General features: G+C 44.5%; 1 pseudogene; it reads right to left on the bottom strand.

The window, feature by feature from the left end:
* Positions 1–21,614: 21,614 nt before the first annotated feature.
* On the bottom strand, positions 21,615–57,787 carry LOC137829205 (uncharacterized; annotated as a pseudogene).
* Positions 57,788–72,089: the final 14,302 nt, after the last annotated feature.

Below are 72,089 nucleotides of genomic sequence, written 5' to 3'. Positions count from 1 at the left end.
GCCCTTGATTCCGCCATTTCCTCCTGCAGCCCTTGCATCATGTCCATGACCTGTTGCATGGTCATTTCCTCACTCGTAGCGCGTGCAGAACCTTGTCTCGTGGCCCTCATTCTTCAACGTTTTCTTTTGAATTTCTCCTGTTGTTATGGTATGTCTGATAAACTCTCTGGAACCATCGAACTGAAACTTATGATGGGACTGATGTTTTAAATCGGCCCCACGGTGGGGGCCAAATGTTCCTGCCGGTTGACCCGGGTACGTCTTTTCTGTGCGACCTTGCCCGTCTGCTATGGACACCCTTTCCGGTAATCTGCGAGAACCTGCAAAGAAGTGAGCAAATGGGCGCCCTAGCGGCCGTTTGCACTCCGACCCTCAAGTCAGCCAACGAGAAACACCAAAACTCTACACCTTCGTATCGAAGCACCGTGAAAGGCACTCTGAAGGTGGAAATGAACTGTATTTTGTGTACTGTTTCTGGTTCTGGCAAATAATCCTTCCCTAGTCCCTTGTGCGTAGCCTCCAGGCTCGAGCAAACAACTAGCGTATGTTCTGGGGAAAATTTTCCAAAATGTCCGATCCCCGCTTCGAACGTTCGAAAACCCTTTCAATGCCACCCTGCATTAAACACGTCTTAAAGTGCATTTAAGGCGCTTTAAGGCGTATTTAACACGTTTCCTTAAAACCTTTAATGGAGGCATTTAAAGTGTTTCTAAAGCGTTAACTGAAATAAAACATACCTGATGAGGAAACACTCATTTACTACATCTGACTCATGATCTTTTCTCTGACTTGATTACTGTCACACGTGGAGGGACCTCGTGGCGCTGTATCCCAATCTTAGGAACATTCTGTCGCGTGAGTTCCCTCCTTCTCGAAGTGCCGCTGGCGCAGGGGGTGACATTCTGGGTGCCAACTCATGCTCCCCAGGTTTCAGTCACTTACCCTGGGAGTGTATCTACCTTCCTCTCGTACCACGCCCCTGGTTCGTCCCTGGGCATGACCCTCTCTTGGGTCGTATCTATCCCAGGGAGCACCCTGAGGTGGCGTGGGCTTCACGAGTTGGTGTACTCCCCACTGGTATTGGAACTATGGCCTTGAAGCCATCTTTCTCTCCCCTCTAACTTGACTTCTGGCGATTTCGCCCCCTCCACAGTCTTCTCTACCCGTGGGTATCGAGGGGCGATGCCATTAGCGTCTTATACTGGCGACGCCATCAACGTCTTGTACTGGCGACGCCTCGTTCTGGCGACGCCTCTTCTTCTTGGCGACGCCTCTTCCTCTTGGCGACGCCTCATCCTCCTTCCTTGGGCCCCTCAATGGGTCCCACCGTATCTTTGACTTTGACTTTAGTCAACGCCCGGGGACGGGACGGTACATAAACCATGAAGATGTAGCACTTCTCTAGAGAAGAGTTTATCCATGAAAATCGAATCAAAACCTTTTGTTGTCCTAGGAAGCTCTAATATGAAGTTTGTGTCTTCCCAAGGATCATTTACAAAAGGTGAAGGAGTATAGAGTTCTTGAGACATTGCCTTAGGTGTAGTTTGAAAACAAGAATTGTACCCAAGGTAATGTCTTTGAACCTCTTCTCTCATAGGTGACAAAAGTTTTCCTTTTAAAAGCGCTAAAGTTTTATCAACTCTAATTTGGCCCATGAGTTCTCCTTCATGAAGACTTTCTCTCTCATGTGTAAAGATAGTCTCGTTGTTACAACCATTGTTTATGAGAATTTGTACACTTGGCAATGGTTGTCTCAATAAGACATGACAAGTTTCTTTAGGCACTACCTCACATAAAAAATTGGTTTGGTAGTTACCTATAGATAACTTGACCTTCACTTGGGGATATCTCGGTATATATGTGATCCTGCCTGTTGACCGGAGCGCGGGAGAATGCCTCGTCAAAGGATCGACGTGCGCGCCGTTTCTCACTTCCGTTCCTCCTCTGGATCTATCTCAAGAACCTGCAAAGAAACGACACGGCGCCGCTGCGGCCGATCGCACTCCGACGCTCAAGTCAGTGACGGTATCACCAAATACTAAGAACTGGAACCGTGCAAACTCTCTCTCACAAACAGCTCTGTCACTCGCAAGCGTAAAGTGTATGAACTGAACGCGCGTACCTTAGGAAATCTGTTAAGAACTCTTATATACCTGGTGATTTTCTCTCTCCTGGCAGTTACAGACTTGAACACGTGGCTCGTATCCAACCGTACACGTGCCATCATCTGGAGGCTCCCTGACTTGGCGCTGCTTCTACTCTCATTTTGGCTAAGTTACCTATGCATGGTACTGCCCAGTGCATAGCTAACCTAGGAGTGCGATCTCTACTGAAACTGGCGAGTTAGGGCCTTCATACACCTTCCCTGTGGTCTCGCCGGCCGCCTTCATAATCTGCTTCTCCTTCGTCTTTCGGCGATGTGCTTATTCTGGCGATCTCCGATTGCCTGGTCGCCTGAGTCTACATCTGGCGACTTCATCTTCAACCTAGCGATCGCCTATTCTGGTAAGCTGGAAATCGGAACACGCCAACTTAACAATCGGCGACCACACGCGCTTCCCGACTTCCTTCCCATCTGCCAACCTGGCGCCTTGTCAACACGCCTACACTGTAGCAGGGTGCCACGTCATCGCACCCGACCACCAGGGCGGTACACAAGCCCCCCAGTCTTAAGCGAAGACTTGTCTGGCGAAAAGACTGAAAGAGCCTTCGTTAACACCGGTCTACGTGGCATGGACGCGGAATTCCAAGCGATAGTACTTTCTGCTACTCTGGCGCTCCACCAAACCCTTCGCGCATCGTTCGACACGTGGCTTCATCAACGGCTCTCTTCATCTGCCGTTAGCGCTTCCAAACTTATTTCGAAAACCCTTAAACCCCTTACGCTCCTACTGTTCCATCACTTTCTTCACACTTGCATACGCTCTTATTTCCTTCTGCGAAAACTCTCGACGTTCCTCGACGCTCCAGATCACCACCTCCCTTCAACGCTCTCCTGATCATCGAAAGGTAGCTACTTTCCTTCATCTGGTGGGTTTCCTTGCATTTTCACCGATTTGCATCATCCTGTAACTGTCTGGTGCATACGCTGTGGGCTGTTTTTGCATTTCTCCTTCTGCGTAACTTAGGGCTTTGTCGATCGTCGCAACGAACTCACATTCGTTCGTCTTTCACTTTCCTTCTATGATCGAGTCAGCCTTTGTAACCCTCCTGATTGTTCTTCCTTTCTTCTTCCTTTGCAGTTGCCATCATGACTCGCACCAAGATCACCCCGAACCCCCCTCCATTAGCGCGAAACCCTCCTTCACAAGCACACGACTCAGTGCAAGTTCGTGGTGCTCCCTCTTCGCAGGCTGTGAGGCCTGCGTCTTCCCAAACCGCTCTGGCCCAGGCGACTCCACCAAACGCTGGAGGAGCCCCCATCCCTCTGCCAGACTTCAAGGCTTTATACCCATGGGCTAACCCAACCCTCTTAAAGGAGACCTCGTCGGTGAACACCGCGGGAGCGATTCTGCGACTGACCAATGGGGACGAGGTCCACCAATCGTTTCACAAGGAGCACGATGAGAGAATGATGGTGCTGCCTTGCCCCGCCGCTCTGCCAGTGTGCGCCGATGATAAAGTGAGCGCCGATGGGCCCTTCTGCTTCGTCTACACCACCTTCTTCAAGAAGGTTAAACTCAGGTTCCCTCTTACCCGATTTGAGAGGGAGCTCTTAACCGAGCTCAACATCGCTGCCGCCCAGCTTCACCCCAACAGCTGGGCGTTTGTTCGAGCCTTCGAGATAACATGCGCCCACCTGGGGTTGCCCGCGTCAGTGGACGTGTTTTTATTCTTGTTCGAGGCCAAGCACCCAGGAGATCGCCTGTGGGTCAGCCTGAATGCCATTGCTGGGAGATCCATTTTCACCATCTTCCAGCAGTCGTACAAGGATTGGAAGGGGAAGTTCATCCAGGTTCGCGCAAATGACAAAGACACTTCCCTTCTCGACGGTTTCCCCTTGTACTGGGTGGACAAGGGGAAAAAAGAGTCCAAGAGCTGCTTCAGGAGGCCCAGAAGTCCTGATAGCATGGGAGCTTTGGATCGAGACCTCTGCCTATTCTGGAAGAGGGTGGCAGATGCCCACATAACATTCTTGACCCCCACCCTGATTTCCTTCGAGTTCTTTGAGGACCAGTTGGAATTCCAAATAGGTTAGGACGCTACACTCTTGTCTTGACACTGCTTCTGATATTGTTTCTGGGCGTCTTGTGCGACACACACAAGACTTTGGTTTTATCTTTTCTGCATATGCCTGTTTTTGCTGTTTCATTGCCTTCTACGCTAATCTTTTTCCCCTTTGAGCTAACTCATGCATTTTCGTTTCATGCAGATACCATGTTGGGTAAGAACATGCTCGCTGACTTGAAGGCGCTCGCCCGCAACCACGGGTTGGCGACCGGTTCCCAGACGGTGCCCAACTCGGCGGTCGAGAAGGCCATCATTCATGGGCGATCACCGCCGAAGGAGCCTACCCAACGAAAGAAACTGGTCCTTAAGAGGCCAAAACGAAAAGCCCCCCAAGTTGTCCAAGAGGATGAGGAAGAGGACGACGAGGTCACTGAGGATGGCCTCGTTACAAAGAGGAAAAGGGTGGCACCACCTTCCCCACCTGCCCCACCCCCTCTTCCAGCTTCAACACCACCATCAACACCTGCCCCTCCTCCCTCATCGCCACCACCACGAGTCCCTTCACCACCAGTCCAAGCAGTTCCATTGGCCACTGCGCCACCTGCAACCGAGGCCCCAGAGCCAAACTTCTTGGAGGACCCTCCGAGCGCCTCTACACCACACATATCAGCAGGAGGGGGCCCTCCTTCCAACACTTCAGCTGCAGGAATCGTTCCAATCAGGGATGAGGTCGCTCATACCTCTCCAATCCTAATCACCGAGTCCCCGATTGCGTCGCCACGCCAAGAAGCAACCACCGAAAATATCGCTAAGGAAGGTGGCGACGAGAACCCTCAACAAGCCCCCCTGGCGCCTCTCCAAGCCGCAAACCTTTCCCTCGAGGTCACGAGGATGTGGGAACCCCTGACTGCTAAACTCAAAACCATTGCAGAGGATATCCCATCGATCATAACGAGAGCTGTGGAGAGCTCCACCAGGCGGCTACAGGATGATATCTACAACCTCAAGACCGAGAACAGCACAATGAAGGTTGAGGTGGAGAAGGTGGCCTTCAGCCTAACGCTCGCGGAAATGGAACATTCCCGAGTAGAGGATGCCCTAAGTACCGAGCTTAGGCTTGCGCGCAAGGAAGCTGCTGACCTTCGCCGCAAAGTCCATGAACTTGCCCAAGAAAAAGTTGAACTTGAAAGCAGAATCGTGCCTCTGCGCACCAAGGCGAGCGACCTGGAGGCTCAAATTCAAGCTAACGCCGATAAGGTACAAAAACTGGAGCAAAGGTCAATCGACCGCGAAAAGCTACTTGGGCAAGTAGAGAAAGCGAGAGACGACGCCATGGCTGATCTCGCCGAGGCAAACAAGGAGAAGGGGAAGATGGCTGCCGAGCTGGCCCAAGCTCAAACTGAATCCAAGAAGGTTACTGACGACCTTCTCCACGCTCAAGAGACTAACAAACAACTGTGAAAACAAGTCGAAGAGCTGGAGCAGCAGAACAAGGAGCTTAAGCAACAGATTGAAGAATATCAAAGGCAAATTGAAGAACTCAAGCTAAGCTCTGCTCAGATTCTGGTTGCTGGGTTCGATGCCGCTCGGGAACAATTCGCATGCCTATTCCCTGATCTTGACCTCAGCATGGTGTCGTTAAACAACGAAGTAGTAGATGGGAAGGTCGTCCCCGCCGAAGGCTCAACCAATTCCACCCCATCTGCTTCTTTATAAATTTACTTGTATTTACCTTGTAAAAACTCTTGCATATGTGTTTTGAACAGCTACTCATTTCAAATAGCGAAACTTGGATATTCTTCTTTCTGACTTCCTTTTGAGCACTTTCAATCCCTTTGTATGTTTACCTTTGCCGAGTTTAACTTAGCGATTATGCAAACACAATCTTTGGCGTAACTGCCTCGAGCCAATTCAAACTTAAGCAATAATCGCTTTAAACAACGTGTACTCTTGAAGCACTAACCTGATTATAAGAAAAGCTTCCAAGCAACGAACTGTAACTTAATCATTGGTTCAAACAACGTCCCACTCGGCCTGCTTTACCAAACAGGCCTTTCAACCTTCTCGCCGTGTTTGAAATTTTCGCGATCACCAAGACCTCTTGGTGACACCAGCGTTTCTTAGCCTCAGGCTTTGGCAGTCATTTCTTTATCTGGGGCAGAAATGCCCTTTGGGATCTTCCTTTACCCCCCTGAACTTCAGAGCTTAAAGACGGGCTGGCTAGGCGTTCTCTTCGAACCCACCTTAGCCACCTTTCAAACTTCTTCCACCCTCTTCGCCATACCTGAACTCGTTCAAGACGAGAAGGATTTTATGTTGCCTATACCCGCACACAAGTGGGAAGGTCTTTTAACTCGCCTGAACTCGCTCATCGGCGAGAAGGACTCTAAACGGCCTTAACTCGCTCGACGGCGAGAAGGACTTTGTCTGGCGCCTCAACTTGGCCAGGGTGTACATCCCCTCCCCCCTGGATGCACTAATGGCCTTTTCTTTCTCGCCTGCACTCGCTCAACGGCGAGGAGGTCTTTACCTTGCCTCAACATTGCCCCAGGAGTTACATCTTCTCGCTCCCAGAAACACGGAGGACTTTTTCTCTTCTCTCGCCTGCACTCGCTCAACGGCGAGGAGGTCTTTACCTTGCCTCGACATTGCCCCAGGAGTTACATCTTCTCGCTCCCAGAAACACGGAGGACTTTTTCTCTTTCTCGCCTGCACTCGCTCAACGGCGAGGAGGTCTTTTCAACTTGCCTCAAAACGCGCGGGGGCGTTGAGGTCTTCCATCTGGTGCCTCCGATCGCCGAAAGACGATGAGGACTTAAAAACTTAACTGGTGCCTCCAATCGCCGAAAGACGATGAGGACTTTAAAACTTAACTGGTGCCTCCAATCGCCGAAAGACGATGAGGACTTTAAAACTTAACTGGTGCCTCCAATCGCCGAAAGACGATGAGGACTTTAAAACTTAACTGGTGCCTCCAATCGCCGAAAGACGATGAGGACTTTAAAATTTTTAGAAAGCACGCGATACATCTTTTCTTGCCTCAAATCATGTACAAATGACAAGGTCTTTTTTCAAAACTTTCGAAAATAGCACACATGCAATCTGGAAACACCTTATACTTCGAAAACTCTTCTTTTATTGGGTGGCCTCATTAAAAACCCTCCTTAGGGAAAAAAGAGTGCCCCCTTGAAACTGTTTTAACAGAGACATTGCAATATAACATTTGTGTTTGTCTTTACTTACAAAGCTCTTAACTATAGTACAACTTCAGGTGTGTGGCGTTCCAGGTACGAGGGATCGCCCCTCCTTCCAGCGTCTCTAAGCGGTAGGCTCCGTTTCCGAGTGCCTCGGTTATTCTGAACGGTCCAGTCCACTTGGGTGATAGTTTATTCTCCATCTCGTACTGGTGGGCCTTCCTCATCACCAGATCGCCTTCTCTAAACTGCCTTGGCATCACCTTAGAATTGTACCTTCGCTCGACCCTTCTCTTCACCGCCTCAGCCTTCAGCCTTGCCTCCTCCCTGACTTCATCCAGCAGATCCAGGTTCAGCCTTCTCTCTTCATTCGAGTCTTCCTCTACAAAGTTCTGGAATCTCGGCGAGCTCTCCTGGATCTCCACTGGAATCATGGCGTCACACCCGTAGACCAAACTAAACGGGGTCTCGTGGGTTCCTGACTGCTCGGTGGTGTGGTACGCCCAAACTATACGGGGTACCTCCTCAGCCCAACCTCCCTTGGCTTTCTCGAGCCTTCTCTTCAACCCTCTCAGCAACACCCGATTAGCTGATTCCACCTGGCCATTTGTTTGAGGGTGCTCGACGGATGCAAACACTTGCTGAATTCCCACCCCTTCACAAAGCTTCTTCAACAGGTGGCTTGCAAACTGCGTCCCATTATCTGACACCAGGCGCTTAGGCACTCCGAACCGGCACACGATGTTTTTCCATACAAAACCTTCGATCTTGTGCGCGGTGATCTGGGCCACTGGTTCCGCTTCAATCCACTTGGTGAAATACTCGATCGCCACCACCAAGTACTTCATCTGCCTGATCGCCAGTGGAAAAGGTCCCAGGATGTCGATTCCCCAAGTATGAAACGGCCAAGGGCTATAGATCGACTTCAACTCCTCGGGAGGTGCCTTGTGCCAATCGGCGTGCTGCTGGCATTGTTCGCAGCGTTGGGCATACTTCTTGCAATCTTCTCTCATGGATGGCCAATAGTAGCCTGCACGGAGAGTCCTTGCGGCCAGAGCTCGACCCCCGACGTGACTTCCACATATTCCTTCGTGGAGCTCTGCCATAATTCTCGTGCACTTCTCGCCGTGTATGCACTCCAGGAGTGGGTGAGTGAACCCAAATCTGTACAGATCGCCATCAATCAATGTATACTTGCTGGAATTTTTCTTTACCGTCCTAGCTTCTGCTGGATCCAGCGGGAGGAGACCATCTGCCAAGCACCGCTTGTACTGTGTTATCCAAGTGTCTGGCTCATGGGTGGCGCAGACCTGCATCACGTCCACCTTCTCTCCTTGACATGCTCTAATTCTTGGCGATCTCAGAGTTTCTTGCGTCAAAGACTTATGGCTTCTCGCTGCCCTCACCGTCGACTTGCTTATCTGAAGGACCAGGTGATCTGCTACAAATGCCCTCAGCGTCTTCAGAGTTTCTTGGATCACCGTCCTCTGCCTACCCCCCTTGCCTGAACTGGCGAGCTTAGCAAGCAAGTCAGCTCGGGCATTCTGCTCTCGGGGCACATGCACTACTTCAAAAAAGGCAAAGGAACTCTTCAATTCCTGCACATACGCCAAGTAAGCCGCCATTTGTGGATCTTTAGCCTGGAACTCGCCTGTTACTTGCCCTGTGACCAGCAGCGAGTCACTCTTAGCCATCAGCACCCTAGCTCCCATCTCCTTGGCCAGCAGAATCCCGGCGATCAGCGCCTCATACTCTGCTTGGTTATTGCTGGCTTTGAAGGCGAATCTCAACGATTGTTCGATCAGCACGCCGTTGGGTCCTTCCAATATGACTCCAGCACCGCTACCCTGCTGGTTCGACGATCCATCCACCGAGAGTACCCAACGGAAGTCGTCACCTTCAACCCGCGTTGCCTCGGATGAGAGCTCGACTACAAAATCTGCAAAGATTTGCCCCTTGATCGGGCCTCGAGGCTCATATTTAATGTCAAACTCTGACAACTCCACTGCCCACTTCACCATTCTTCCCGCAACGTCAGGTTTCTTCAAGACCTTCTGGATGGGCAGGTCAGTCATCACCAGTATTGTGAAACTGTGGAAGTAGTGGCTCAACCTCCTCGCCGAAAACACCACAGCCAGCGCGGCCTTCTCAAGGGCCTGATATCTCGTTTCTGGGCCCTGCAACACTTTACTCACGAAATAAATAGGCTTCTGAGCCTGATCCTGGTCCTGGGCGAGCACCGCACTCACCGCCCTCTCAGTCACAGCGAAATACAACCTGAGAGGGATTCCCGCCAGTGGTTTGCACAGAACCGGCGGGCTCGCCAGATATTCCTTCAGCTTGACGAAAGCTTCCTCGCACTCTTTCGTCCAAGCGAACTTGTTATTGCGCCGCAGGCATTGGAAATAGGGATGTCCCTTTTCTCCGCTTGCTGACACGAAGCGAGATAGGGCCGCCATCCGACCCGTCAGCTGCTGGACTTCTTTCACTGTAGCCGGGCTCCTCATCGCCAAGATGGCGGCACACTTGTCCGGGTTGGCCTCTATTCCCCTTTCAGTCAAAAGAAAACCCAAGAACTTTCCAGCCTCCACGCCGAAAATGCATTTCTCCGGGTTGAGCTTCAACTTAAATTTGGCGATCGTCGTGAACAATTCTTCCAAGTCTGCTACGTGCTTGCTCTTCTCCTACGAGGTCACGACCATGTCATCGACGTAGGCTTGCACGTTCCTTCCCAGCATCGGTGCAAGTACTCGATCCATCAACCTCTGGTACGTGGCCCCCGCGTTCTTCAGCCCAAACGGCATCACCTTATAGCAGTAGCACGACCTCTCCGTCATGAAGGCTGTTTTTTCTTCATCCATGGGATGCATCTTGATCTGATTATAGCCCGAGAAGGCGTCCAGGAAACTCAGCAGCTTGCACCCTGCAGCACTATCGACCAGGGCATCAATGCTTGGTAAAGGATACGAATCCTTTGGGCAAGCTTTGTTCAGATCGGTGAAATCGACGCACATGCGCCATTTCCCGTTACTCTTCTTTACCAGCACGACATTCGCCAACCACTCAGGGTACTGGACTTCCCTGATGTGGCCTGCAGCGAGGAGTTTCTGGGTCTCGTCCTTGATTGCCTGCCTCCTCTCTTCGTTAAATTTCCTTCTCCTTTGTCGCACCGGTCTCACCATGTTGTCCATCGCCAGATGATGGCACAAAAAGTCGGGATCGATCCCGGGCATGTCCGAAGCGGACCAAGCAAACGCGTCCAGATGCCGCTCAATCACCTTGGCGATCTGGTCCTAGAGATCGACCTCCAGAGATCTTCCGAGCTTGAAAACTTTTCCCCCGATCTCCTTCTCGAGCCACTGCTCGACGGGTTTGGGCCTGGATTCTCTGGCGATCACCGCCTTGGCGATCCCCAGCTCCCTTGCTTCCTCAGGGCGATTCCGCGCCTCTTCTTCCTCCAGGCCGGCATTCCTCTCCCCCAGCTCAGCCTCCACCATCTCTACATCCCTTCCGGCGGCCTCCTCTATTACCGGCGGTCTGGGCTTCACACCGGGAGGCGGGGTGGTCGTTACATAGCTCACTGATCTTTTATTTTTTAGGCTATTTTCATAGCACTTTTTCGCTTCTTTCTTATCAGACTTTATCGTGATCACCACCCCTTCCATGGACGGCAGCTTCACCTTCATGTGCCGAGTCGATGGAATTGCGCCTATCCTGTTAAGAGTGGGCCTTCCCAACAGGATGTTATATGCTGAAGGGGCGTTTACGATGAGGTACTTGATCTTCTCCGTCCTCGACCCAGCCTCATCGGTAAACGTGGTTCTCAGCTCAATGTACCCCCTGACCTCCACCTGGTCGCCAGCGAACCCATACAAGCACCCTCCATAGGGCCTTAGCTGGTCAAGGGGCAATTCCAGCTGCGTGAAAGTCGGCCAGAACATTACGTCTGCCGAGCTTCCTTGGTCCACCAGAACTCGGTGGACCTTCCTCCCTGCTGTTATCAACGAAATAACAATGGGATCGTTGTCATGAGGCACAACGTCCCGAAGATCCTGCTTGGTGAACGTAATGTCCACTTCCGGCGAGTGATCTTCAAACATGTCCACTGACATCACCGATCGCGCGTACTTTTTCCTCTGCGATGCGGTGCATCCACCACCTGAGAAACCCCCTGCGATGGTGTGGATCTCCCCATGGATAGGCATCTCGTGCTGCTGGGCTTCTCCACCTGCCGGCTGGGAACTCGACGCTCCTCCGGTCCTTCTGTCCAGCAGATAGTCGTTTAGGAACCCGCTCTTAACCAGATCGTCGAGCTGGTATCCTAAAGACAAACACGAGTCCAGGTTGTGGCCAAAGCACTGGTGAAACTCGCACCAAACGTCCGGCTTTGACCCCAGCACCTTGTCGCCCACCTTCTCGGGCGCCTTCAACCTAGCAGATATGTTAGGGATAGCGATCAGGTCCGCTAGTCCCATGACGAATTTGTGCTTAGGCGGGCGATTGTACTCTCGGCGTGCTGGTTGTTGGCGTGCTGGCGGTTGGCGCGCTTGGCTTCTTCCCTTATTTCTCCTATCGTAAGGATAGCGAGTCCTTTGATCTTTTCTGGCCGCCGCTACCGTTTCCAGCACCCTCTGTGGCTGGATCCTGGTCTGGGCGCGGGGCCTGGCGGGAGCCACGCTGCCTCTCTTCTCGGCGACTTCACTCTCGTCGGCGATATGGGCCACCGCGAGTCGCCTGACTTCAGCAAACGTCGCTGGGTGAGCCCTGATCAAGGCCTCGCAGAATGGCCCTGGCTGCACGCCCTTCTTGAAGGCATAGACCAGCATTTCTTCATCCTTGGCCGGCGATCTGACCATCTGCGCTCCGAAGCGATTGAGGTAGTCTCTGAGGGACTCCCCGTGGTACTGCCTTATATCAAACAGATCATAGGACACCCTGGGCGGTGCCTTATTCACAATATACTGCTCGACGAAGATTTTCGAGAATTGTTGAAAATTAGTTATGTGGCCATTAGGCAGGCTCACAAACCACTCCATCGCCGTTCCCTGGAGCGTGCTCACGAACATCTTACAGTAGACGGTGTCCGACCCTCCCGACAGCATCATCTGCGTGTGGAACGTGGTCAGATGAGCCTCTGGGTCCTCCACGCCAGTAAAAACGCCTGAATGAAAGGCATTGGGAAAACACGAGGTGGCGTCGACGGTGCCACCTCTTCAGCTGAAGAACGACCCTGCTGCTCCTGAAGAGCTCGACGCAGCTCCTTAGCTACCTTGCTGAGCTCCTCGTTCCTGGCGCGAGAGGCGACCAGGTCTTCATGAATCCTTGCCTGCTCGACGCGCGAGGCTTCTACAGTCGCCTGCAACGAGCGCATCATTTCTGCCATCTGCGCCATGGTCATGGCGGCGTCGCCTTCAGCTGCGACGGGAGCCACGGGACTGGAACGATTGCTTCTCATCTTTCTCATTAACTTCAGCGAACCACGAGAATTCAGCAAATGACACCTCAACTACGAACGAATCAGCGACCAACCGGGGAAAACTCAAGAAACTGCGCAAGAACCCAAGAACACCGCAAACCTTCGCAGAAAACCACCAAAGAACTCGAACCTCCACCAGACAGATTGCGCGCAAGCAACAAAAGACCTCACTCCACCGATTGAAAGACAAACAAACGGCACAAAACACAAACTCACCGAACGAAACTCAGAGAAACTGCCAACGACGGTTGCACCAGCACACAACCGCGCAGAAAACCTCAAAAACTTCCACGAACTCACGCTGTGGATGGGAACACGTTTTACACGGCCCCACGGTGGGCGCCTGATGATCCTGCCTGTTGACCGGAGCGCGGGAGAATGCCTCGTCAAAGGATCGACGTGCACGCCGTTTCTCACTTTCGTTCCTCCTCTGGATCTATCTCAAGAACCTGCAAAGAAACGACACGGCGCCGCTACGGCCGATCGCACTCCGACGCTCAAGTCAGTGACGGTATCACCAAATACTAAGAACTGGAACCGTGCAAACTCTCTCTCACAAACAGCTCTGTCACTCGCAAGCGTAAAGTGTATGAACTGAACGCGCGTACCTTAGGAAATCTGTTAAGAACTCTTATATACCTGGTGATTTTCTCTCTCCTGGCAGTTACAGACTTGAACACGTGGCTCGTATCCAACCGTACACGTGCCATCATCTGGAGGCTCCCTGACTTGGCGCTGCTTCTACTCTCATTTTGGCTAAGTTACCTATGCATGGTACTGCCCAGTGCATAGCTAACCTAGGAGTGCGATATCTACTGAAACTGGCGAGTTAGGGCCTTCATACACCTTCCCTGTGGTCTCGCCGGCCGCCTTCATAATCTGCTTCTGCTTCGTCTTTCGGCGATGTGCTTATTCTGGCGATCTCCGATTGCCTGGTCGCCTGAGTCTACATCTGGCGACTTCATCTTCAACCTGGCGATCGCCTATTCTGGTAAGCTGGAAATCGGAACACGCCAACTTAACAATCGGCGACCACACGCGCTTCCCGACTTCCTTCCCATCTGCCAACCTGGCGCCTTGTCAACACGCCTACACTGTAGCAGGTTGCCACGTCATCGCACCCGACCACCAGGGCGGTACAATATGTAAAATAATCTATGCAAGCCTCTTTTCAGGATTCTTCTTTTTTTTTTCTATGCTTGCAAGTGTTCCTTTACAAAAGGTAAGGCTTTGAGGTTGTTCAACAAGACACATATTTTCAAAGGTATTTTTAAATCTTTCGTCTTGTTGAATGACCTTGTGGGAAGGAACACTCTTTTCCCACGCCTTTTGTTTCTCAAGGGTCTTCTCATGCTTTTCTTTTTCTTTTTCTTTTTCTTTTTCTTTAGCTTCCCTTTCGACTTCCTCTCTTTTCTTTTGTATTTTTCTTTCCTTTCTTTATGGGAAGCAAACAATTTTTCTACCCTCATTTCCCAATCTAGGCAAGCTTCTATACTTTCTTTTCTATGGAAATGGGGTTGGTCCACCCTAACCTCTCTTGGGTTTTCTTGTTCTTTTCTATCTCTTCTATGTCTTCTAGGGGGTGCTTGATAATAATCAATTATTCTAAGGTTTCCCTCCCCAAAAGAATCATGATCTTTAGAGATAGATGCATGAGAAGGTAATTTTTTTAAAATGTGAGACTTCTCATCCTTTGCTTTAGTCAATTCATTAGTTTTAGCCTCATTCTCCAATTGTTTAGATGAAATTGATTGCATATCCTTGGAAAGTTGTTTCAAAAGAGATTTCAAGGATTTCACCTCACTTTTAAGAGATTTAGAGGAGTGAGAAGACATGACTAAAGCTTTGTGTTTAGAAATGTTTTACTTTTAAGAAAGAGGAGGGAAGCTGATGAGAATCAAAAAGATGGCTTCAATAGAAGAAATGGACAAGGGCCAAAGCATTTAAAGTTCTTCTTATTAGTCTTTGCAAAAGATGAGGCCCAAGCCCAAAGCCCAAGCCCAAGAAGACCCAAGCCCAAGAAGCCCAAGTCCAAACCATGAGGGGCAAGGCCAAGCATTAAATAAAAGAGCATCATTTGAATGACTCTTGTAGGAGGTGTGGATATTAAATAAATAGGTGTGAATGTATTAGAGAGAGTCACATTGCCCATGTGACTTGGTAGGGGGGTGTAGGTGTAGTTTTTAGGAGGTGTCATAGTAGAAAAAGGTCGCACCTCTCATGTGACTTGTTTTTTGTGGGAATTTTAAATGAGTTTCATTTGAATTTTCCCACCTATTTTTCAGCACCTCCTAGGCTATAAATAAGGTTCTTGCCTTTGTAAAATTCAGAATTGAAAATTAGAAGTAGAGAAACTATACTCAAGTTTAGAGAGAAATTGTGAGTCTTGTTGTCTTCTTCTTCCTTTGCCTTATCTTGTGTGCCAATGGTGAGCTTCAAGTGGCGGCAACCTTTCACTTATCTTGGAACAAGACTCCAAGTGGCGTGAATGCAGTTCCAAATTCTCAAATCCAGCAAGCTTCATTCAATAAGTGTTCATTCTTTCATCTCTTGCAATTTCAATCGGTAGTTTCTTATGTTTTAGTGTTCTTCATCCTTTTCACCGTTTGAATTTGTGTTTCTTAGCTTATTCTTCAATTTCTGTTCGGTTCTTGGTGTTTCTGTTTTCAATTACGTTTTGTATCTTGTTCTAAGGTTGTGTACAAGGAAATAGCACTCATAATGAGTTTGGATCATCATTTTGGAAGGCTTAGTCTCCATTGATGACTCCTTAAGCTTCTTTGCAACCATTCTGTTTTTCAGCTTGTGGTTTTTTGTGATTCTGATTTTGTTTTTCCTTTATTCAAGCACTCTTTGATCCTTTAATTGTTGTTATCCTTTTCCTATAATGTTGTTTTTAAGAGTTCTAAAGTGTCTATGTTCCATGCAACTGATATCAGAAGCTAATGAAGGTAGTTTTCCAGGTAAGAAAGGTGAGTCACAATGGACTACTTAAATACCAAGTCTTTGCCTTAGCCAAAAACTATCCCTCAAGACCTTCACACAAATCTTTCTTTAGGTAAATCACTTGAAACACAATGAGGATGTAGAAATCAAATTTTGAATGCAAGAAAACAATGCAAACTATTTAACAAACAAAACAAATAATCAAAGCTTTAAACAAGACTAAACAAAAGCAATTAACAAAACAATTAACAATTGCTAAGCTAGAAAGTTCTAAACTAGTCAGCCCTAGGTGAGGCTTCTTGGACACTTGGAGCCCTTGAAGACACACTCATCGTCTAATTGCGTAATTAAACAAGTAATTAACAAGAGTTAAGTAGAAAGAAATTAGATGAACTCCCTTTTGTTGATTTTTCTATTTGCACTTCTTTTTGTTGTCTCTTCTTGGTTGGGCCTTCCAATGTATGTGGTGTATTTAGAAGGTGTTTGTTTCTGCCCTTTGCCTTTGTTCCTCTTGGAATTAGGTGATTAATTCTTTAATCCAGCACCTATTAAGCAAACTAGACTCCCCTCAAGTCAAATCCCACTCAATCAAGTACCAATTGATAATTAATCCACCACCAAGCTTAGAGGTCAAAGAATTAAAGCAAGAAACAAATTAATTTGAAAAGCAGTACCACACAAAAGGAATTAAATGTGACAACTAGAAAGAGTTCCAATGAAAATAGACAAGCAAATAAAAAGGTACTAAAAGAAAGGATGGCACACAAAATGGAACCTATAGAATAGTACTAGATTTGATTTCAAAATCAAAAACAGCACCACTGAAATAATTGTTGTGGTCCAGAGAGCGTGATTTTCACTGATTTATGCTGAGCTGGCCTTTTAATATTTGCTTCTGAAAATTTATATGCAAACAAATCAAGATCTTAAAAAAATTCTGGCGTTGGTTTCACTCCAAACACATGCACCATTTGTTTTTAATAAATTTTCTAAAATCAGTGCTCAGTTACGCCAGTTGTAGCGTCAGGATTGCACACTGTTTTTATAATATTTATCATTTTTTTTCTATTTGTTTTTTTGAACTGATTCTTTTTTTGTCCTTTCTCTAACACCTCAATCTTGCAAAATCCAGAGGCCAGAGTTATGCAAAACAGGGGATTCTGTAAATCTGGAAAAAAACAGCAAGATATACCAAAAGAAAAACACAATGGAATTGGTGAAAAGGAATTTGTGTAGATCTAAACACAAATATGAACTCAAGCTAAAAATAAAAAACACCATAGGATAAAAAACACAGCAGATTCAGATCAAGCATTTATACCAAAAACAAGAAACAAATTAGCCAAACAAAGTACTACTATGATTTGATGACATTTTGGAAGAACATGACTCAAATGAACCAATTAAAATTGCAATACGGACTCAAATACCTAAAAATAAAACAGCAACAAAAACTATATGGAATCCTACCAAAAATTGCCCAAAGATTGCTCAAGAACAATTGAACAAGATGCACCGATTGGAATTTCATAACAGCACACCAATTCAAATAAAAAAATTAAAAAACAGCAAGACAAATATGGAAGATGAAGAACAACACGGATTTAAGAAGAACTCAAAAAGAAAATGACAAAGAGATACTCATCTTTGAAGAACCATAGCTCATGATACCAAATGATGGATTTCCTATGAGCTCTTCTTGGATGTTGGTTGAAGATGGTGCGGAAGCTTAATGGAAGAGATGAACAAGGTCCTCCTAAGAGGTGTGGTGACCTTGAAGGTGCATGAAGAGTGTGGAAATGGGGAGGTTCGGCCAGCCCCTTTGTAGGTGGTGAAAGGAAGATTAAAACCTAGAAGGTAGGCAAGGAGCAAAGTATGGCACAAAATGGGCAGCATGACATTACTCAATTTAATATTGAAAATACAAGGTGTAGGCTCCTCCTTTTATAGGCTAAGGAGGACCATAATTCAACCCTAATGCTAATCAAAATGAAATGCAAATTTACATCACATGGAGTACATGGCCATGTGGAGAATCCTTCTAGAAAGTGACCAAATCTTTAGCATATCTAGGTCAAGTCTCATGGAATCAAGTTTATGCTATTTGCACCACAACTAATACTAAGCTATCCTTAATGGGCCTTCATGCAGCATATACAAGTTGCTTCTTCTCCCATCCATAGCTTGGCCCAAGTCTCACATCCGTAGCTTGGTCATGGACCTAGTAATAGGTCCTAAACGGTCTACCCTTCCTTCTAGACGCTCTCCCTTTAGACGCTCTCCACCTTGTGCTAGACGCTCTTCACTTTGGCCTAGACGCTCCTTCCTTTGGCCTAGACGCTCTTGGTTTGGCTTTGAATGCTCACGTCTTGGCTCTTGTCTTTTTATATGAGGTTGTGCTTGGCCCTCTTCCATCAACGTGGCTCCCACAAATACCTTCGTGGAGTTCAGCCATTATCCTGCTGCACTCGTCGCCACTTACGCACGTCAAGATAGGGTGCGTAAACCCATGTTTGAATAATATCCCATCCATTAAGGTGTACCTTGCGGCGTTCCTCTTAACTTTCTTGCCTTCTTCTGGTTCCGCTGGGAGGATCCCATCCGCAAGGTATCGCCTGTAACGGGTCATCCAGGTGTCGCCTTCCTCCAAGGCGCATACCTGTACACCCTTCTCTTCTTCCGGCGAGGTTGCGTAGGTACTGATACAGGGTGCCCTCGCCGTATCTTGACTCAACGAGCGATGGCTCCTTGGCTTTCCTCTTGTTGTACTAACGTGAAGGACATCCACCCTGTTGTCCACAACAAACTTTCACGGCGTTTTGAGGGTCTCTTGGATTACAGTCCTTTGCCTTCCCCCCTTGCCTGAGCTGGCCAGCTTGGCAAGCGGTCAGCTCTGGCATTTTGCTCCCTAGAGACATGCACCAACTCAAATGCGGCGAAGGCTCCCTTCAACACCTTGACATACCTCAAGTATGCGGCCATCTGTGGATCCTTTGCCTGGTACTCCCCTGTTACTTGCCCTGTGACCAATTGTAAGTCACTCTTTGCCAAGAGGCTTTGAGCTCCCATTTCTTTAGCCAAAAGCATCCCAACAATCAACGCCTCATACTCCGCTTGGTTATTGCTTGCTTTGAAGGCGAAGCGTAAAGCTTGCTCGATCAACACTCCATTAGGCCCCTCCAAGATTATCCCAGCGCCACTCCCCTATTGGTTGGAGGACCCATCCATTGAGAGCATCCACTTTGACCCCAACTCTACCTCTTGAGGGTCTCCTCCTGGTGAGAGCTCCGCCACGAAATTAGCATAGACTTGCCCCTTGATGGATCCCCTGGGTTCATACTGGATATCAAACTCCAACAGCTCCACCGCCCAGCGAACCATCCTCCCTGCTACATCTGGCTTCTGAAGTACTTTCTGGATGGGGAGGTTCGTCATCACTACCACTGTGAAACTGTGGAAATAGTGGCGGAGCCTTCTGGCTGAGAACACCACTGCTAGTGTCGCCTTCTCCAGTGATTGGTTCCTCAATTCTGGACCTTGCAAGGCCTTGCTCACGAAGTAAATGGGCTTTTGCGCTTGGTCTTGCTCCTGGACCAACACAGAGCTAATGGCCCACTCTGTTATCGCAAAGTATAATCGGAGGGGGACGCCTACTTGTGGCTTGCAAAGCACAGGTGGCGTCGCCAAGTACTCCTTCAACTTGAGGAACGCTGCTTCACACTCATCTGTCCATGCAAAACGGCTATTCCTATTGAGGCATTGGAAGTAGGGGTGGCCCTTCTCCCCTCCAGCAGACACAAATTTTGACAAAGCTGCCATCCTCCCAGTCAATTGCTGAACTTCTTTAACTGATGTTTGGCTTCTCATGGCGATGATAGCTGCACACTTATCGGGGTTCGCCTCTATCCCCCTCTCGGTGAGCATCAACCCCAAGAACTTCCCTGCCTCCACGCCAAAAATGCACTTTTCTGGGTTTAATTTGAGGCGATACTTTGATATGGTAGCAAACACCTCTTCCAGATCCGCTGTGTGCCGCCCTCTTTCGTGTGAAGTTACCACCATGTCATCTACATAGGCCTACACGTTCCTTCCCAACATGGGTGCAAGGACCTTGTCCATTAGCCTATGGTAGGTGGCGCCTGCATTCTTTAGCCCAAATGGCATCACCTTATAACAATAACTGCATGTCTCCGTCATGAATGTTGTTTTACTCTCGTCCCTTGGATGCATCTTGATCTGATTGTAACCTGAGAATGCGTCCAAGAAACTCAGCATCTTACAGCCCGAAGCGCTATCCACCAATGCGTCAATGTTGGGCACGCCTTGTTTAAATCTGTGAAGTCAACGCACATCCTCCACTTCCCATTCGCCTTCTTCACTAGAAATACGTTGGCCAACCACTCAGGGTATTGTATCTCCCTGATGTGCCCGGCACTTAGCAGCTTCTACGTCTCTTCCTTCACGACGAGGCATCGTTCTTCGTTGAACTTCCTCCTTCTCTGTTGCACAGGGCGAACCTTGGCGTCCATGGTAAGATGGTGGTACAAAAAGTCTGGGTCGATGCCTGGCATGTCCACCGCAGTCCACGCGAATGCATCTAGGTGGCGCGATATCACTGCAGCTACTTCTTCTTGTTCTTCCTGGCTTAAGAAGCGTCCTAATTTGAACACTTTACCCCCTATCGGCCTTTTGACTACGTTGTCTACTGGTTGAGGTTGCTCATTCTGCACGTTCTCTGCACGAGACTCATTCATTTGGTCCTCTTCTATAGGCGTCGCCCTATCGGATGCATCGGGCATCACCTCTTTTGACACTTCTTCCATGGGCGAGGCCTCTGAGTATACTTCTTCCATCGGCGAGGAATCACTGCCATTTTCTTCTGTGCACACATCCTTTATAGGCGTCGCCCCTATGGGCATAACCTCAACAGGAGTGGACTCCACGGGCATCGCCTCCTCTGACTCTTCTTCCATGGGCGGGGCGTCACCGTATCTTCCTTCTGTGTGTGCATCTTCTATAGGCGTCGCCCCCGCAGGTATGGTCTCGACAGGCGTGGGCTCCGTGAGCGTCGCCTCTTCCAATGGTTCTAACTCCATTCGCGAATCTGAAACGAGTGGTCGTTCAATCACCATGACCACGCCTCTCTTTGTCTTCAGGCTATTTTCATAGCACTTTCGGGCCTCTTCCTGATCTGTCTTCATTACGATTACTTTGCCACTAAGATCTGGTAGCTTCATCTTCATGTGGCGCGTGGAGGACACTGCCCTTAATCTGTCAGGGCAGGTCTGCCTAACAAAATGTTATAGGCTGAGTTGGCGTTAACCACCAAGTACCGGATGCCCTCGGTGCGCGACGCCGCTCCATCACTGACCTCACATATATCTTACGTTGAGAGGCAGTGGGTCCTCCTCTGGAAAAACCGCCAGAAATGGTGTGCACTTCCCCGTGAGTTGGCATTTCATGCGCTTGACCTTCCTCTGGTGTCGCCTTGGTTGTGGTTGTAGTGGACCCCACGAGATAATCTTTTAGGAAACCAGTCTTCACAAGCTCATCCAACTGATAGCCCAGCGCTAGGCAGTTGTTAATATGGTGCCCGAACGCCTCGTGAAACTCGCACCACGACTCCTTGTGAGGCCCTAGCACCTTGTCAGTCTTCACCGGTGGTCTCAGCCTATCAACTATATTAGGCACAACAACGAGGTCTTTAAGCTCCACCACGAAGTTGGGCCTCAGGGGCCTATTTCCTTCTCTCTTTCCCTCTACTCGTCCCCTGGGCTGGGTCCTCCTTGCCTCGTAGGGGCGCTTTCTGTCTTGGTCCTTCCTCCCTGTTACGGCCTCGTGGACCCTGGCGGGTTGTGCGCGTATATGTTACGGCCTCGTGGACCCTGCGGGTTGTGAAACGCAGTGAGGTGCGCCTTAGGGTCCTCCATCCTTGTGAAGGTTACTTTGGGACCCGTGAATGTGTTGGAGATCGCTGTCTCTAGGATCGCCTGTGAGAATGGCGTTGAGAATTCTCTTGGTGGGGTGGCAGTCTCAGACTCGTCTACGTCACGCCATCCGCGGCGTAATTCCTCGTTGGTGCGGTGGAGCTCATCGTTTCTCACCTGAGATGCTGTGTGATCCGCCTGCATGCGCTCTTGCTCCGCTTTTGATGCCGCCATTGCTTCTTGCAATCCCTGCATCATACCCATGAGTTGCTGCATGGTCATGTCTTCAGTCCTAGCGCGTGCGGGTCTCATTTTCGTGGTTTCTAGAAGCCTTCCTGAGAATCGTGCGACTTGAGAACTGGAATTGGGTTCGAAACTGCAACTGGAACTGAAAAATTGTATGATGGGACTGATGTTTTATATCGGCCCCACGGTGGGCGCCAAATGTTCCCGCCGGTTGACCAGGGTCGTCTTCATGCGTGGCTTGTGCTCGCGAGCTAGGGTGATGTGATTCCAATAGCCATATAGAGAAAGGTTCTTGACCTTCTTAGGAATCACCTTGAGTTGGACATTATAGAGGCACTTTTCTTATAGTTGGATCATTATTCTAAGACAAGAACTCACCAAAAACTAGTACCAAATCCCAAATTCATTTGGATGAACAAATTTTAGTCAAATTGAACCGAACAAAAGAGTAAGAAAAGGAAAGGAACAAGATGAATGGACTGAAATATAAAACTGTCGAACCAAAACTCATAAAAAACAGCAAGAACACCAAACCAAAACTCAAGAACACAAGCTAACAAAAACAATAGAAAGAGAAGAAAGGAAGGAGAAGAGAGTGCTCATGAAGATGGAAGAATGTTGGATGATCTCGCCACTAGAAGTGTGGAATGCTCCTAGATGAGAGTGATGCCGCCACTTGAGGACTCCAATGATCCATCAAGATAAGACTAGAGAAGAAGGCTCAAAGCTCTCCAAAGTTCACTCAAAATTTGAGTAGAGTTTTCTTAGATTAATTCCAATCTGAATTTTACAAAGGAAGCACCTCTATTTATAGCCTAAGGTGCTAAAAAATAGGTGGGAAATTTCAAATAAACTCATTTGAAATTCCCACCAAAAACAAGTCACATGGGAGGTGTGACCTTTTTCTACTATGACACCTCCCAAACACTACACCTACACCACTCTCCTAAGTCACATGGGTAATGTGACTTTATTTTACATTTTCACACTCCTTTATTTAATAACCACACCTCTTAAAACTATACAAGAGTATTTCAAAGCTTGGCCTTGCCCCTCATGGGATGGACTTGGGCTCTTTGGGCTTTGGCCTTCTTGGGCTTGGGCTTGGGCTTTGGGCTTGGGCCTCATCTTTATTTTATGTCTTCTTTTAATTTTGAGAAGACTAGAAGGAAGAACTTCAAATGTGAGGGTGGATGTCCTCTTCCTCCATTAATAAAAGCCTCCTTTATTTGATTCTCATCATACTCCTCGTGTTGGAGAGAATTCGTCCACGAATTCTGAATCCCTGCATATAACAAAGTCAGTTTAGTTTTACAATTAAAAGTGGAAGAAAAATGTAAACATGACTTAGCATTTGTAAATAATGGGATTTCTGAAAAGGAGGTTCTATTAATCGACCAAGTTGGAAAAATTTGTTTGGGAATGATGTGATGTTTTGGAAAAAGACCTCTTAAATGGTGACAACCATTAGGAGGTATGAACAAATTATCCCTAACAGTTTTTAACCAAGATGGTGGTGAAATAGGAACCTTGGGTAAGGAAAAAGATAAGGAAGGAAAACACCTTGGAGGTGAAAGGATTAGATCCATGTCAACTTGGCCTTCTTTGTCTTTTTCTTTTTTACTTGTGGTAGGTGGGTGAGGTAGGTCTTGTTTTACCTTTTTTTATCATTAAGATTTGCTTTTGTGGACAATGAAGAGTTATGTGCCCAAAACCTAAACGTTTAAAACATTTGATATTTGAAGGTTGGGTAGGTGACTTAGGATTAGAAGGATTTGTAGTAGAAACTTTCTTTGGAAACATGGTTTGTTTGGAAAAATTGGAAGGACAATTTTGAGTAGACATTTTGTTGGCATCCTTCCTAGAAGAGTTGTAGAAATTATAATCATGAGTATTTCTTAAAGTTGTTTTCAAAAGATAGGATTCTACCTTGATGGCTTGGCGAAACACTTTCTTTAAAGAAGAGTACTCATTTAATTCTACAATTTCTCTAATATCTCTTCTCAAACCACGTACAAACCATTTTAGCTTTGACTCTTCATTAGCATGCATATTCATTTTAGTCAAAGTTGTTTCAAAATCTTTAATGTATTCTTCTACCATCATATGTCCTTGAGGAAGCCTTTGGAACTTCAACAAGTGTTCCTTCCTAGAAGGAGGAACAAACCTCGCGCGCATACACTCTTTCAAAGCATTCCAAGAAACCACGGGAGGTTTCTTGCGATATATAATGTCCATTACAATTTTATGCCACCATTCTTTGGCATAGCCCAAAAAGGATGAAGAAACTATCCTAAGTTTATCGTCATCTTGGACCCTATACACATGAAAATAATTGTAAACCTTAGTCTCCCAATCTAAATACACATTAGGATCACTATCACCATTAAAACTAGGGACTTTTTTACAAGCAATGTTGAACACTTGGTGATATCTTTGGTCACGGTTATAGCTCTCTTCATGAGAATGATGGTGATGCCTCCTTCTTCTATGTTCTTCTTCACCAAGGACTGAAGCTTTGGAAGGAGAATGCTGTTTGTAAGATGCACCACTTGAATAGCCAGCCATTTGTAATTAAAAAACAGCAAACACACAAAAATAGCAAACAAGTTAAAAATTAGCAAAAAACAGTGATCTTTGGCAATAAAACTGCCGAAGTGAAATGAGGCTGAAAAAAGAGATCACTTTCAAAGAAATAATGTTCTTGCACCAATCTTGAGGCCTTGGAATCCTCAAATGAAATATGTCAAAGCAAGCACACCAATCTCAAGAGCAACCACCACAAAACCAATAAAACAATAAAGACAAACAAGAAAAGGTATAAGCAAGGAAAGGTAATTGCAAAAGGAAAACTATATGTAAGACAAACTCAAAGAGTAAGAATGAAAGACAATCAAGAAAATAAAGAACTCAATGAGAAAAGTAGGCACACAAAAGAATACTTAAGGAAAAGCACTAGAGTAGATGAAGAAAACAAAAATTTAGCTACTGGAAATTTTTTTTTTAATGCAAACTGTGCTTGATATTCACTGATTTAACTGGAATGATGTAGAGCGAACTGGATTATGAAATTTAAACCACAGTAACTTCAAGATGTTAACTCAATAATGGCACTGGAATCAATTAAAAAAAGTAAGCCAATTAATTGAGATAAATTTTTTAAAATCGCTGCCAGATTACCGTATTCTTTTCGGCAGAATTGTACACTTTTTTTATTTTATTTATCATTTTTTGTGTACTTTGAATTTTTGAATGATTCTTCTTTCTATTCTTTTCTAACACTTTGAATATCACAAATCCAGAAATTCAGAATTTTCCAGTGAGTAAATCAATTGCAATAAGGAAAAACAGTAAGCACTTTTTCAGAAACAGAGGAATCCTAATAGGAATAAAAAACAGGATGATGAACTAGCAAAGACATGATAGAAAATGATGTATTGGAACTTGTATAGGTCTAGAATACAAGTATGAACTCAATTCTAAAAAGAAAATGCACAAAGGATCAATATCAATTCAGAAAATTATAGACACTAAAGCAAGAAACAATCAAAACAAGAAAAGTACTACTAGAAGTAATGACAATTATGGAATAACATGACTAAGACAAAACTTGACATGATTACAAAATTAAAAGACACATCACAAATTTTAACAAGTGAAAGGAAGCTTAAGGTAAACTCTAGGAAGGATAATGCCATTCCAAAAGAGCAACCATACTCATAAGAAGAATGAGTGCCATAAACCTTTTCACAAACACTTGGTATAAAAGAAAAACAGCAAGAAAACTCAATTAATTCCTAAAACAGAAACTTAAATTGCAAGAAAAATAAAGAGCTCTTGAAATTAAAGTGCACACAACTCAACAATTAAACAAGAAGAACCTAAGACTCATGATACCACATGATGTGATTCCAATAGCCATATAGAGAAAGGTTCTTGACCTTCTTAGGAATCACCTTGAGTTGGACATTATAGAGGCACTTTTCTTAGAGTTGGATCATTGTTCTCAGACAAGAATTCACCAAAAACTAGTACCAAATCCCAAACTCATTTGGATGAACCAATTTTAGTCAAATTGAACCGAACAAAAGAGTAAGAAAAGCAAAGGAACAAGATGAATGGACTGAAATATAAAACTGCCGAACCAAAACTCATAAAAAACAGCAAGAACACCAAACCAAAACTCAAGAACACAAGCTAACAAAAACAATAGAAAGAGAAGAAAGGAAGGAGAAGAGAGTGCTCATGAAGATGGAAGAATGTTGGATGATCTCGCCACTAGAAGTGTGGAATGCTCCTAGATGAGAGTGATGCCGCCACTTGAGGACTCCAATGATCCATCAAGATAAGACTAGAGAAGAAGGCTCAAAGCTCTCCAAAGGTCACTCAAAATTTGAGTAGAGTTTTCTTAGATTAATTCCAATCTGAATTTTACAAAGGAAGCACCTCTATTTATAGCCTAAGGTGCTGAAAAATAGGTGGGAAATTTCAAATAAACTCATTTGAAATTCTCACGAAAAACAAGTCACATGGGAGGTGTGACCTTTTTCTACTATGACACCTCCCAAAAACTACACCTACACCACTCTCCTAAGTCACATGGATAATGTGACTTTATTTTACATTTTCACACTCCTTTATTTAATAACCACACCTCCTAAAACTATACAAGAGTATTTCAAAGCTTGGCCTTGCCCCTCATGGGATGGACTTGGGCTCTTTGGGCTTTGGCCTTCTTGGGCTTGGGCTTGGGCTTTGGGCTTTGGGCTTGGGCCTCATCTTTATTTTATGTCTTCTTTTAATTTGAGAAGACTAGAAGGAAGAACTTCAAATGTGAGGGTGGATGTCCTCTTCCTCCATTAATAAAAGCCTCCTTTATTTGATTCTCATCATAGGGCACCTTCGTTCTTCTCCGTCTGTGAGTACCTGAAAAGAAGTGAAAAAAGGGGCGCCTCGCGGCCGTTTGCACTCCGACGATCAAGTCAGCTAGCGAGAAACATCAAAAGTGACACACCTCCGTGTCGGAACACCGTGACTGGATGCTCTGAAGGTGGTCGAATATACTGAGTAACTAATACTGTCTTGCCCTAATTGTCTGTGCGTACAATGGGTGCGCAGCGAAACAACTAGGGTTTTTTGGCTCTGTGTAAACTGTGAGAATTAGGTTAAAACTCGAATCCCGTTTCAAACGTCCCAAGGCCCTTTTTAAACACCTCCCGCATTTAGAGTGCGTTAAAGCGCATTGAAAGCGTATAAAAACATGCCTTGAAACGTTTGAAACTTAACTGAATTAACGCGTACCTTAGCGAACTTTTAGGAAAACCTTGATGTTTTCAGTGCTTATTGCCACGTGTTCTTCTGACTTAATCGCTGCTCTACGCAGAGGGCCTCACAGCGCCGTAACCCAACTTAGGGTTATTCCATTGTGTGAGTCCTTTTTCCTCGAAGTGCCTCTGGCGCAGGGGGTGTCATTCGCCCTGGTAGTGTATCTTCTTTACTCTCGCACCATGCACCTAGCTTGCCCCTGGGTTTGGCCCTCTCATGGGTCATATCTACCCCAGGGGTCTCCCTGAGGTGGCGTGGGTACTCCCCACTAGTACTAGAACTGTGGCCTTGAAGCCACCTTTCTCTTCTCTTTGTTATTGTTTTGAGTTGTCGAGGCCCGAGGCCTCCTGTGTCGTCTCCCCCCCCCCCCCCCCCCCCGCCTCCCCTCCATGGTCCTTCCCTACCCATGAGCATCAGGGGGGTAACACCGTCGATGTCTTATCTTGGCGACGCCCCAAACGGTCAACTCGTTGACTTTCTTCCTTGGGTCCCTTGAGGGCCCCCACTATTCGTTGACTTTTGACTCTGACTTTGACTTTGGTCCACGTTCGGGGATGGGACGGTACATCAATAATAATTTAACATAAAGTAAATTGAAAATTAGGTAAAGATACTTACATCATAAAAAATTGAATTATATTTATATTGAGCTCCTGATTCCCATATACAAATTCTAATAAATTTGTGTTGTACATCATCAGTGGCAGTTCAGTGTTTATTTGAAAAAACGTTTCATCCCACGGAACTTCAAAAGGTTGATTACCAATATGACTAGCAATTAGACCTAAGGAACTTATAAGATCGTCAACTGGAACCTCACGCTTCTTCTCCGGACTTGGTTTCCGAAAAGGTTTCTACAAGATAAAGAACATTTGTATTAAATTAAATGTAATATATAAATATAAATAAAAAATTAATATAATGAAATGAAATTATTACATGAGGTTCGGGCATAAATCAAATGTCTGAAATGCATCGGCCATAGTGGTTACCTCATCTGAAGGTAGTGGAACACGAGCATCACGTAATCGTACTTTTTCAACTGTTACCTTCGCCACATCAGGGGAGAGAGGAACATTATGTAAGGTGGTGACCTCTTCATAGACTTTTCCAAGGGCCACCACCCGACGAAGCTTGCCGCCCGCTACCAGTAGCTCAAATTCCCCGTCTGCCCAATGATATGATCCCCTGATGTTGTAGGAGTCACATAACTCCCCTTTGTGCTCTTGGGAGTGGGACTAACAAGGAGTTAAATCGGCTCAGCACAAACTTGTTGCGATAGAAACTCTTGTCGCATTCGATCATTCTTCTTTCTCATCTCTAGCCACATCAGATCAGTCTCCTTTCTCATCTCCTCCATTAATTCTTCATGTATCTTAGTCTTCATTTGAGTTTCGCTCTCTTTGGAGGAGGAGGATGATTGTCGTTCTGAAACTCCAAAATATAGTTTAATCCCAACCCCTTGTCCAGTTGCACGAACACGACCACAGTGCTCAGGTCGTCCAATTGCTTCAACCAGGATATCATGACGACCTTCAACAACAAATTCACCGTCAGATTCCAAGGAATCCTGCAAGAGACAAAAATCATATAATTAATGCTTTAAAATAAATGAAAATAACTTACAATTTTTTCGATGATAACCCCGGATTGCTCAGAACTTGGTGCACCCGACTTTTTAATTCGGGCCTTACATGGCGAAAAGGTGGTGATGGAGGAGAAGTGACCCCTGTTTCCACATTCTCAGACGATGTCCCCTGTTTAGATTGCTCCTTTTCCACCATCAGTGCTTGCTCAAGTTTTTGATACTCCGAATGAGAAAGTACGTGTGGGGTAACATTTTTCAAAGCTATCTCTTGAGCTTTCTTCCGACGATCTTGTCATAATTGAAATAAACAAAGTGAAGTAAATAAGATAAACTTATTAAAGTTATATAAATAAAAAAAGTTAAATTACTTCACTTACCATCCAAGCCTAATTTTGACGACTTTCTTTAAAAACACGCCATGTCTCTTCATCAATATGTTTGTACTTTAAACATGGATTTTCGTCTTTAAGGTCGCCAAAAACGTATCTTGAAGTCAATCTTGACTTAAAGGTACGAAATTTAAGTCCGATATTGGATATAATCTTTGATTAAAGCGGTTCCACATCATGAATTTCAAAGTTTGCCTGGAAAATAACATCACCAAATTAAAATTAATCAATGAATATTAAAAAGCATTATATCAAAATGTAAAGCTTACCAGAACATCCTCCAAATCATGTTCCGATCAACCTCTGACACCTCACCCCATGAATTAATCAAAATGGAGAGCCTTTCATGAGAACAACTCCAAGATAGCTCATAAACTCATCTGCTTTAGGACCAAAAGCCACTCCAGTGTTGATGTCAATGTCAACACGTGTCTTCTCACCAACAGCACGTCTCAATGCGAGATGCTTCAATCTAGTAGGTCCTCTGTTGCCTCGTCTTGATCGAGGTCTGAGTGGGGTCTGATTGTCATCCATGTCTCTATTAAAAAAATTAGGTAACAAACATTAGTCAATTTGCATCGAATTAAAATAATATAAAAATAATACATAAAATTTTAAATGCTTATTTACGGGTTGCATGTGGGTTGAATGTTCATATGTAAATTCCTTCATTGTGGTCTTTATGGGTTGCATGTACATCATCAAGTACATCGTCATATTTATTAATTATCATTGGTGTGAATGAAAAGGGGTCACCATTTTCAAAATCATCTATGGCCTCCCCTTCTTTTTTTCCCATGTAAAACGACATACCAATGTTCTGACGTAGGATCTTTCACGTAGAAAACTTGAGATGCTTGTTGAACCATTATAAATGGCTCATCTCGATACCCTATCTTTCGAAAGTCCACTAGTGTGAATCCTGATTCATCAATTTTAACCCCACTTTTATAGTCAACCCATTTACACTTGAAAACTGGAACAGAAAACTTAGTGTAGTCAACCTCCCATATCTCTTCTATAAACCCATAGTATGCCATTGATCCAAGTACTGGACATGTATCTTTCAAAGTCGAAAACTGCATTAACTCGACTTCAAGAGTAACACCAGAATTTTGAACTGTACTCTTTTCATCCATGGACTTCGTGTAAAATATACAATTATTCACTTTGTACGTTGTACATGAGATGACATCAAACTTCAATCCAGTAGCCAACCAGGTCAAGGTCTCTGATGCTGTTGAATCCTTGAACACCTCATCTTTAAACCAAGGCATGAAAGTTCTATTATGTTCCATCAAGACCTATTTCTCTACTTGTCTTGGGTTATTTGCCGTCATAATGGCTTTATGAGCTTCTATGTAAGGTATAACTTCATCTGTGTTATTCAATATGTACAAATGTGCTTGCAAGACTTCTGATCGAGATTTGCTTACAATATTCACACCACGTAAACATTTACTTGTAGAACGCCTGCGGTGCCATGAATTAGCTGGAAGATCTATTGGATTTTCTTTTGTCATGTACTCTGAACAAAATTCAATACTTTCTTCAGCTATGTACCTGTCAATCATTGAAGCCTCTGGACGATAATGATTTTTCACATAACCTTTCAAAATTTTCATATACCGCTCAACAGGATACATGCATCTTAAGTACACTGGTCCACACAATCTAACCTCTCTTACCAAATGCACCACTAAATGAACCATGATGTCAAAAAAAGATGGAGGAAAAAACATCTCCAACAAGATAACAACAATTTCATTTTGAAGTTCATCTAGTTTTGATGGATCAATGACTTTACAACAGATGGAAGAGAAGAATGAGCACAAACGGGTTATGGTATGTCTAACATTTTTTGGTAAGATCCCATGGATAGCTACCAGCAACAACTGTTGCATCAAGATGTGGCAATCATGAGACTTCAACCCAATTAACTTCAAATCTTGCATTGACACTAGGCTCTTCACATTTGATGAATGTCCTTGTGGCACTTTCACACCCTTTAGACATTGACAAAAACTAATTTTTTCATCTTCTGACATTGTGTAACAGGCTGGGGGCAAATATGTACGCTTACCCATTTCTATGGGTGTCAACTCGCCGCATATGTTCATCTCAATCAAATCTAAATGAGCATTTAGACCATCCTTCGTCTTCCCGTTAATGTTAAGAAGTGTACCAATTAAGCTATCACACACATTCTTCTCAACATGCATTACATTTATACAATGTCTGACTTCTAACCTCGACCAGTACGAAAGATCAAAGAAGATTTATTTCTTCTTCCAAATGTTTGTCACAGATGACTTTTTTTTGTACTTACCGAAGGTGTGGTCTATGTTATTTACCTTTTCGTAAACCTCAACACCGGTTAATGGAGTTGGTGGACCACTAGCCTCTTGGTGTCCATTAAAGGCTTTTTTCAACCTCCGGTAAGGATGATGACTTCTAAGAAACCTCCGATGCTGAAGATATACTATTTTCCTTCCATGTTTCAATTGTTGAGAAGCAGTGTCTTCTTCGCATATTGGACATGCTTTATGACCCTCAACACTATAACCTGATAAGTTACCATATGTTGAAAAGTCATTGATGGTGTAAAATAACATGGCATGAAGCTTGAAAGTTTCATTAGCAAATCCGTCAAATACTTCAACACCTTGGTCCCACATTAACTTCAAATCTTCAATTAGAGGACTTAGATAAACATCAATATCATTCCATGGCTGTTTCGGACCGGATAACATCATAGACAACTATTTTTGCTTCATGCACAATCCCGGAGGTAAGTTGTAAATAACTAGTAAAACAAACCATGAACTATGATTTGTACTCATATTACCAAACAGATTCATTCCGTCTGTAGCTAAACCAAGTCGAATATTTCTTGATTCTTTACCAAACTCTGGAAACTCATCATCAAATTTCTTCCACTGAATAGAATCAGTTGGATGTCGGTACATGCCATCACATTTCCTCTCATCTACATGCCATCTAAGATTCATAACATCGTTTGGGTTTGCAAACAAACGCTTCATCCTTGGAATGATGGGAAGATACCACATAACCTTCATCGGGGTCCATGCTTTTCTATATCTTCAATAGTATCATCATCTTTTTGTTTCAACTTATAACGTGATAACCCACACCTCGGACAACTTTTCAACAATTCAAAATCTTTCCGGTATAATATACAATCATTAGGACATACATGTATCTTTTTATACTCCATACCCATTGGACGAAGAATCTTTTTGGCCTCATAATTACGATTAGGTAGAGTATTTCTCTCTGGAAACATATCCTTCAACAACTGAACCAATTTCGTGAAGCTTTTATCAGTTCATCCATTTATTGCCTTCAAATTCATCAATCATAACACCGCCGACAACCGTGTGAAGTTAGTTGATCCATGATACAATGGAGTCTCTGCATCGCTTGACATACTTCCATATCCATGCGTTTTTGCAAAAGACTCAGCTCCTACATCACGAATCATGTCTTCCAATCGATCATCATCTACATCATCGTGTACTGCTTCATCCATGGTGGACAATTAATTACGGAAACACGTGGTAAATTTAATAATTCACCATGTCATATCCAAGTTGTATAAGATCGAAGAAACCCATCACATAGCAGGCGCTCCCTCATTATATTAGCATCCAGTATCCTTCCATTCAAACAATTAACGCACAGACACCTGATCTTTGCTCCATCATGACCACTATTAATCGCGTTACGTTGTGCAAATTGTATAAATTCTTCTACTTCTCTTTCGTACTCCTCACTTATACGAACATAATTCATCCAATTTCGATCCATTATATATTCTGGAATGGTTAGGATTTTTATATCAGTGTTCTATCTCACGCATTTGCCGAGGGTCGATGATGAGAATCAAAAAGATGTTATCAATAGAAGAAATGGACAAGGGCCAAAGCATTTAAAGTTCTTCTTATTAGTCTTTGCAAAAGATAAGGCCCAAGCCCAAAGCCCAAGCCCAATAAGGCCCAAGCCCAAGAAGCCCAAGTTCAAACCATGAGGGGCAAGGCCAAGCATTAAATAAAAGAGCATCATTTGAATGACTCTTGTAGGAGGTGTGGATATTAAATAAATAGGTGTGAATGTATTAGAGAGAGTCACATTGTCCATGTGACTTAGTAGGGGGTGTAGGTGTAGTTTTAGGAGGTATCATAGTAGAAGAAGGTCACACCTCCCATGTGACTTGTTTTTGGTGGGAATTTCAAATGAGTTTCATTTGAATTTTCCCACCTATTTTTCAGCACCTCTTAGGCTATAAATAAGGTGCTTGGCTTTGTAAAATTCAGATTTTGGAAATGAGAAGTAGAGAGACTATACTCAAATTTAGAGAGAAATTGTGAGTCTTGATTGTCTTCTTCTTCCTTTGCCTTATCTAGTGTGCCAATGGTGAGCTTCAAGTGGCGGCATTCCTTCACTTATCTTGGAACAAGGCTCCAAGTGGCGTGATTGCTTCTCCAAGTCTCAAATCCAGCAAGCTTCACTCCATAAGTCTTCTTTCTTTCATTCCTTTCAATTCCATTCGGTAGTTTCTTAGTTCTTAATGTTTCCTTTCATTAAGAATACGGTAATTGGGCAGCAATTTTGAAACATTTATTTCTCTCAATTGGCTTACTGTTTTTACGTCATTCCAGTGCCATTATTGAGTTAAGACATTGAAGTTTCTGTGGTTAATTTTTCACATTCCAGTTCGCTTTCAATCATTCCAGTTAAATCTGTAAACATAGCACAGTTTGCATTTAAATTTTTTTTTCCAGTAGCTGTTTTCTGTTTTCTTCAATCTACTCTAGCACTTTTCTTTAGGACTCTTTTGGTGTGCCTTCTTTATTCATTGAGTTCTTTATTTTCTTGCTGTCTTTCATTCATATTCTTTTCCAGTTTGTCATACATTGCTTTCTGTTTTTGGTTTAGTTTTTCTTGTTTATACCTTTTCTTGCTTGTCTTTTTATTCTTCTAAAAGTTTTGTGGAGACTTGTTCTTAAGTAAGTTGGTTTGCTGTGACATTGTTTCATTTGAAGCTCCTCCATTCCACAAGAAAGGCTTGGTTGAGGACAGAATACTTTCTTGGAGTGGCTTGAGTACTTTCTTGGGCATTTTTTTTTTCCAGCAACCTATATCTCACTTTATTTGTCTAACAAGTTTCTTTCACTGTTTTGTTTCTGTTTTTTGTATTTTTTTGATCATGGCTCATTTTTCTAGTGGAGAATCCTCCAAACCTTGCTCACCTCAAAAGGCAGCCCTTTTTGAAGACTTAAAGAATGCCAAGCAATCAAATGCTCACTATCTTGATGTGATAAGACAAATGGAGGCAAGGCTCCAAAGTTTGGAGTTAAGCCGTGAAGAAATCCATCAAAATCGGGAGAGAAGACCTCATCCTCCTCTTCGGCATTCTTCAAGGCATTCCCATTCTTCTCATGGTTATTATGAAGACAATGCACGGCCAAGGCAGCATCACCATGAAGAGAGGCGCCAACATGTGGCTGGCCCTTGTTCTCCTCATGTAAAACTTCCTAGTTTTAGTGGTGAAAGTGATCCCAATGTATACTTAGGATGGCAGGCTAAGGTTGAGCAAATTTTTGTTGTAAATGGGGTTAGAGATGAGCATAGTGTTAGATTAGCTTCTTTAGAATTTTTAGACTATGCCATGCAATGGTGGCATCAATATCTCATGGACATTGACCTACACAAGAGGCCGCCCGTGGTCTCTTGGAACGATTTGAAAGCATGTTTACGCACTAGATTCGTACCCCCACACTTTAGGAAAGACCTAATGTTGAAACTCCAACGGTTTCATCAAGGCACGCTAAGTGTGGATGATTACTTTAAACAACTAGACACACTTTTAATTCGAATTAATATGGATGAGAGTGATGAAGCTAAGATAGTTAGGTTTGTGAGTGGCCTTCGAAGGGACATTCAAGACATGGTAGAGTTACAAGAATATTCTTCTTTGGAAATGTGGTGCACCTTGCTAGTAAAATTGAAAATCAACTTGCAAGGAAAAATGCTTTCAAAAATTCTTCTAAGGATAACTACTACCACTCTTCTTGGAAAAATAAAAATAATTCTTTTTCAAATATCCCTTCTAAGGACTCTACTTTCAAACCTAGAGATTCTAAGCCTTCCACTTCCAATTCTAGGCCTAAATCACCACCTAAATCGTCTAGTAAGAAGTGTTTTAAATGCTTAAGCTATGGACATATTGCTTCTAATTGCCCTTCTAAACGAGCTATGTATATGCATGATGGGGTAGATGGTAGTGAGCATGAGTCTGAATCTTCTAGACATTCCTAACCTTCTAGATCCCCAAGTGAGAGTGAGAGTGAAAGCCCACATGAGGGTGACCTATTAGTAATAAGACGCATGCTTGGACAAGTTTTGAAACCTTTTGATGAAACTCAAAGAGAAAATATTTTTCATTCAAGGTGTCTTGTTAATGATAGGGTATGCTCTTTAATTGGGGATGGGGGGAGTTGTGCTAATGTAGCAAGCACAAGAGTGGTAGACAAACTTGGATTCCCTACCATCTCTCATGCCAAGCCCTACAAGTTACAATGGTTGAGTGAGGTGGGTGAGTTAGTGGTGAACAAGCAAGTCCTCATTACATTCTCCATTGGTAAATATAAAGATGAGGTCTTGTGTGATGTTGTTCCAATGGAAGCTACGCATATACTTTTAGGTAGGCCATGGCAATTTGATAGAAAAGTTTTTCATGATGGCTTTACCAACAAAATTTCTTTTAACTTCCATGGGCACAAAGTCATTCTTAAGTCTCTCTCTCCAAAGGAAGTTCATGAGGACCAAGTTAAAATGAGAGAAAAGAGAGAGAAAGAAAATGATATAAAAAATTCCAAGACAAGCCTTCTCATGTCCACACAACAAGTTAAAAAGGTAATAGTTACTCAAAAGCCTATTTTTTTTAGCTATTCCTATGACTATTGAATGTGATTCGGCTAAGGATAGTCCCACATGTTTGTACAATTTGGTAAAAGAATATGAAGATATGTTTCAAGATCCTCCTAAAGGCTTACCACCTCTAAAAGGGATTGAACACCAAATAGACTTCATGCCCGGGGTTTCTTTACCAAATAACCCTGCATATAGGACCAATCCCAAAGAAACTAAAAGAGAAAATGAAAAAACAAATGAAGTACATGATAAACCGAATCATAATACCTTCTCAACTAATTCGATTTTGTAGACTCGTGTTACGCCTACAAGGTATCCTTCTTCTTTGTCTTGTTCATTACCCAAGGTTCCTACTTATACACCATATTGGATGAAGAATGTTAAGGATGATTTTTTCATACCTTCTAGTTTTCCAAATAATATCATTTCTAAACAATCTTTTCCAACATGGGCTATGTATAGGACATCTTTTTTCTGAACTCCCACCATTTCAACGTACTAAGTCATGTTTGCCTATTTCTTCTTGTATTCTCTTATCTAATTGCAAACTAACTTTGTTTTATGCAGGAGTACTGAATTTGTGGACGAATTCTCTCCAACTTGGGGAGTATGATGAGAATCAAAAAGATGTTATCAATAGAAGAAATGGACAAGGGCCAAAGCATTTAAAGTTCTTCTTATTAGTCTTTGCAAAAGATAAGGCCCAAGCCCAAAGCTCAAGCCCAATAAGGCCCAAGCCCAAGAAGCCCAAGTCCAAACCATGAGGGGCAAGGCCAAGCATTAAATAAAAGAGCATCATTTGAATGACTCTGGTAGGAGGTGTGGATATTATATAAATAGGTGTGAATGTATTAGAGAGAGTCACATTGTCCATGTGACTTAGTAGGGGGTGTAGGTGTAGTTTTAGGAGGTGTCATAGTAGAAGAAGGTCACACCTCCCATGTGACTTGTTTTTTGTGGGAATTTCAAATGACCTTCATTTGAATTTTGCCACCTATTTTTCAGCACCTCTTAGGCTATAAATAAGGTGCTTGCCTTTGTATAATTCAGATTTTGGAAATGAGAAGTAGAGAGACTATACTCAAATTTAGAGTGAAATTGTGAGTCTTGATTGTCTTCTTCTTCCTTTGCCTTATCTTGTGTGCCAATGGTGAGCTTCAAGTGGCGGCATTCCTTCACTTATCTTGGAACAAGGCTCCAAGTGGCGTGATTGCTTCTCCAAGTCTCAAATCCAGCAAGCTTCACTCCATAAGTCTTCTTTCTTTCATTCCTTTCAATTCCATTCGGTAGTTTCTTAGTTCTTAATGTTTCCTTTCATTTCCATCGTTTACATTTGTGTTTTCCAGCTTTGTATTCATTTTATGTTCGGTGCAGTAGCTTTACCCTTCAATTTCTGTTGGGTTTTTAATTGTTGTTCTTCTTTCCTTGTTGTTGATTCCATTTGACAATATATGGACTTCCATATGAGCTTTGGTTTGGTGCAAAGTCTTGGTGAGTTCTTGAACTAGAACATTGATCCAATTCTAAGTAAAGTGCCATTTCATGACCAACTCAAGTTGCTCCTAAGAATGTCAAAGAATCATGTATTCTTATTATTGCATTCACATCAGTCGAACACCCTCATACTCAATACCAGAACGTATTATTGCCAAATATAACATATAAAGTAACAACTAACTACTAAATAATATAAATTTTAATATAAATTACATAATACATAAAAAAGAACAAATTCAAAATATAATAAGTACTAATACTAAATAATATAAATTTTAAAAAATACAAATTATAATACATAAAAAACATACAAATTCAAAATATAATAAATACTAAATAATATAAAATTTAAAATATACAAATTATAATACATAAAAAAAAATTCAAAAAAATGCAAAAAAAATTAAAATTTAAAACAGCATACACCAACCTTGTGCGTGAACCAAAGTTGGTGGTGAAGAGTGGTAGGGGAGCAAGAGCAACAGCGGCAGCAGCGGAAGTGGTGGCAGAGCAGCGACGGAGAGCCAATGGAACAATACCTTCGACCACCAATGCAAGGAAACGAAAGCCATTAAAAAATAGACATTTGTGAAGATTGAGAGGAAGAAAGCGATTCAAAAACTTACAAACTTATAACGAAAGAGATGAACTTCTTACGCCAACGCAAACGAGAGGCAAACGAAAAGGATGAACAGCGCAAACAAAAAGCAAGAACAGAAAGAAACTACGAAAGTGGTGATGCACGTAAAAAAATTAAGGGTAAAAAGCATTTACAAATGCGGCTAAACATAAAAACCGCATTTGTAAATCAAGCGTTTTGATATACAAATGCGGCTATACGAAAGCCGCATTTGTAAATCAAAACGTTTTGATTCACAAATGCGGCTATACAAACAGTCGCATTTGTAAATCAAAGCGTTTGATTTACAAATGCGGCTATACACACAACCTCATTTGTAAATCAAAGCGTTTGATTTACAAATGCGGTTTTTATGTTTAGCCACATTTGTAAATCAAATTAATTTAAAAAATGCCACTGCATTTTTTACGAATGCGTTTAAGCGCAAAGCCGCACTAAATAAAGAGCGCTCTTTTTCTTCATTTTGCACTAGTGCACAAGTCCCCCAGTCTCGAGATGTAACTTTTTTTAGCGAAGAGACTTAGTGATCGCGCTGGGCGACCTACGTGGCATTAGGTAACGGGCATGAACAGTACACCGAAGTGACATCTCACCATCAGCATACACGTGTCAAGATCAACGGCTGGGACTTGTTGGCACTCGAACTTCTTCGTGCACTATTCAAACCCTTTAACTCTTACGCTTTCCCCACTGTTTCATTACTTCACTTACGCAAACCTTTCTCTTAGCATTTCTACGGAAAACGCTCTCTTCTCTTTCTTCGAAAACTCAAAACCCTCGAACCTCCATATTCAAAGGTATGATTTTTACTCATCGATTACTTCGCTATTTATGATTTCGTTGCTTGTAACATGCTTATAATTGCCTGGGACTGTTTATGATTCCTGCATTTCTCCACACATTCAATTCTTTTGTTCATGTCTCGAGTCTCTATTTTTCTGGTTTTCTCTAGTTTCGTCAAGTTACGCCACCTCTTCCTCTAAAGTTTCTATTTTTCTTTTTCTTTTTAGATTTCTTATCTAAGATGACCCATCAGGAAGCCACCCCAACTCTTCCTTATGGCTCTAGTTCAGTCTCGTCACCATCCCCTGTTCCATCTTCTTCGCCAATTCCCCCTCCTTACGCCTCACTTTATAGGTCCCTGTATCGCTAGGCACCGGAGGATCTTCTAGAGGAGACGTCTACCTTTACCTCCCTTGCGAGCATAGCCAATTACAGGAAAAAAAAACCTGCAACAAGTCGCACGTCTTTGGCAAAGACCATGATAAGTTTGTGAGGATTGTGGCTTGTCGTGAAGGTGAGCCGGTGTGTGCTGACAAATCCTCAAACCCCGAGGGCCCCTTCTGCTTCGTTTACTCCACCACCTTTCGAAGGCTCCGACTTCGGATACCTTTCACTCCCTTCGAGCGCGCGCTCCTGACCGAAGTGAACGTCGCCCCCGCCCAACTGCATCCCAACAGTTGGGCGTTCGTGAGGGCCTTTGTCATTCTTTGCCACAGTCTCGGCCATACGCCGCCAGTGGACATTTTCCTCTACTTCTTCGAAGCCAAAAACCCTGGGAAGAAGTTGTGGGTTAGCTTCAACGGTGTTGCTGGGAGGGTGCTCCTAACTCTCTTCCAGCAATCCTACAAGGGACTCAAGAAGAACTTCTTCAAGGTCCGGAGCAATCAGAGGTTTGCTCTTTCTCCTTCCAAATCTAGAGTTTGTCATATAATCCTAAAAAGTAACAATCTTACTAAGTTATTTCACAATAATAAAAGTATGAAAACTAGTAATACACACACCTATTAGGAATTTATGTTTTGATCACTCCTAAAAAAGTGTTATCGATGAGAAAGACAACATCTCATGCATATCTAGAGAGTCATCATCGTGAGTTATGTGCATGCATGATTTTTTCCCTTCAGATGGATCATTAACATAAAATATTTGTGTTGGTTGATGTATCAGAATAAATGATTTTTTTGTATAACCCATCTTGTTTAGATCCACCAAAGTAAACTCGTAGTCATTCGTCCTCACACTTGTATTACGTGCACACGTGTATGCGTGCGTGTGAAGTATAAAATTGTTGTGATGTGTGGTTGAGGATGTATGGTGAATAAAATGTTTACCAAAGAGATAACGCTATGTAATGTGACTCTACTATTTACTACAATCACATAAACTATGACAAAGAGTGATCAAAGTCGAGAGATGTTTTTATGACTTAGTTTGTACTATGAAAAAACAAACTCTCTTATAAGTTATAGGAATTTACCTTAATAGATGAGGGGATAATGTTCCATGTCTCTTGCTAGTATCAAAGACAACATGATGGATTTGTGTCTCCTTTCTTGCGATTTTTGTTGATGAATGCGAAAGTTCCATGGATTGATGGTGGAACAAGGCTCTCCTAAGAGTGATGTTAGCCTTGGAGGTGCATGAGAAGTATGATTTGAGAGAGGTGAGGCCTACTCTTCTTGGAGGTGCAATTTCGGAAGATTAAAAGCCTAATTCCTAAGAGGTTTAGGCAAAGAGTGAGAATGGCTCAAATTTGGCAGCATTTCACTAATGAATTAATCTTGTGAAAACATGAGGTAGGCTCCTCCTTTTATAGCCAAGGAGGACCGGAAATGAATAGCTAAATTAGAAGGAAATTCAAACCTAATGAAATGCAAATTGGCGCCTAATGGAAGCACACATGGCAAGCGTGACAAGGTGTGTCTCATGTGATTCTTTTAGGCCTAAAGTGACCGGCCTTAGTTAGATTAAGAGTTTGATGTGATTCCAATAGCAAAGAAGAGAATGATTCTTGACATCCTTAGGAATCAACTTGAGTTGGAAAATAGTTAGGCACTTTTTCTTAGAATTGGATCAATGTTCTAAGTCAAGAACTCACCAAAACTAGCACCAAATCCAAACTCATATGAAAGTTCCACATATTGTCAAATTGAACCAATTAAAGTGGAAGAAAAGGAAAATGCACCGAACATATTACTTAAGAATTCAAATGAACCGAACATAAGAGCTAGAAAAGCAAAGGAACAAGATGAATGGACAGAAATATAAAAAGACCGAACCAAAACCCACAAAACAGCAAGAACACCGAACAGAATTTCAAGGAATCAAGCTAAAACAAGAACAATTGAAAGAGAAGGAAGGAAGGAGAGGAGAAAGCTCATGAAGATGGATGTATGGTTGGATGATCACGCCACTAGGAGGATGGAGACTCCAAGATAAGTGTGCAAGCCGCCACTTGAGGTAACCATGGAACCATCAAGATAAGACTAGTGAAGAAGGCACAAAGCTCTCCAATGCTCTCTCAAAAATTGAGTATAGTTTCTCTAATTAAAATTCAAATATGAAATGTACAAGGGCAGCACCTATATTTATAGCCTAAAGGTGCTGAAAATAAAACTAAGAGAATTCAAAATTCCCTCATAAAAGAAGCTACAACCGGCACCTAAAACAAGACATGAGGAAGGTGTGATCCCTTCTCTCACTTTGGCACCTCCTTATTTACTCCTACACCTATCTACTAACACACCCCCCTCCTAAAGCTCCTAACTAAAGACTAAAAGATGCTATAACAATAGAGGTTTCTAATGTTTCCCTCTAAGCACCTTCAACCAAAGAAATTACAAAAAGAGAAAATAATTGTCCCCTAGCTCCTAAAGCTTTGAACATGCTTCTTGTAAGCCTTTGAGGTGGGCTTTGTCCTCCATTTGCGCCTCTACCTCTTCTTGATCTTGTTGATTGGCCTCCATGTCCACTTGAGCTTGATCTCCATCATACTCCCCGAGTTGGAGAGAATTCGACCACGAATTCTGGAGACCTACAGAAAAAGGAGTTAGATCGCTGACATTAAAAGTATGACTACCTAAGAATGTATCAGGCATATCTAACTCATAAGCATTGTCATTAATCCTCTTGAGGATTTGGAAAGGTCCATCCCCTCGAGGCATTAGTTTGGACTTCCTTTGAGTAGGAAAACGATCCTTCCTCAAGTGAAGCCAAACCCAATCGCCCTCATCAAACAACAATGCTTTTCTCCTTTTATTGGCAAGTTCAGCATACTTGCCAACCTTCTTCTCAATTCTCTTCTTGATGTCTTTATGCAAAGTTTTCACAAAAGAAGCCTTTTCATCCCCATCTTTGCACAAGACATCTCCAAGAAGGGGAATAGGAAGAAGATCAAGAGGTGTTAGGGGGTTAAACCCATATACAACCTCAAAAGGAGAATGTGAGGTGGTATAATTTACTACACGATTATATGTAAACTCAACATGGGGTAGTAAATTCTCCCACACTCTAGGATTCCCCGAAATAAAACACCTCAATAGTTGTCCCAAAGTTCGATTCACCACTTCGGTTTGACCATCAGTTTGTGGGTGGCAAGTGGTAGAAAATAAAAGCTTAGTCCCAAGCTTGCCCCACAAGGTCTTGCAAAAGTGACTCAAGAACTTGGGATCTCTATCGGACACTATAGATCTAGGAATCCCATGCAAGCGAACCACTTCTTGGAAGAAGAGGTTTGCAATGTGGCATGCATCATCCACTTTGTGGCAAGGAACAAAGTGAGTCATCTTTGAAAAACGATCCACTACCACAAAAATGGAGTCCTTTCCCTTTGATGTCTTGGGTAAGCCTAAGATGAAATCCATACATATATCTACCCAAGGCATTGAAGGGATAGGAAGAGGAGTCTATAGACCATGGGAATGCATCTTAGACTTAGCTTTGTGGCAAGCTATGCATTTATCACACAAACTATGAACATGTTTATGCATATGAGGCCAAATGAAATGTTCATGCAACACATCCAAAGTTTTAGCTATCCCAAAATGTCCCATTAAACCCCCCTCATGAGCTTCTCTAACAAGAGATAATCTAATAGAGCATTGAGGAACACAAAGACGTTTTCCTTTAAAAAGAGAGCCATCTTGTATAAAAAAATCTTTGTGTCCTCCCTTAAGACACTCTTGATAGATGAGAGAAAAATCAAGGTCACCATGATAGAATTCCTTAATGTGATCAAAACCAAGATATTGAGAGCTTAAAAGATTTAGCAAAGTGTATCTTCTAGAAAGAGCATCCGCCACAATATTTACTTTGCCTTGCTTGTGTTTGATCACATAAGGAAATTGCTCAATGAATTCCACCCACTTAGCATGCCTCTTGTTAAGCTTGTTTTGACTTTTCAAATATTTAAGAGATTCATGATCACTATGTGTCACAAACTCTTTGGGAAAAAGGTAGTGTTGCCAAGTAAACAAAGCCCTAACAAGTGCATATAATTCTTTATCATAGGTGGAATAATTGAGATGACTTCCCTTCAATTTCTCACTAAAGTAGGCTATGGGGTGGCCCTCTTGAAGGAGAACAGCCCCAATACCTATGCTTGAAGCATCACACTCAATCTCAAATGTCTTAGTGAAATTAGGAAGGGCCAAGATGGGAGCATTAATCAATTTTTCTTTCAAAGTTTCAAAAGCTTTTTGTTGTGCTTCTCCCCATTGAAAGACCACATCCTTTTTCACTATGTCATTGATTGGTGCGGCAATGGTACCAAAGTTTGGGACAAATCTTCTATAGAAAGAAGCAAGCCCATGAAAACTTTGGACCTCATTCAAAGATTTCGGTGTAGGCCAATTTTGAATGGCCACCACCTTTGTTTTGTCCACATGGACCCCTTTACAACTTATAACAAACCCTAGGAATTCTATATGATCAAGAGCAAACATACATTTAGCAAGGTTAGCATACAAATGTTCCTTCCTAAGGGTTTCCAAAACTTGCTTAACATGCAACCTATGGTCATTCAAAGATAAGCTATAAATGAGAATGTCATCAAAGTAAACCACAACAAACTTACCAATGAAAGGTCTAAGAACATGATGCATGAGGCGCATGAAGGTACTTGGTGCATTAGTTAAACCAAAAGGCATAACTAACCACTCATATAAACCAAAGTTGGTCTTAAAAGCCGTCTTCCATTCATCACCCGGTTTGATACGGATTTGATTGTAGCCGCTTTTAAGACTGGCAAGTAGAGTACTCCGCGCTTTGGCAAGTAGAGTACTCCGCGCGGGGTACTGCTGGCCAAAGCTGAAGGAAGACTGCATAAGGTTTGCTCAGCGTTGCAAACAGTGTCAACTGCATGCAGACTGGCACAAGGCACCCCCTGAGGAGTTGAGGTCCATCCATAGCCCGTGGCCATTCCATACATTGGGGATTGACATCCTAGGACCCTTTCCCCTGGCGATAAGGCAGATGAAGTTCCTCATCGTGGCCATCGAGTATTTCACCAAGTGGGTGGAGGCAGAGCCAGTCGCACACATCACCGCACAGAAAGTCGAGCACTTCGTCTGGAAGAACATTGTCTGCCGCTTCGGAATACCCAAGAGGCTGGTCTCCGACAATGGCACCCAGTTCACAAGTCATCAGCAGAGAAAGATGTGTGAAGAGTTAAAGATACAACAGGTTTTCGCTTCAGTGGAACACCCACAAACCAATGGGCAGGTGGAGTCAGCAAATCGAGTACTGCTCAGGGGGCTGAAGCGAAGACTAGACAAGGCCAAAGGAGGCTGGGCAGAGGAGGTCCCCAGAATTGTATGGTCTTATCACACCACCCCACAGTCCAGCACCCATGAGACACCCTTCAGCCTTGTCTATGGGACAGACGCCATGATTCCTGTGGAGATACAGGAGAGCTCCCCCAGATTCTTGAACTTCGTTGCTGAAGAGTCCAATGAAGAGCGTAAGGTGAATCTGGACCTGCTCGACAAAGAGCGAGAAGAGGCCAGAGTCAGTGCTGAAGCCGTGAAGAGAAGAGTAGAGCGGAGGCACAACTCTAAAGTGAGGCCCAGGCGCTTCCAGGAAGGTGATCTGGTGATGAGAAAGGCGCATCAGAATGACATGCAGAACAAGTTGTCCCCGAAGTGGACAGGCCCGTACAGAGTGGTGGAGACATTGGAGAACGGAGCCTATCGCCTAGAGACTTTGGAGGGAGGAGCAATCCCCAGAACGTGGAACGCCACCCATTTAAAATTTTATTTCAGTTAAAGTTGTACAGTAATGGCGTTCTCGCGCTAAAAGATACATGCTTTGTATGTGGTGGAAACAGTTGAACAGACAAGGGGGCACTCTTTTCCCTAAGGAGGGTTTTTAACGAGGCCACCCAATTAAAGAAAAATTTCCAGCATATCAAGTGTGCTCAAGTATTAAAGTTAAAGTCCTCCTTGCCCCAGGTGCAAGTGCAGGTGATTGGTTAGGCCCTACTTGCCCTAGGCACAAGTACTGGCACCGATCTAAGTCTTCCTCACCCCAGGTGTGAGCGCAAGCAGTTAAAAGTTTGAAAAGCCAGGGGTGCTAGTAAGACCAAGGGAGGGAAAGGAAAGGTTTTGACAAAATGTCCTTACCCGCTTGGCATGCACCAATATTGGCCCAGTAAAGCTCTTAGTGCGAAACCCTTCTCACCCCAGGAGTGAGGCAGGGAATGAACGACTCAACGCCCCGAAGGGTGATCACCTTGGGGAAAGTAAGAGGGGTTAGCGAGAAACACTTTTATTTCCCCAAAACAAGGCATCACCTCGAGCGATCGATGTCAAGGTTCTCTATGCACTTAGCGCTAGAGCGATAGAGAAGCTAGGTGAAGATCGAAGAACGATCACTGATGAGTCGTCAGTGATTGGTTAGTGGTGTAAAGCAGCGCACGAGGACTGTCAAACACCAAGCTAAGGGAATAGCCAATCGTGATCAAGCAGAGGCCAAGAACAAGAGAAGCAGATCGTGCTGGGCCTAAGCTAGTTAACACTTAGTCGTGTGCGAAGCGAAAGAACAAGAGAAGCAGATCGCGCTAAGCCTAAGCTGGTTAGCACTTAGTCGTGCGCAAAGTGAAAGACAAAGCTCCAGATCGCGCTGAACCTAAGCTAGCTAACAGTTAGTCGCTTGCGTAAAGAAAGGCGAAACTCAAGAAAAAATACAAGAGAAGAAGCTCATACAAATTGAGAGTTTATCTTCATAACCAAGTTTTATACAAATTGTGAGTTCTAAGGAAAGTGGTACAGAAGTGAAAATTTACAAGAAGGAGAAAAGTTTAAGGGGCAGGAGGGATGAGCTTTCCATCCACCACTTCATGATAGATACTGAACTGCAAGAGGTCCAGGTCTGGGAGAACGCATCTGATTTGCTCGAGTGCTAGCTCGAATCCATCAGTAAGGGCATCAGCACCCACGTTCATCAAATCAGCCTTCTCCGCCTCCAGTTTTTGCTTTGAGGCCTCCGCAGCATCTCTCTCAGTGGTAACGGCAGCAAGGGAGGAGGCAGCTTCAGACAGTTTGCCCACCACCTCCTCAAGTCTCTTCTCCCCAGCAGCAGCTGCTTCTTTGGTGGACTCGAGCTCCCCCACTAATTGAGAATTCAGTTGGCGTAGGGAGGAGGTCTCGGCCCGTAGCTCCACCATCGCGCAGTCCAAAGAGCTAACAGTTTGCCCCATCAAGATCTCCGTCTTGATGGTCTCTTGGACCTGCGCTAGGTACTCCCTCCTAGCTTTCTCCACCATGCCCCGCATCAGCTCTACAGATTCTTGGGCAGCTTCGAAGTCACTTCGCAGTGACTCCCTGTCGTGCTCAAGATCCTTCACCCTCTTCTCCAGGGCAAGTTGCTTGCGATGCTGGGTGGAAAATTCCAGAGAGAGCACTACCTGCTTGGCTAGGTGCATGTCCACCTCATCACCATTCCATTCGACGAGCTCCCGGTTGCTTATGAGCTGTCGAACCAGGGTGATGACCCTGCTGAAGTTCTCGTGGCTGGCCCCAGAAGCGCTTGGGCGCGAGCTGGACCCACCACCTTTAGCAGTGGCGGTAGAGATTGGCAGCAGTGGTGGTGGTGCACCCCCAACAGGATGAGCAGATGGACCAGGTGATTGGCCTGCTGGGGGGGAAGATGGCAGTTGAGAAGTTGGAGGCAACTGCTGGCATGGAGAAGGGAGGCAGGTGGGCTCTGAGGCAGGTTGAGCACAGGGAGGTGGGGGAGACCCTTCCTCTACTTCCACCACCTCGATCTCTCCAGGCTGGAGAGACGAAGCCCCCTCAACTGCTGGCTTTTTCCTCTGACGGTGTACAAGAGGAGAGCCAGAGCTCTCCTCTTCAGTTGAGGCAGCAGTGGCAGCAGCAGCAAGTGAAGTGGAAGCCTTCACCAGCCTCTTCCTTTTCTTTCCTTGCTCGGGGCCTTCAGCTGGCGCGACCGAGAGTGGAGGGGCTGCAATGGGCTCAGTTGTAGAAGAGGAGGAGCCAGTGCCCTTGGTTCCCCGACGCTTGGCAAGCTCTAGCAAGGCCAGCCTCCTGTCTTTCCCCGATATTGAGTCTGCATAGACGAGAAAAGGAAGGGTTAATTGGCCAAGTTATGCAAGTAAGTCAAAAAAAAAAAACACATAAAAGCATGCATGAGAAGAGACAAGTATCCTAAGAGGTGGAAGAAGAGCTACCTATATACTTTTTCAGGGCCACCACATCGAACTCATCTTTGATGAGCCGAGCAGAACTGTACTTGGCCCCCAGGAGCAGCCCACACAGCTCGCGCTCGTAGGGGGCCATAGCTTCGAGGTCCCTGGATTTCTTGAATTCAACTCCAGGAACCCAGTAAAAGGGGTACCCCTCGAACAGATTTGGACTTTGAGGGGTAGCAGATATCATGTAGAATCTGCCCTTCCAGTCTTTGAAGGATTGCTGGTACAGGCCCAGGAGCACCCGCCCAGCAACCCCGTTCAGGCTAACCCAGGACCTGTCCCCAGGGTTCTTCGCTTCGAAGAAGTAGAGGAACACGTCCACGGAGGCGTTGTGCCCGAAATAACTGCAGAGGTTCTGAAATGCCCGGATGAAGGCCCAGGCATTTGGATGGAGTTGGCAAGGCGCGACGTTTAACTCCATCATCAGCTCCTTTTTGAAGAAGGTGAAAGGGAGGCACAGCTTCAACCTCTTGAAGATAGCGGAGTAGATGAAGACGAAGGGCACCCCATTAGTGGCCCTATCGTCCGCGCAGATGGGCATTCCTCGAGGAGGAATGCGGATTTGGATATTGAAGTCATTCTCCCTGTCGATGGCGCAGGAAGGCTCATCAGGATTGTGGCTCAGCAAGGACGTGAGGTGGCCCTGGGGCAGTAGAGTGGAGGTTTCAGCGAGCAACGCCAGGGAGGCCCATTCGTAGACCCTGGCGTTGTCATGGAAGGAGGTAGCAACAGGCGGTGGTGGAGCTGGCGCACTCGCGGAAGGCTGTGCACCAGAGGATGAGGCAACTATACGCGCAGTTTGTTTCAAGCGAGCCATCGCGAGATAGCTGCAAATGGAGGAAAAACGAAAGTCAGAATGAATGGAAGAAGAGGGAATGATGAATGTTTCAGTGAAAACAGAGAGGGCGAAGGAGAGAGGGATGCCCAGGTGAAAAGAGGAAGAAGAAGCAGAAGTCAGAGCGAGAACGCGAAGAAACCCTAGCGCGGGTCGAGAGAGGGAAAATAGAGAAGATGAATGCATGACAACGAGAAAGACAAATGCAATCGGTAAAGATGACCCAAATAAGCCCAGGAAGAAGAAAAACCATACCTTTGAATGATCGCGAGAGGTTTGGAGGTAGATAACTTGAAGAAAGTTGGGTGCGCAGAGAAAGAGCTCGCAGAAGGTCTGAGAGTCGATTGAAGAAGATGAAGGAATAGTGAAAGAGCGCGCCAATTTGAATAAGAGAAGCGCTAGCGACGCACAACGTTGGCCGTCGATGGGGCCACGTGTCGCGAGATTAAGAGAGGAAGTCCAAACGTTAAAGAAGCAGCACGTGAGGTGGCACGTGAGGCGGCCCCACTTGCCACGTGGACTGAGGGCACGACCACTTAGTCTCTTCGCTGAGAACGAGTTCTCGACTCGAGACTGGGGGGCTTGTGATCCGATCGGTCATCGGTAGTCGATGACGTCAGTAGCAGAGAACCACGTGGACCACTCGCAGGGTGACACGTGGACCAGGTGGCAGAGAGGTCAGGGAGACGATCGCCAAGAGCGGTGATCGGTGGTCAGTAACCAAGTGACCACCGACAGATCAGGCAGCAGAGAGGTCGGGGGACAGATCATCCAGAATGGTGATCGGTGGTCAGTAGCCAAGTGGCCACCAACAGACCAGTTCTCAGAACTAACGCTTGAGGGCAGAACACGAGAAGCAAATAAACACTGATCAGTCATCGGGTGTATTGTCATCGGGGTCTCGTGTTACACGCAGTTAAACTGGGACTGAGGTCCCCAGCGAGAGCGTTACGCGTGGATCTCGCATGAGCACACCTCAGGGAATCATGCACGAGAGTGGCCTGAGGGAACTAGTAAACCAGCCAGTGATTGGTGATTCCCTCAACCCATTACGCGCGTGGCATCGTGAAGGGTAAGTCGCCTACGCAGAGAGCAACGTTTGGTGAGTGTGCCTAGACCAGCCACACCTGGCGTTCTCCTGAGAGTATGCAATTTACCCAGATGAAAGAAATATGCTAAGCTACTCCGCAAGGGAGTAACTTAGCACACAAAGAGAAGCGCTAGAGCCCTTCCAGTAAGTGACACGTGTGTGGTTAGATTCGAGTCGCATGCCTCCACGTGTCATCATCTGAGAGGGGTGCGGTCCAGACAAAGAGGCACTCCGTACCACTAAAGGTACAGACAGGTACAGACAAGCGCAGAGACGCGCGGACACGCACAGACACCCACACTCTCTGATTCTGCAGGTACACTGTCTCTGAAAAGCATAACAGGGTTCTGACACATGCCAGAAAAGCATAACAGAATTCTGTTATGCCCAGAAACAGAGAGAGAGATAAAAGAAGGAATCAGGGAGAGAAGTGGGGGATACGAAAAACAGAGAGCAAGAGTTTTTCACACACTACTACTAGTTTTCTCATCTTTGGTGGTTCTATGGACTAACTTGATCGTCGGAGTGCAAACGGCCGCTAGAGGCGCCGTCTGTGTGTTTTGCAGGTCACGTTTGGAGAAGCAAGAGAAGGTTCTGAGGATGATTCTGCAGAAGACGCAATCGCGTAGGCGGGGCAGAGAGTGCTACGAAGCGATTCCTCCACGTTCGAGTTGCCGGCAGGATCAGGATGCCTATACTTAATCGTTATGTTATTGATGGCCCTACAATCCGAACACATTCGCCATGTGCCATCCTTTTTTGGCACTAAGATGATAGGCATAGCACAAGGACTCATGCTATCTTGCACCCACCCTTTCTCAATCAAAGCCTCAACTTGTTGGCGAATTTCCTTGGTTTCACTTGGATTGGTCCTATATGCTGGACGGTTTGGTAAAGAAGAGCCCAGTATCAAATCAATTTGGTGCTCAATCCCTCTCAAAGGTGGAAGTCCATTTGGAGGATCTTGAAACACATCTTGAAACTCTTCTACCAAATTTTCCAAGCAATGAGGACTATCAACAAGTGATTCTACTCTAAGAGTTCTAGGGATGGCTAAGAAAAGAGGATGATGAGCCATTATTTCCCTTTCAATGCCACGCCTAGACACAAGGAGTGTAGGCTTAGAACTCTTATCTTTTTTATCTTTTTCACTCTCCCTCTTTTTCTTCATGATAACTTGGTCCTCATGGACTTCTCTTGGAGAGAGAGATTTTAAAGTAACCTTGTGACCATGGAATTCAAAAGAAAGTTTGTTGGTAAAGCCATCATGTAAAACTTTTCTATCAAATTGCCAAGGCCTTCCCAAAAGAACATGAGTGGCTTCCATGGGCACAACATCACATAATACCTCATCTTTGTATTTTCCAATGGAGAAATGGATGAGGACTTGTTTATTGACAACTATTTCTCCTACTTCACTAAACCATTGTAATTTGTAGGGCTTTGTATGAGAGACAGTAGGCAATCCAAGCTTATCTACTACTCTTGTACTAGCCACATTTGCACAACTACCCCCATCCACTATCAAAGAGCAAATGTTGTTTTGAATAAGACATCTTGTATGGAAAATATTTTCCCTTTAACTTTCATCAAAAGGTTGTGAAACTTGTCCAAGAAGTCTTCTCACAACTAACAAATCCCCTTCAAGTGGACATTCACTCTCTTCCTCACTAGATGCACTAGAATGCTTAGGAGAATCCGAATCATGCTCACTCACTACAATGCCTTCATGCATGTACATACTTCGTTTGGAAGGGCAATTAGCAGCTATATGACCATAACCCATGCATTTAAAACATTTAGTATTAGACGTTCTAGTGGGTGATTTAGGCCTAGAGGTAGATGGCTTAGTTTCCTTGGGTTTGAAAGAAGACTCTTTGGAAGGAAATTTAGAAAAAGACTTTTTGTTTCTCCAAGACTTGTTGTAGTAACCATCATTGGGAGCATTTTTGAAAGAATTTTTCTTAGCAAGTTAGGCTTCCACCTTCATTGCAAGATGAACTAAAGAACCCAATGATGAATACTCTTGTAACTCAACAATGTCTTGAATATCCTTCCTAAGTCCACTCACAAACCTAGCAATCATAGCTTCCTCACTTTCTTCTAATTCAATTTTAAGCACAAGCGTCTCTAGCTCCTTATAATATTCATCCACATTTAGCGTGCCTTGTTGAAACCGTTGGAGTCTCAACATGAGGTCTTTCCTAAAATGTGGGGGTACAAATCTAGCGCGCATGTGATCCTTTAAAGAGTTCCAAGAGTCCACGGGAGGACCCTTGTGATAGATAATGTCCTTTACAATTCCATGCCACCATTTCATGGCATAATCACTAAACTCTAGGGTGGCTAGCTTAAGCTTATGCTCATCTTGGATCTCATGGATCTCAAAAATTTGTTCACACTTAGCCTCCCAATCTAAATATACATTAGGATCACTAGAGCCATTAAAACAAGGAAGCTTGACCGAAGGAAGCCTAGACTTTGCATCTTGATAGAAGCCATTGTCGTAGTGGTGTCTTTCCCCTTGATGATGAGGTCTTTGTCCATGAAATTATGGTGGATTCCTCCTTCTCCTATGCTCTTCTTCACGGCCAAAATCATTTGAAGAGGCTCTTGAAGATGGTCTATGAGAATGATGCCCATCATGGATAGAAGGAGATGGCCTAGCTTGTTGGACCTCCATCTCTTGCATTTTCTCTTCCAAGCGTCTAATAGTTCTTTGTGCTTCATGTAATTCACCAAGGATTGAAGCTTTGGAAGGAGAATTATGCTTGTAGGATGCATCACTTGAAAAGCCAGCCATTTGTAATTCAAAAACAGCAAACACACAAAAACAGTAAACAAGTCAAGAAACAAAAAATTAGCAAAAACAGTGAGTGTTTCCAGCAAAATGCCGAAGTGAAATTAGGCAGAAAACTTTAGGTCACTCTCAAAGAAATAATGTTCTTGCACCAATCTGATCTTGAGGCCTTGGAATCCTCAAATGAAAGATGTCAAAGCAAGCACACCAATCTCAAAGCCAACCACCACAAAACCAATGAAGCAATAAAGACAAACAAGAAAAAGTATAAGCAAAGAAAGGCTAGAACAAAAGGAATACTAGATGTTTGACAAACTCAAAGATTAATGAACAAAAGACAAGCAAGAAAAATAAGGAACTCAATGAGAAAGTAGGCACACAAAAGAATACTTAAAGAAAAGCACTAGAGTAGATAAAGAAAACAAAAATTAGCTACTGGAAAATATTTTTTTATGGAAATTGTGCTTGATGTTCACTGATTTAACTGGAATGATATAGAGCGAACTGGATTATGAAATTTAAACCACAGAAACTTCAAGATGTTAACTCAATAATGGCACTGGAATCACTTAAAAACAGTAAGCCAATTAATTGAGATAAATTTTTCAAAATCGCTGCCAGATTACCGTATTCTTTTCGGCAGAATTGTACACTTTTTTTATTTTATTTATCATTTTTTGTGTACTTTGAATTTTTGAGTAATTCTTTTGTCTAATTTTTTCTAACACTTTGAATATCACAAATCCAGAATTTTAGAATTTTACAGTGAGTAAATCAATTGCAATAAGGAAAAACAGTAAGCACGTTTTCAGAAACAGAGGAATCCTAATAGGAATGAAAAACAGAATTATGAACTAGCAAAGACATAATAGAAAATGATGTATAGGAACTTGTATAGGTCTAGAATACAAGTATGAACTCAATTCTAAAATAGAAAATGCACAAAGGATCAATATCAAATTCATAAAATTATATGACACTAAAGCAAGAAACAATAAAATGAACAAAAGTACTACTAGAAGTGATGACAATTATGGAAAAACAAGACTAAGACAAAACTTGTATGGATTCAAAAAGGAAAATACTCAAACATATGATAGGAAAAAGAATTAAAACAGCAAGCAAACTCAAATAAGCCTAAAAACAGAACCATAAATTGCAAGAAATTAAAAGAGCTCTTGAAATAAAGTGCTACACAACTCAAAAATTAAACAAGAACACACCTAAACTCATGATACCACATGATGTGATTCCAATAGCAAAGAAGAGAATGATTCTTGACATTCTTAGGAATCAACTTGAGTTGGACAATAGTTAGGCACTCTTTCTTAGAATTGGATCAATGTTCTAAGTCAAGAACTCACCAAAACTAGCACCAAATCCAAACTCATATGGAAGTTCCACATATTGTCAAATTGAACCAATTAAAGTGGAAGAAAAGGCAAATGCACCGAACATATTACTTAAGAATTCAAATGAACCGAACATATGAGCTAGAAAAGCAAAGGAACAAGATGAATGGACAGAAATATAAAAAGACCGAACCAAAATCCACAAAACAGCAAGAACACCGAACAGAATTTCAAGGAATCAAGCTAAAACAAGAACAATTGAAAGAGAAGGAAGGAAGGAGAGGAGAAAGCTCATGAAGATGGATGTATGGTTGGATGATCACGCCACTAGGAGGATGGAGACTCCAAGATAACTGTGCAAGCCGCCACTTGAGGTAACCATGGAACCATCAATATAAGACTAGTGAAGAAGGCACAAAGCTCTCCAATGCTCTCTCAAAAATTGAGTATAGTTTCTCTAATTAAAATTCAAATATGAAATGTACAAGGGCAGCACCTATATTTATAGCCTAAAGGTGCTGAAAATAAAACTAAGAGAATTCAAAATTCCCTCATAAAAGAAGCTACAACCGGCGCCTAAAACAAGACATGAGGAAGGTGTGATCCCTTCTCTCACTTTGGCACCTCCTTATTTACTCCTACACCTATCTACTAACACCCCCCCCCCCCCCCCTCCTAAAGCTCCTAACTAAAGACTAAAAGATGCTATAACAATAGAGGTTTCTAATGTTTCCCTCTAAGCACCTTCAACCAAAGAAATTACAAAAAGAGAAAATAATTGTCCCCTAGCTCCTAAAGCTTTGAACATGCTTCTTGTAAGCCTTTGAGGTGGGCTTTGACCTCCATGGGCGTCCTCCATTTGCGCCTCTACCTCTTCTTGATCTTGTTGATTGGCCTCCATGTCCACTTGAGCTTGATCTCCATCAGAGTTTCTAGAAACCCTAATATAACTTAGGTTGGTTTTTAGGAGCCAAAATTCACCCTAATTACAAGTTAAACAATTTTACAAAAGAAAATTCCTATGCTTACTTTGACAAGAATTAAAAAGCTATTCCACACTAGACTTTATGACATGTAAAATGTGTCCTCTTGACCCCTTTTTGACCATGACTCTAGTGGCTGCCTCAAAATGACATTTTGGTGGCCTCTCAAAAGATTGGTGTTGGGGCTTCTTCCATCCCCTCCCCCTTGAAAAGGATTTGTCCTCAAATCCAAGGCTTCGTCCTTGTCAAAAGTAGATGGATGTGTATGGCTGGATGGTGTCCATCATCTCCTCCTTTTTTAGAAAATCTATCCTCAGATCCACAGGGTCGATCTCAGATAGTAGCCTCTTGCTTTGACAACTAGGCTCGTCCTACCGGATCAAACGTCCATCTAGGGGAATTATCAAACAAAGTAAATGAGTTAGTTGAAGCAGTTGTATAAAAATCAACTTTATGAAGTTGCCATTCTCTTTGTTTTTCTATTGTTTTTGGCAACTTTTTACAATATTTCTCTTTTGGTTGTTGTATGTGTTCTTTAATCCTCTTATGCATTTTAACATATTCAGTTTTTCTTACTTTTTCTTAGGCACAAATCCTTGTGGATTAGGAAATGGTAACAAATCCAAAAGGAAAAGAGGATTAAACCCACATACAACCTCAAATGTAGAAATATAAGTAGTTTTGTGAACTACTCTTTTGTATGAATACTCATCTTTAGAATTGTGTTTGCCTTTCATGATTACTCTATGCATAGTAGGAAGAGCTATGTTTTCAATTTCATTTTGACCATTCGTTTGAAGATAATAAGAATACAACTTAGTTCCAAGTTTTTCCAAAAGAATCCTCAAAACATGGTTTTCAAATTTTGGAGCTCTATCCAATACTATGCTTGGAGATAAACCATGAAGTCTTATCACTTCTCTAGAGAAGAGCTTGTCCCTATTCATAAAAATGGAATCAAAACCTTTTGTTGTCCTAGGAAGCTCTAATATAAAATCTAGGCTTATATCTGCCCATGGAACATTTGCAAAAGGTGTAGGAGTATAGAGTTCATTAGACATTGCCTTAATTTCAATTTTAAAACAAGAAATGCATCTAGGGTAATGTCTTTGAACATCGTTTCTCATGGGTGACCAAAAGAATTTTCTTTTTAAAAGCTCTAGAATTTTATCAACTTTAAATTGGCCCATGAGTTCTCCTTCATGAAGAATTTCTCTTTTATTTGTGAAGGTAGTCTCGTTGGTACAACCATTGATCATGGAAATTTTAACATTTTGCAATGGTTGTCTCAATAAGACATAACAAGTTTCTTTAGGCACTACCTTACATAAAATTTTATCTTTGTAGATGCCTATAGATAACTTGGCCTTCACTTGTTGGTGATATCTTAGTACATTTTCAAAATAATTTACTACCTTTTTGTCTAGGCAATCCTTCTTTAAGGATTCATTTTTCACTAGGCTTGCAAGTGTTCCTTTACAAAAGATAAGGCTAGGTTGTTCAACAAGAAGCATATTTTCAAAGGTATTTTTAGATGGATTGCCTTGTTGAATGACCTTGTGGGAAGGAACACTCTTCTCCCACGCCTTTTGTTCCTTAAGGTTTCTCTCTTTTTCTATTTTGATTTTTCTTTTCTCTTCATCCCTCTTTTGTTTCATTTGTATTTGATCTCTTACCACTTGGGAATGTGGTAAAGGATTAAGTACAAACTTCTTTTTGTTGTGGGTGAAGGAAATCTCGTTGGTTAGACCATTGTGCAAGGTTTTCTTATCAAATTGCCATGGTCTACCCAATAAGATGTGGCAAGCTTCCATAGGTACTACATCACATAAAACATTGTCTTGGTAGTAACCTATAGAAAACTCGACTTTCACTTGTTTATCTACAATTAGTTCTCCATCTTCATTTATCCATTGAAGCTTGTAAGGTTTAAGATGAGGGACTACTTGTAGGTTTAACTTTTCAACCAATCTAGTGCTACAACAATTGCAACATGAACTACTATCCACAATGAGAGAACATATGTTTTCTAAAACTTTGCATCTTGTGTGAAAGATGTTCTCTCTTTGTGTTTCCATGGTCACACTAGTTTGGTTGTTGAGGGTTCTTCTAATCATCAATAATTCCCCCTCTAAAGGATACACTCTTTCTTCATCTCCCCCTTTTTCTTTCTCACTAGGTTCTTCGTCACAACTAGTATATTCATCTATTCCTTTCAAAAACAAGGTTCTTTGGTTTGGACATTGTGCTTGCACATGTCCTCTTCCAAAGCATTTAAAACATTTAACATCCCTAGTACGAATGGGTGGAGTGAGCATATCTTTACTTATATTTTTGGGAGTCTCTTTTGGTGTTTCCTTAGATGTACTCTCCTCCCTTTTAATTTCTCTTTTTGGATAAGAGTTGGAGTATGAACCTTCCTTATGACTTGAAGTTTTCCTTAAATTTTGTTGTTCAACTTTGATACAAAGTTGAACCAAGTCATTCAAGTCTTGATAAGGTAGAAGTTCAACCCTATCTCTTATCTCAAGATTTAGCCCACTTAAGAATCTAGCTATGGTGGTGGACTCATTCTCCCTAATGGAGGCTCTCATCATGTAAAGCTCCATCTTTTGCCTATATTCCTCTACACTCATTGTTCTTTATTGGAGTCTTTGGAGCTTATCCATCAACTCCCTATTATAGTAGGAGGGAATATGGCGGCGCCTTAACGCTTCCCGAAGGTCATTCCAATACTCTATGGGAGGCTCCCTATGAAGACGACTATCTCTTTCTAAAGTTGCCCACCAATACATAGCGTTCCCTTTGAAACTAAGAGTGGCTAGGGGTACTTTTCTTTCTTCACTCACTCTATGGCAAGCAAATAATTGTTCTACCTTCATTTCCCAATCTAGATAGACTTCTACGTTTTCTTTTCCATGGAAATGGGGTAGGTCTACCCTAACCTCTCTTGGGCTCTCTTGTTCTCTTCTATCTCTTCTAGTTCTCCTAGGGGGTTGTTGATAATACTCATTTATCCTAAGGCTTTCCTCCCCAAGAGAATCATGGTTTTGAGAACTAGATGCATGAGAACGTTTTTTTTTTTTTTTAGAGTTTTCATCCTTTTCGTTAGTCATTCTCAACTCCTTGATTTGGGCCTCATGCTCCAATTTTCTATATGAGAATGATTGAAAGTCCTTGGCTAATTGTTTTATAAGAGATTTGATTGACTTTATATCACTTTCATTAGATTTAGAAGAGTGAGTTGACATGACTAAAGATTTGTGTTTAAAAGTATTTTACTTCAAGAAAGAAAAGGAAAGTAGTGAAGGTAGCTTTCCAGGAAAGAGAGGTGAGTCACTAGGACTTCTTAAGTACCAAGTCTTTCCTTGCCAAAACCTATCCCTCAAAAACTTCACACAATTCTTTTTCTAAGTAAATTACTTAGATCACAATGAGGAATGAAAAGTCAAATTTTATGCAAAGGAAAAAAATGCAAATCAATTAACAAACAAAACAAATAAGCAATGCTATATAAGTAATTAACGTAAAGCAAGCTAGCTAAGCACAATTAAAGATTGCTAATCTACAAAGCTTTAAACTAGGCGAATCCTAAGGTGAGGCTTCTAGACACTTTGAGCCTTTGAAGACACACACACCGTCTACACGTGATTAATCCACTAATTAAAAAAAGGTTGAATGTAATTACAACTCAAAGAAATACAAAGAAATTGAATTACACAAATTAAAATTCAGATTTCTATACTATGCACTCCTTGGCTTGTAATTGCTCTTCTTTGTTATGATCTCCAAAGTGTATGTGTTTGTATTTGTAATTGTATTGGTTGCTGCTGCTTGCCTTAACCTTTTATGATTAGACAATAAAAATATCCAAAACAGTACCTTCTAAGTAGAGATAGACTCACCACAAAGTCAATTCCACTTATCAAACACCAATTGAATTTTATCCACCAACAATTTAGAGGTCAAGAAATAAAAAGCAAGAAACAAATTAAATTTTTTAAAACAGGACCACAACAAATGGATTTGAATTATATGACACAACTTAGAAAGAGTTTTAAATTAAATTGGACAAACAAATAAAAATAGGCACTCAATAAAGGATGACACACAAAAGGAACCTAAAGAAAGGCAATAGAATTGATTTGAAAAAAAACCAAAACAGCCCTACTGAAAAATTTAGGTTCAGAAAGCGTGACTTAAAATATTTATGCTGAGCTGGCTATTTTTGAATTTTCTTTTGAAAATTTAACCACAAACGATTCAATGTCTTAGCAAACTTTTGGCGCTGCAATCACACCAAAAACATGCACCAATTAATTGTGATAAATTGTTCCCGCCGGTTGACCGGGATCGTCTTTGCGCGTAGCTTGTCCCTGCGAGCTAGGGCACCTTCGTCTTGCTCCGTCTGTGAGTACCTGAAAGAAGTGAACATAGGGGCGCCCTCGCGGCCGTTTGCACTCCGACGATCAAGTCAGCTAGCGAGAAACATCAAAGGGGACACACCCTTGAGAGGTGGTCGAAAAAACTGTACTGAATCACTAAAACTGTGTCACTAGAATTGTGTCGCCCTAATTGCCTTGTGCCCACTGTGTATCTGTGTGTATTAGGTTAAAAATCTGATCCCCTTTCAAATGCTCCCAAGGTCCCTTTTTATACCCTTCTCATCTATTAAGCGCATCAAAGCGCATTGAAAGCGTATAAAAACATTCCTTGGAACATTCGAATCTTAACTGAATTAACGCGTACCTTGGCAAACTTTCACTGAAACCTTTAATGAGCATGTGTGCCTTGCCACGTGCCCTTCTGACTTGACCGTTTATTCTGTGCAGAGGGTCCCACGGCGCCGCAACCCAACTTAGGGTTATTCCCTCGTGTAAGCCCTCTTTCCTGCGAAGTGCTTTTGGCACGTGGGTTGACTTTCTGGGGATCAACTCATGCGCCCCAATCATTAGCTGCTTGCCCTGGGGGTGGGTCCACCTTTCCCTCGTACCATGCACGTGGTTCTCCCCTAGTTATGGCCTTCTCATGGGCCGTATCTGTTCCAGGGTCTCCCAGTGGTGGCAGGGGTACTTCACGAGTCAGGATATCCCCTTCTGGTGCTAGACTTATGGCCTTGAAGCCACCTTTCTCTTCTCTTTACTGTTGTTCTGTATGGTCGAGGCTCGAGGCCTATGGGGCGATGTCTTTGCTCGGCGATGTTTCTCTTTAGGCGAGGCCCCTCTTGGGCGACGCCTCTCTTTGGCGACGCCTTTCATGGGTGATGCCTCAGCGAGGCAATGACTCGAGCGGCCAACCTGTTGACTTCTTGTCCTCGGGTCCCTTGAGGGATCCCACCATGCGTTGACCATGACCTTTGGTCAACACCCGGGGACGGGATGGTACACAAGCCCCCCAGTCTTGAGTTGACACTGGTTTCAGCGAAAAGACTAAGGCTAAGGCCTCGCCCCCATTGTCCTTAGGGTATTTTGATGACGCGTCACTTCCTGATCGGTTGACATGACACTTCCTGCATCGCCGGCGCAACGCACCCTCGAGGATTTTGACGATGTGATATTCTCTGAGCAAGAAAAGTGACTCTTCAGGTCGTGCCTTAATCTCGTGACACGTGGCCCAATCGCACGGTGCTCTTTTTTGAGTCCTTTGGTGCTTCAACTGTAACGCTTGAGTCTTGAAATCCCGCACTTGAACTCATTGTTTCTATCTTTTCATATCTTCCCTGTACTGTTCGTCTTTCTTCCAAGAGTTCTCCCTGCGTTCTTTCCTCGTCAACTCTTCCCTTTTGTACTACTGCTGAACATTTCTTCTTTGATCTTTTAGTTCCTTTACTGACAGTTCATCTTCTTTGATCTTTTGGTTCTTTCATTGACAGTTCGTCTTCCTTGATCTTTTGGTTCTTTCATTGACAGTTCGTCTTCCTTGATCTTTTGGTTCTTTCAGTGACAGTTCGTGCCAACATGTCTGCTCACCCTCCTTCTTCCAGAATTAACCATAAGGATCTCTATGCGTGGGCTTCGGGCGAACTCTTTGACGAGTGCTCGAGCCTAGTGTCCACTAAAGCTGTGAGGGACCACATAGGGGAGCCAATTACTTATGACCATCGTGCCTTCGGGAAAATGCATGATGACGACATTGCGGTGTTCCCTTGCACTCTAGGGGAGCCCGTATAAGGGGACGATCGGGCCAATAACGGGGTCCCCTTCTTCTACTTCTACCAAGTCGTCTTCAAGCGTATTGGGATGCGCCTGCCGTTCTCCCGATTTGAGAGAGAGTTGTTGACGGAGATTAATATCGCCCCGACCCAATTGCACCCTAACGGCTGGGCCTTCGTCAAGGCCTTCGGTGTCTTGTGCGGGTTCTTTGGATGCACGCCCTCTGTTGATATTTTTCTGCACTTCTTTGAGGTGAAGAAGCAAGGGAAGAGATGGGTGAGCCTTAGCAATATCCTTGGAAGGGTTCTCCTATCCCTTTTCCAACAATCCTTCAAGGGGTGGAAGGGTAGATTCTTTAAGGTTTGTTGTTCTGATTACGACCCCTCTGCTCTCGACGGCTTTCCCCTATACTGGGTGAAAGAGGTTAAGATCATGAAGTCTAAATCGTTGGACGAACTGCCCTCGAACGATCGAGAGGCCTGTCAGATCTTGACCAGCGTGGGGGGCTTCGAAACAGCCACCCTGATAAATCTAGAGTTTAATGCCAACGCTCTAGCAAGATATATAAGTAGGAATGTCTTTCCTTATAACTTTGTGGCCTTTGTTTTTGTCGGATTCTTGTTTGATGCATGATTGGTCTGCTTCTTTGTATTTTAACTTTAGCCTGTGCCTAACCTCTGCTATATTTGTCTTATCGGTGTAGATTCTAAGATGGATAGACAACGACAATTGCGACTGGTCCAGGTGCTAAAGTCCAAGGATGAGGTCTTGGCGTCTCCGCCCTCAACCTCTTCCGCACCTCCATCTCCTCCTAACCCCCAACCTCAACCCACAACAACACCAACAACTCCACCAACCCAAGCTTCTCCCCATCCCCTTCCAAGTTCGCCACCTTCTATCGCAGCCGTGCCCCTCGCGCTGGTCGAGGCGGGTGTCTCCGCAGCCCCCCTTGACAAGGGTAAGAGGGTGGTGGAGATCGTTTCTGACGATGAGGACTCCGCTGAGGGGCAAGTCTTCAAGCGACAGAGAACCCAGCATGCCCCTTGGACGGTTACCTCCGCCGCTTCCTCCTCTCATGGGGCTGAGTCCTTAAGGGAGGATCCACCGAGCGCCACTTCCCCTCCTCAATCAGTGCATCAAGAGCGAGGGCTCGAAGCCAAACCCGTAGGCGTTCTTCCACCTGCCCCAGAACTTCCTCTTCCCATGCAAGACTCATTAAGGGGATTTCTGAGCATGGGATCTTCTAGTAGCCAAACTGAAGAGCCTCAGAGGGAGAGCCTGTATTATTACATGGGCCTCTTCATGTAGGGGTGGCAAAGCGGGCCAGCCCGCCCCGCATTGATCTGCCCGCGCTTGGCTCGCAAAAATGCGGGACAGGTTGGCCCGCCCCGCAAAATTATTGCGGGCTAAAATTCTCGACCCGCCCCGCATAAGAGCTAGCCCGCGGGTTTGCGGGCCAGCCCGCGTTCTTTTTTCTTAAATTAAATATTTTTTTTTTTACATTTTGTTCTAAAAAATTGTCAAATTAAACTATATATTTGTTACTATCAAACCTAATTTTTTTTTCTTCCTTTTCAAACATAGTCAAACATAAAAAAAATTAAACATTAAGATAAATATAAAATATCACTATTCTTCCACTTCCAAAACATTAAAAATACTTAATTCCAAAACATTAAACATAAATGATCCTGCCGGTTGACTCGAGTGCAAGAGTCTTGCCACGTCAAAGGTATCTTCGCTCGATCAGCTTCGCACCACGTTAGCTTCTGTCCTTCAAGCCTCAATTCCTCGCAAGAACCTGAAAGAAACAGAGTGGCGTCGCTGCGGCCGATCGCGCTCCGACGCTCAAGTCAGTGACGGAATCACCAAATACTAAGAGAGAAAAGCTAAAACTCAAGGAACCGTGCAAATGTTCTCTTAGCGTACTCAAGTGTTCTCAAAAGCGTAAAGAAGTGTCTAAACGCGCGTACCTCAGAAGTTCGTTAGAATTCCTTATATACCTGTGCATTTTCTCTCTCCTGACGGTTACACCTCTGGACACGTGGCTCGCATCCAGTTGTACACGTGGCTCGCATCCAGTTGTACACGTGTCACCATCTGGAGCGTCCTCTACTTGAGCGTCACTTCTACTCTTCAGGCTGTTCGACTAAGTTACCCATGCAAGGAGTAACTCGGTTCATGGCTGCCTTGGAGCGCGATCTCTTCTAAGTAGCGAGCACGGGGTGTCACCATGCACACCTTCTCTGTGGTCTCGCCTGCCGCTATCACGATCTGCATTACTTGCACATCATGCATGTTCTGGGAAACTGTTCCCTTGCCTCGACCTCTGGCTAGGGAATGATCGTCTAACAACCTCATCCTCCGTGCTTGTACCTCTTGAAAGCCTTAAGCAAGCCTTCCTGATCTTTCGGTGATGTCCCCCCTTCGGCGATCTCTAACCACCTGGTCTCCCATAACTCACATACGGCGGCTATGACGTAACCCTGGCGACCGCCGGTTACACATACTAGAGATCGGAGAACGCCAAGCCATCACTTGGCGACTACACAGACTTCCCGATGTACTTCCCTTCTGTCAGCCAGGTGTCTCGCTCAACACGCCTATATTATCACTTGCTGCCACGTCATCACTCCCGAGTACCTGGTCCGTACAATAAACATAAACATTAATTCAAAAACATTAAACATAAACATTATTGACATTCTTCCATTTCAATAACATTGGATGCCGCCTTAGAAGAACTTTCATCCATTTTTTCATAATTATAATCTTCCTCGTCATCTGCACACATTAAAACAATGACAATTTTTTTTCTTGCGGGTTATCGGGTCAGCCCGCCCCGCTGTTGGCCTGCGCGAGCTAATGCGGGTTAGCGGGTTGAAAAGGTTAGCCCGCCCCGCATTTTTTACTAGCGGGCTGCCCCACTTTGCCATCCCTATCTTCATGTCCTGCGCCTACACCTGGCACAAACAATCCAGGGCCAAAACCGCTCCAAATTCTGCCTTTCAAGCACTGAAGAAGGAAGTTGCTTCCCTAAAAGAGGATAAGGAGAGGTTAAAAGAGGAGAAGGAGAGGCTGGCTGCCCATTGGGGGCGTCAAGAGGGTGCATATAAAGAGTCACTGGGGGTGGCGCAAAAGGCGAGGGAGGAGGCCAACAAACGGCTGCACGAAGTGGCTCAAGCCCAGGCAGGGCTCCTCAATGAAGTGGTCCCCCTTCACACAAAGATTGCTGATCTTGAGATGGCTGCAGAAACCTCTAAGGCGTATCAGAAGAAACTCGAGGACCAATGTGTGGACCGGAAGCTGAAGCTGGGGAAGATGGAGGTCGCTCTTGTGAACAAATATGATGAGAATGCATCCCTCCAAGCCAAAGTCCAAGAGTTGACCTCTGCCCTGGCCTCCAAGGACCAGGAGATGACCGCTCAAGCTGCCAACTTCAAAGTCTCGGAGGAGAAGCTGACAGGGGAGGCTGCCACCGGTTTTGTCGATGGGTTCGCAGAGGCCCTTGTTCAAGCTACCTGTGCAAACCCCGGCATCGATGTCTCTGGGTGCAGCCCCTTCAATGAAGTGGTCAATGGCAAGCTTGTGCCTTTGGAGGCCTCCGAGGAACAACCTTCTCCTTGTTTCAACAAAAACATCTGATGTGTACATGGTTACCTTTTGTTTAACTTGCAATCGTCATGAACCTTGACTTGTAATTATAACCTTCACTTTACTTTAAGGCCTATTTAGACTTTATCTTCACATTCTTGTCCGCTCCTAACTTCTCTTGCACTTTCATCTGTTTCTGCTTCCTTTTCTATATCAAAGACCCGACTGGTACTTGCCTTCAACGTATTTCTTGGTTGTTTCGCCTTTACCCTTTAGGTAGTGCGTGTCTCTCCCTCTTATTCTTTCTTCTTTAAGGCGTGAGGCACACCCTTGATGGTCCACGCTTCTACGCTTCTTCTTCTCAATCTCCGAATTTCTTTTTCCCTCTGAACTTGTGAAATCTTCAACCTGCTTCTCACTTACCTTTCCTGGGCCCGAAGCAATCGTAGCCGAAGGCAGTACTGATTTTCTCATCGCTTTAGGATAAAAAGGGGAGTCTCTTCTTTTTGGCCTCGACATCGCTCAAGGGCGAGGAGGGCTTATCTGTTCTTCTGTGGTCTCGACATCGCTCGAAGGCGCGGAGGGCTTATTCTACCTGTGTTGGGTGTCTACGCTCGAGGAGAGACCTGCTCTGGGTGTCCTCAGCGTGTCTAAATACTTTGGGACAAAAGTCGCGCTCTGGTGCCCACGCCCATGGGGAGGTCTAAACAATAGTACCGTATCGTCCATGGAGTGTCTAAAAACACCAAGGTGTAACGTTCTAAACATTAGACGCTGGGGCTAGCTGTTCCTACTTGAGGAGGAGGCGTCCCGAACGAATCCCTTAACCCCTGATCAAGGACTAGGCACCTAGATTTTAGCTTGTATCTATCGCCTGATACCGGGGCCAGCTATTCATACCTGAGGAGGGGGCATCCCGAAGGAATCCCTTAACCCCTACTCAAGGACTAAGCGCCCGGGTTTGTAACTTATCTCTAACATCTGACATCGGGGCCAACTGTTCATACCTGAGGAGGGGGTGTCCCGAAGGAATCCCTAAACCCCTGATCAAGGACTAGGCTCCCGAATTTTAGCTTGTATCTATCGCCTGATACCGGGGCCAGCTATTCATACCTGAGGAGGGGGCGTCCCGAAGGAATCCCTTAACCCCTACTCAAGGACTAAGCGTCCGGGTTTATAACTTATGTCTAACATCCGACATCAGGGCCAGCTGTTCATACCTGAGGAGGGGGTGTCCCGAAGGAATCCCTTAACCCCTGATCAGGGACTAGGCTCCCGGATTTTAACTTATACTGACATCTGGCACCGGGGCTAGTTTTTCATACTTGAGGAGGGGGTGTCCCGAAGGAATCCCTTAACCCCTGATCAAGAACTAGGCTCCAGGATTTTAATTTATACTAGACATACTTGTTATCTTGCTCTGAGCTTGGCTTCTGCTTGATTATCTGGTGGCGACGCCTTGTGCTAGCGACGCCCTGTTCTAGTAACACCTTATCCTGGCGACGACTGGTTCTGGCGACGCCTCATTTTGGCGACGCGTTGTCTTTGTCTTTGTTTCTTTAACCTTTGATCTTACATTCGAATGAGAGAAAAACTAGAGCAAAAATATTTTAACTTTTCCTTTCTTTATTTGGGTGACCTCGTTAAAAAACCCCCGGGAGGGAAAAAGAGTGTCCCGTTTACAAACTTCCACTGAAACAACATCAACTAAAATAAAATTTTAAATTTGCTGCATTCCAACTACGTGGGATGGGCCCCCCTTCTAAAGTCTCTAGTTTATACGAACCATTCCATTTGGCTTTGGTCACTCTGAACGGTCCGATCCACTTGGGAGACAATTTATTTTCGAGCTCGTAAGGGTGAGCCTTCCTCATGACCAAATCACTAACCTGGAATTGTCGCAGCTTCACCTTGGAGCTATATTGCCGCTCCACTCTTCTCTTCACTGCTTCTGCCTTGATTTTCGCCTCTTCTCTGGCTTCATCTATTAGGTCCAAGTTCACCCTCCTTTCCTCGTTGGATTTTTCTGCTATGAAGCCTAGGAAGCGGGGCGAGCTCTCGTGGATTTCCACCGGGATCATGGTGTCCTATCCATACACTAAGCTGAAAGGTGTCTCCATGGTGGAGGATTGAGGCGTGGTGTGGTAAGCCCATACGATCCTTGGCACCTCTTCAGCCCACGCCCCTTTAGCCTTCTCTAACCTGCGCTTCAAACCTCTCAACAAAACTCTGTTTGCTGACTCGACCTGCCCATTCGTCTGAAGGTGTTCGACTAACACAAACACCTGTTTGATTCCTACTTCCGTGCATAGCTTCCCTAATTGTTGGCTTGCGAACTGGGTGTCGTTGTCTGAAATAAGACCCCTTGGTACCCCGAAACGACACACGATGTTCTTCCAAACAAAGTGTTGTACCTTGTGCGCAGTGATCTGTGCTACTGGTTCGGCCTCTATCCACTTGGTGAAGTATTCGATGGCAACGATCAAGTACTTCATCTGTCTTATCGCCAATGGGAATGGACCTACGATGTCAATCCCCCAAGTATGGAAAGGCCATGGGCTGTATATGGATCTCAGTTCCTCTAGCGGCGCATTGTGCCAATCAGCGTGCATCTGACACTGCTTGTAGCGCTGGGCGTATCCCACGCAATCCTCTCTTACTGGTGGCCAGAAAAACCCTGCACGTATCACCTTGGACACCAAGGACCTTCCTCCCACGTGACTCCCACAAATACCTTCGTGAAGCTCGGCCATTATCCTAGTGCACTCGTCACCGCTTACGCACGTCAAGATAGGGTGCGTAAACCCATGCCTGAACAATATCCCATCCACTAAGGTGTACCTGGCGGCATTCCTCTTGATCTTCTTGCCCACCTCTGGCTCCACTGGGAGGATTCCATCCGCTAGGTATCGCCTGTACGGGGTCATCCAAGTGTCGCCCTCCTCCAAAGTGCATACCTGCACGCCCCTTTCTCCATCTGGCGAGGCTGCGTAAGTACTGATGCAGGGTTCCCTCGCCGTGTCTTGACTCAGGGATCGATGGTTACGTGGGTTTCCTCTTGCTGTATTGACATGAAGAATGTCTACCCTGTTGTCTGCAACAAACATTCGCGTCGTTTTGAGGGTCTCTTGGATGACAATCCTCTGTCTTTCCCCCTTGCCTGAGCTGGCCAGCTTGGCAAGCAGGTCAGCTCTGGCATTCTGCTCCCTGGGGAAGTGCACCATCTCAAACGCAGTGAAGGCTCTCTTCAACATCTCAACATACCTTAAGTACGCGACCATCTGTGGATCCTTCGCTTGATATTCTCCCGTTACTTGCCCTGTGACTAATTGTGAGTCACTCTTTGCCAAGAGGCTCTGAGCACCCATTTCTTTAGCCAAGAGCATCCCAACAATTAATGCTTCGTACTCCGCCTGGTTGTTGCTAGCCTGAAAAGCGAAGCGTAAAGCCTGCTCGATCAATACTCCATTGGGCCCTTCTAAGATAATTCCAGCCCCACTCCCTTGTTGGTTGGAAGAGCCATCCACCGAGAGCGTCCACTGTGCCCCTACTTCCACTTCTTGAGAGTCTCCTCCTAGTGAGAGTTCTGCCACGAAGTCGGCATAGACTTGCCCTTTGATGGACCCCCTGGGCTCGTATTGGATATCGAACTCTGACAACTCAACCGCCCAGCGAACCATCCTCCCCACTACATCTGGCTTTTGGAGCACCTTCTGGTTGGGGAGATTTGTCATTACCACCACTGTGAAACTATGGAAATAATGGCGGAGCCTTCGTGCCAAGAATACTACTGCTAGCGCTGCCTTCTCTAGTGATTGGTATCTCAATTCTGGGCCTTGCAAGGCCTTGCTCACGAAGTAAATGGGTTTCTGTACCTGGTTTTGTTCCTGGACCAACACAGAGCTAATGGCCCACTCAGTCACCGCAAAGTACAAGCGGAGGGGGACGCCTACTTGTGGCTTGCAGAGCACAGGTGGCGTCGCCAAGTACTCTTTCAACTTAAGAAACGATGCTTCACACTCGTCTGTCCACGCGAAACGACTATTCCTTTTGAGGCATTGGAAGTAAGGGTGGCCCTTCTCCCCTCCAGCTGATACGAATCTCGATAACGCTGCCATTCGCCCTGTCAATTGTTGTACTTCTTTTACTGAGGTTGGGCTCCTCATGGCGATGATGGCTGCACACTTGTCAGGGTTTGCCTCAATCCCCCTCTCTGTGAGTATGAACCCTAAGAACTTTCCTGCCTCCACGCCGAAGGCGCACTTTTCTGGGTTTAACTTGAGGTGGTACTTTGATATGGTAGTGAACAACTCTTCTAGATCAGCTGCGTGCCGCCTTCTCTCGTGCAAATTTACCACCATGTCGTCCACATAGGCCTGTACGTTTCTTCCCAGCATAGGTGCGAGGACCTTGTCCATCAGCCTCTGGTAGGTGGCGCCTGCATTTTTCAAACCGAACGGCATCACCTTATAGCAGTAGCTGCATGTCTCCGTCATGGACGTCATTTTGTTCTCGTCCCTGGGATGCATCTTGATCTGATTGTAGCCCGAGAACGCATCCAAGAAACTCAGCATCTTGCAGCCCGAGGCGCTGTCCACTAATGCGTCGATGTTAGGCAGCGGATACGAATCCTTTAGGCACAACTTGTTCAGATCTGTGAAGTCAACGCACATCCTCCATTTCCCGTTTGCCTTTTTTACCAGAACCACATTGGCTAGCCACTCAAGGTATTGTATTTCCCTGATGTGCCCAGCGCTGAGCAACTTTTGTGTTTCCTCCTTCACGACGAGGCATCGCTCTTCGTTGAACTTCCTCCTTCCCTGTCTCCCAGGGCGAACCTTTGCATCCATGGTGAGATGGTGGCACAAAAAATCTGGGTCTATCCCTGGCATATCCGCCGCAGTCCACGCAAAAGCATTGAGGTAGCGTGAGATTACTGCAGCTACCTCTTCTTGTTCTTCTCGGCTCAACAAGCGTCCTAATTTGAACACCTTACCCCCTATTTGTCTTTCTACTGTGTTATCTTCTGGTCGGGGTCGCTCATTTTGTATATTCTCTGTAAGAGGCTCGTTCGTGGAGTCCTCTTCCATAGGCGTCCCCCAAACGGGTGCATCAAGCATCGCCTCCTCTGGCTCTCCTTCTGTGGGCGAGGCCTCTCCGTGTACTCCTTCCCTTGTCGAGGCATCGCCGTTTCTTCCTCCTGTAGGCGCTTCTCCTATAGGTCGCCCCTGAGGTAGCTTCGACCGGCGTGGGATTCGCGGGCGTCGCCTCTTCCAACGGTTCTAACTCCCTTTGCGAATTTGGAATGAATGATTGTTCAATCACCATGACCACGCCCCTCTTTGTCTTCAGACTATTTTCATAGCACTTACGGGCTTCTTCCTGATCCGACTTGACCACAATCACCTTACCACTAAGATCTGGTAACTTCATCTTCATGTGGCGCGTGGAGGACACCGCCCTCAATCTGTTCAAAGCCAGTCTGCCTAGCAAAATGTTGTAGGCTGAGTTGGCGTTGACCACTAAGTACCGGATGTTCTCGGTGCATGATGATGCTCCATCAGTGAACGTTGTCCTCAGCTCCAAGTAGCCTCGTACCTCTACTGGATTATCTGCAAACCCGTACAAACATCCAGTATAGGGTTTCAAAAGGTCGGGGGACAACTGTAGTTTGTTGAAAGTGGACCAAAACATTACATCTGCGGAACTCCCCTGGTCGACGAGCACCCTATGCACCCTCCTTCCTGCCGTGAGTACTGAAATGACCACTGGGTCATTGTCGTGTGGGACCACGTCCCGTAGGTCGGCCCTTGTGAAAACTGGATCTGACTCCCATGGGTCGTCTGGAAATTCTTCTGCAATTGTATTCACTGACCTCACATATTTCTTCCATTGAGAGCAGTGGGCCCTCCTCCAGAAAAACCGCCAGAGATGGTGTGCACTTCTCCGTGAGTTGGGACTTCATGTGCTTGACCTTCCTCTGGCATCGCCGGGACTGTGGTCGTGGTGGACCTCGCGAGATAATCTTTCAAGAAACCATTCTTCACAAGCTCGTCCAACTGATAGCCCAGTGTCAAGCAGTTGTTGATATGGTGCCCAAACGCCTCGTGAAATTCGCACCATGATTCCTTGTGAGGCCCCAGAATTTTGTCAGACTTCACTGGTGGCCTCAACCTGTCAGCTATGTTGGGCACAACGATGAGGTCTTTGAGTTCCACCACAAAGTTGTGCCTTAGTGGCCTACTCCCCTCTCTCCTCCCTTCGGCTCGACCCTTGGGAGGGGCTCTCCTTGTCTCGTAAGTGCGTTTCCTGTCCGAGCTCCTTCTCTCTGTGGCAGCTTCATGGACCCTAGCAGACTGTGTGCGTATCTGCGGCCTTGGTCCCGCGGGTGCAGCAATCGTGCACTTCTCATACGCCTCGCCCTCCGAGGCAATATGCTCTACCGCTCGACGCCTCACTTCAGCAAAAGTTCTGGGGCGACTACGGTTGAGCGACTTGCTAAAAGATTCAGGGCACATCCCCTTTCCTGAATGCGTACACGATCATGGGCTCTTCTGTGGTACCTACCTTTACGACCTGTGCTCCGAAGCGACTTATGTATTCCTTCAGGGTCTCCCCTTGGAATTGTTTCACATCGAAAAGGTCGTACGAGACTGGGGCTGGGGCCCTGTTGGCCAAATACTGCTCTCGAAATAGTCGTGAGAGTTGTGCGAAGGACGTCATGTGACCCTTTGGGAGGCTGATGAACCAATCCAGGGCCATCCCAGTCAAAGTGCTCATAAAGAGCTTGCATTTTACGGCATCAGAGCCGCCGACCAACATCATTTGTGTGTGGAATGCCGTGAGGTGCGCCTCGGGATCTTCCATCCCTGTGAAGCTTACTTTGGGCCTTGTGAATGTGTTGGAGATTACTGTCTCTAAGATCGCCCGTGAGAACGGTGTTGTGAATTCCCTAGGTGGGCGCCAAATGTTCCCACCGGTTGACCAGGATCGTCTTTGCGCGTGGCTTGTCCTTGCGAGCTAGGGCACCTTCGTCTTGCTCCGTCTATGAGTACCTGAAAGAAGTGAACAAAGGGGCGCCCTCGCGGCCGTTTGCACTCCGACGATCAAGTCAGCTAGCGAGAAACATCAAAGGGGACACACCCTTGAGAGGTGGTCGAAAAAACTGTTCTGAATCACTAAAACTGTGTCACTAGAATTGTGTCGCCCTAATTGCCTTGTGCCCACTGTGAGTGCGCCGCGAAGACAACTAGGGTTTTCTCTGTGTATCTGTGTGTATTAGGTTAAAAATCTGATCCCCTTTCAAATGCTCCCAAGGTCCCTTTTTATACCCTTCTCATCTTTTAAGCGCATCAAAGCGCATTGAAAGCGTATAAAAACATTCCTTGGAACATTCGAATCTTAACTGAATTAACGCGTACCTTGGAAAACTTTCACT

The sequence above is a fragment of the Phaseolus vulgaris genome, chromosome 7, assembly GCF_051622355.1.
Source record: "Phaseolus vulgaris cultivar YP4 chromosome 7, ASM5162235v1, whole genome shotgun sequence".
NCBI lineage: Eukaryota > Viridiplantae > Streptophyta > Magnoliopsida > Fabales > Fabaceae > Phaseolus > Phaseolus vulgaris.
Note: the sequence above shows the minus strand (reverse complement) of the source record. Positions and strands in the feature narration are given on the sequence as shown.